Raw genomic sequence first — 72,089 nt, forward strand, 5'->3', positions numbered from 1 at the left:
CAAGTTTGATTTTATTTATTATAACAAAGGCAGAGCTCATTTTTAATCAATAAAATTATATCAAATACCTTCTGTGTAAAGAACACTAGGGATACAAATAGACCCCTGCCCTTTGAGGAGTTACAATCTAGCTGAGACAGGAAACTCTGAGATTTTTTTTTTAAGAAGACAAATAACAATGTCATTACGGCTCATATATCTGCTTCAAAATTCTGTACCAATGTCTCAGCACAGCATGGAGGTGGCCCTAGATTCTTGAAGGTCCTGCCAACGGAATGTAAGCTACAGCAAGTTCTAACAATTTGGAAAAGGTTTGAATGTGGCCCCAGCAATAGACTAAGGCTGTTTTTTGGACACAGAAAGGCACATTATCAGAAACCTAGTCAATTGACATATACAAACACATATTTGTGCTTGTGTACATATATGTATACATATGTGTTTGTATGTATTGAGTACCTATACACATATATGTGTGTGTTGCATATACACTCATGTATATGACAACCCATGAAACAAAGAAAAAATTTAAATGGTTCTTTCCCTTTCCTCTTATTCTGTTTCTAAGTGATAGTGGAGTGTCAAGAATGGGGATAGACAGAGGATGCTAAAAACCATAGTTTTTAGACTGTCAATCGACTAAATTTAACTATTGGATCTCTAGATGTAACATCCCTGTCTTTGAATGGACATATCACTGCAAGAAGTGAATCATATCAATCATAACACTCTTACTATAAACAAAACCAAAAGATAGAGGGAAGTTATATCTAAATCAAAGGATGACTCTCCTTGGTCCTCCTTGAAGAGACAATGAAAGGAATTGGGGGAGTCAGTTTTACTGATTGCCCAAATGTTATTCAATGGCTATTCAATCATCATATTTGCAGTACTAAGGATGAGTACTTGCATGAAGACCACCATGGAAATAATTTCACCTTATACATTAACATTGGTTGCTGATGAAATGATAATTCTGTGAAGAACTTGTTGAGATCTTCCAGATTAGACCAACATATACTCTGATAATCGGTGACTATGATGGAAAAGTGGAACAGAGAACAGAGAGTTGGGTAATAGAATGGTAATCATGGTTTAGGAAGAAGGAATGAGAATCCCCAAAGACTAATAGATTACACAAAAGCCCTTTACAGAGAAAAGAATTGGTAGTCATTGGACATGGTGAGCACCAAATAACACCGTAAAGAATTAAATAGAATATATATTTAACCAACAAGAAAAGACTTGTTATTCATGTGGCAGTTAGCCTCAAGTCAGTTCTCAGTGCATAATCATACCACCAACTTATCAAAGCTAAGATCAGATTTAATGCTGTTATTTTTTGAAAAAAGGAAGAGAGAATAAGAAAAAAGATAGTACAAAACTGAAATAGCCCCAACCCCAAACTACTTAAACATGTAGTTGACAATCAGAAATAGAAAATGGGCCACAGAAATGACACTGACATCAATTATGATAACATTATCCAGAAATTTAACCAGTGTAAATTAATTGTCACAAGAGGAAGAGCAAAAGAATCCAGAAATTGCCTTAGTCAATAAACTTTTTTAGTTATAAAAAGAGACTTTTAATATGCAAATTGCTACATAGCTTAAAACGCAACCATCAATCAATTCTATTTAATACTATGATTTAAAAGTCCAGGTTGAGTTGAGGATAGGCCATATGCTTGACACAAAGGACTCAACTTGGTATTACTAAGGTTGTGAAAAAAAAGTCCTATCTCTGTAACATCCACGAGAAAAATGAGAGCATTCACCATGTGTGGAGAAGTTCAGCATATACAAAGAAGGTTCATCAGGCTGATAAACATCTTCAGCATATAAATCCTCTGGCAGTTCCTCTCCATTCTCATTATCAGGAAAATAGGTAGAAATGGCAGATTTCTTCCAAAGTCTTTATACAGAGGCAAGACAGAATCTTGATCTTTATTAAATGATTCTTATGTCCAGGCACAGAATAATTCACATAGATTATATTGCATTTTGTGTTTGTGACTTACCAAATAGAGATGGCTACCAAAGACAAATCAATTTAATTTTTCATCAGTAAAATTGTGTCAAACATTCCTTGTGTATAGAGGATTATGGGGTACAAAGCAATCAATCCTTTCCCTTTTGGGAGCTTACAATTCATTTGAGACGGGAAGCTCTGAAAATTTTCCCTAAAGTCAAATAACAATGATAAATGGCAAATATCTGTCACTCTTACTTCTCTACCACCTGTATCTGTCACACTTTTACTTGCCAAATGGAGAGGGCTACCAAAGACAATACTGAGTTAAAATGTAAACTCATTTGTAAAATCTTATGCTAGAGGACGATGAACAATAGATTATGAAGGCTATTTTCACATATAGCAGAGAGAAGCAATGGAGCAGCAAATAAGTTTAAAGAAAACTTGGCAAGGTATCCAGCTATGCAAAGTCATCCCCAAAACATTCAAGGATGAAAATGGAAGGAGGACTACAAAAGGAAAATATAAATGGAAAATATTTCCCCAAATCATTAAAGCAAATCATTTTCTCCATCTAGAACAGCAGAACCACAACATTTAGACCCCAACATCACAGTCTTGGATGTGCTTGCAAAGGAATTAAAATGACACCAAAGAGAACAAAGAAGGGAAAAGCAGCTGGATTAGATATAGAAGAGATTCGTGCTGGAAGTGAAGCAGTGCTAAGTTCATTGAGGGTCTGATATATGAGGTGTCTAAAGGAAAGGAAGATATCAAAGGCATAGAAAAAATGGTCAGACCTTATGAGTACCTAAAAAAGACAGTTGAGAACATCATTAACTAACGGCCTTTACAAAGTCTTTATAAGAGTCATCTATACAGAAATCAATCATGTATTTGATGTATTAGTTGGAAATGAACAGACTTTTGCGAGTGATTTTCAACAGTAAGCAATATCTTTGCCATTTCACAATTACCTGAAAGATATAGAAGGTATAGGATCCCATGATACTTTTTTTATTGGTTGCAAAATACTGCCCTACAGGGTTTTTGAAGTTGCAAAATGCTGCTTTACTGGGTCACAACTTGATGTAAGTTGACTCCTATTAATATATTTAAAAATTCAAAATTTATAGGAAAATATAATGGAAGAAATCCTGTCTAACAACCCTCTGATCATAACCTCAGGCAAGGCCAAAAAACAACAGATGTGTGCTGGTCACAGATATTTGATGGAGGACATCCAGTGCAAAGGCCACGTGGAAGAGACATTCTTTGTATGGTGATGATATCCTCCAGATGTTACATCAAGTCCAGAACCAGAAAAAAATCTATAATTAATGAAAGGAATTTGCCTATCCATCCATACAAGAAAGACAAAGTGGATGAAAAATGTCTATTGGTCAAATTTCAATATATATTTGGAGAGAAACACATTCTGTATAGCTTATCTCTACACACACAAATATATACACATATATTTGTGGATTTTAAAATTAATATCCAATATTCCAAGTATTACATTTTAAAAGTTTATTAATAACAATTGAAGTAAGACACCTAGCTAACTAAAAAGGAACTAAACCAGCCCACTTGCAAGAGCAAAAGAGGAAGAGGGAGGAGCTACAGAACTTATAAAATAATAACATGACCACCCAAACGTGGAGGCGCAGAAGAGTTTAGAGGGAATTTTGAGAAATACTAAGGGATTTCTAGGGGGATGAAGTCCAAGGTTCAAAATCTCCATTTATACATAATCTATGTGTATGTATATATATATATATATACACACACATATATATATATATGACAGACAATACAGATAGACAAAAAAGTCAAGAGTTGAACTTTAAGAGGAAAACACCCTTCTCTCCTACTGAATATCCCTTTGGGAAATTACAAAGCTTCTTTACTGTCTTCAAGATTCCCATGAAAGCAAAGGTCCATATGTTTAATGGTGACATTATATCAGGATTACTATATGGAATGGAGACATGGAATATAACTTTCCCCCCAAAATTGAAAATTATTATCACACAGCAGCCGATGGAGAGGCACATGGTAGGTATATTCACATATAACCAAAAAGAACAAGAATAAAAGATGTCATCAAGGAATTGTATGATAAGTAAAAAAGAGAAGCTGTTCATGTAAGGGATAACAGATGAACAGCCAGAGTGATAACTTTCAAATGGTACCTTCCCTTGGTACTCTTGAAATATCAGGACAAAGCCAGGAAGAAGTCCAACATGTTGAATGGAGAATCAACTGTGGCAAGCTTATGGTAGAAGAGAGAGAAGAGATTCACAAGGACAAGAAGAGATAAGTTGCTATCTGCATTGATCCACTTGTGTGTGGCACATAAAGTCTGCCTTATCAGTATTCTAGAAATTCAGAGAAGTCATAATAAATAACTAAAATAATACTGAAATGTAGAGCAATTAAAAAAATTATAGATAATGGATTTGAGGGCAATAAGCATACCCAACAAACACTTAACAACTATTATGTGCCAATCCTACCCTCAAGGAGTTTTCATTCTACTAGGGAAATATAATATATACACATGTAAGTAAATATGAAATATATTAAAGATCATTTCAAGGGATAGAAAAAAAAGCAGGAAAAGCCTTATATAGGAGGTGACAAATGAACTGCACTTCAAAACTCTAGGGCTTCTAGAAGGTGAGGAGGTAGTGAATTCCAAACCTAACAGATCATTCATTATACAAAGTGCCAGAAATATAGGGGAGATAAAATGTGTCATTTTGGAGAACAGTTGGGAGGGCAATGTGCCTGAATGGTGACTACAAGAATGGGAAAAGTATGAAATAGAATTGAAAAGGGAGATGAGAACCAGATTGTGGAAGGGTTTAAATGCCAGTCTGAGGAGTTTGCATTTAATTCTGGAGGCAGAAGGAAAGCATTAACAATTTTTGAATATAGGGGTTATAGGGACAGATGTCTCATTATCTGACCTACAATTACTTTTCCCACCTGTCTCTCATAGCTGTTTTTAGATATTACATTTAATATTGAGACCCATTGTAATATCATTCTGAATAAGCTAATTTAAGCTAAACCCCTCAAGGTGAAATGGGATGAATAATTTAGCAGGCTGACTTTGTCGATGGTCAGAGTTATTTTGATACAAAGCTGGTACCCAATATATAAAATGTAAGCAAAAACAAAAAGCAAATTACCTCACAGATGCATCTGGTACTGTAGAAAGAGCATTGGCTCTGGAAACAGGAAGATCTGGCTTTGAATTTCGCCCCTTACACTTGTGAGATGTGAGACTCAGGTCTTAATCTCTTTGACCTTCATTTTCTTAACTGCAAAATGAAGCATTTTTCATCACGAGTCTGTGGGGATTGTCTTGGATCACTATCTCTAAGAAAAGCGAAGTCATTCAAAATTGTTCATCCTATAATATTACTGGTACTGCATACAGCATTCTCCTGGTTCTGCTCACTTCACTCTGCATCAGTTCATGTAGATCTTTCCAGGTTTTTATGAACTCATCTTCTCATCATTCCTTATTAGCACAATAATATTCAGTTAGAATCATATGCCACAACTTGTTCAGCCATTCCCCATTTGATGGTCATCCTCTCAGCTCCCAATTCTTTGCCACCAAAAGGAGCTGCTTTAAATACTTTTGTACACAGGTCCTTTCCCCTTTAAAAAAAATCTCTTTGAGATACAGGCCTAGTAGTGATATCACTGAATCAAAGGTTATACACAGTTTTAAAGACCTTTGGAAATAATACCAAATAACTCTCCAGAACAGTTGGATCAGTTTACAATTCCACTAACAGTACATTAGTGTCCCAATTTCCCCCTAACTTCTCCAACATTTATTATTTTCCTTTTCTGTCATATTAGCAAGTCTGATAGGTGTCTGGTGGTACCTCACAGTTGTTTTAATTTGCATTTCTCTAATTGAAAGTGATCTAAAGCATTTTTTCATGTGTCTATAGATAACCTTAATTTCTTCATCTGAAAACAGCTTGTTCTTACTCTTTGACCATTTATTAATTGGGAATGGCTTGTCTTATACATTTGACTCAGTTCTCTATTTCTCTATTGAGAAATAAGGTCTTTATCAGAAATACATGCTGTAAAATTTTTTTTCCTAGCTTTCTGCTTTCTTCTAAGCATGGTGTAATGAAATAAAAAGGGCAGTGTTGATATGTGGAGGAATAAATGGGGGAATATATAAGGAGGTAGCTAAGTTAAGGGATGAATGGGGAATATAAGGAGGGGCTGCTCAAACAGGCTAGTCACTGAGGCTAGAGACAGAGGATAGGTACTGGGAGGAATAGGCTGGGTCCTTCAGGCAGGGAGGCTATCTCTGTCATACAAGAAGAAATGAGTCAGCCAGAAGTAATATGGGTCTGGCTGAAAGGTTTTGTTGTTAATTTCTAAGGTCCCTTGAGGGAAGAGACAAGAGGCTCCTCCCTGCCAGTGAAACTGAAATCTATAGGAAGTCTCCACTGGCTACTTCCTGCCCAAAATGGATGCCTAGGTTTGCCCTCAAGAAAGAAAAGTAAAGTTATTCCTTCCCTCTTCAGCCTTTGCCCTAATATCAAGTACGATGATTCACCAGAGGCTTTGTGTAGATATCAAAGGGGATTTATTGATGTCAGGGGGTAAGCAAAGGGAAAAAGGGTTTGAGGGTTTTGTAACTGCTGCTAGAGAGAAAGCTCGTGTCACAGGAGAGGGTCAGACTGAGAGAGACTGGCTCTCCCAGTCAGGGAAGGTTTCACTGCTCTAAGGTAAAAGTATTTTATCAGATCACTAGATAAGGGGATGGCTTGATTTAGTTTGTCCTTTCTACCTACAGAAGCTAAAACCCACGATGTCCAATCACTAAACCACCCTACCTCCCGGGGCCCAATGAGGAAATCCAGGGGAATATCGGGATGTAATGGAGAGGTCAGGGAGAGGTCTAGAAAGAACAGACAAGGTCCAAAATGCCCCACAGGCAAAAGGCCCTTCAGTTGGAACTCCAGGGATATTTATAGCCTAGCTCTAACAGTTTTCCCGTGAGCCCAGCCCCCAAGCTGATTTAACATTCTAAACCTTTCTAACTGACAGGCTGCTACAGTTGGTTTGCAAAAGCAAGAGCTTTTTGCTGCAACCTTGCATTACAATGGTTACATTAGTTTTGTTTGTGTAAAACCTTTTTAAATTTAATATAATCAAAATCATCCATTTTACATCCTATAATGCTCTCTGTCTCTTTTTGGTCATAACTTTTTCCTTTATCCATAGATTTGAAAAGGAAACTATTCTATGCTTCCCTAAATTGCTTATGGTAGAACCTTTTCTGTCTAAATCATGTTACCATTTTGACCTTATCTTGGTGTACAATTTGAGATGTTGGTCTATATCCAGTCTCTGCCAATACCTTTTTCCAATTCCCCAATAGTCTTTGTCAAATAGTGATTTCTTGTCCCAAAAGCTTGATTAATCAAACACTAAATAATTATGGTCATTTGTTACTATGTATTGTTTAACTAGTCTATTCCATTGATCTACTACTCTATTTCTCTTTTTTCTTTCTTCCTTTCTTTCATTTTTTTCCTTTTTTCTTTCTCTCTTTCTCTTTCTCTATTTCTTTCTCTCTTTCTTTCTCCCTCTCTTTCTTCCTCTCTCTTTCTTTCTTTCTCAAGATGCCAGGCCAGTTGGGGTATCTTAAATAACTCCATCCAATTTGGCTCCCCCAATCCAAGGGATGAGCTATATATATCTAGCCTCTCCAGGCCATGCCTAGGCCCATCCATTTCTGTTTGCATCACTGTTTTAATCATTTTTGCTAATCTAACTAACCTCCTTTTGCTCTAACTAACCAATCAGTAAGTGTTTGTCATGTATCTATTATATGCTGACTATTGTGCTAGGTCAGGGGTCAGCAACCTTTTTGGCCACGAGAGCCATAAATGCCACATTTTTTTTAAATTTTTTTTTTAAACCCTTGAACTTCGGTGTATTGTCTTATAGATGGAAGATTGGTAAGGGTGGGCAATGGGGGTCAAGTGACTTGCCCAGGGTCACACAGCTGGGAAGTGGCTGAGGCCGGGTTTGAACGTAGGACCTCCTGTCTCTAGGCCTGACTCTCACTCCACTGAGCTACCCAGCTGCCCCTGCCACATTTTTTAAAATGTAATTTCGTGAGAGCCAAGTGTGTGCTCCTGTAACAGCGCCTGAAAAAAAAAATTGACTTTATGGCTCCTGCAGAAAGAGCCATATCTGGCCCTCAAAAGAGCCAGATATGGCTCGAGAGCCATACGTTGCCGACCCCTGTGCTAGGTGCTGAGGCTAGAAAAGGAAAAAAAAACTTCCTCAAGAAAGCTGAATTCTGTCAGGGCAATCAACATGTACACCTCTACGTCTATACAAAAATAAAAAGATAATTTGGTGTCATGAGAGCCACAGGCAGTTATGGGATCAGGTAAGCTTCGAATAGAAGGTAGTACCTGAGCTAAGCATTGAAGGCAGCTACAGATTCTAAGAAATGGAAGTGAGGCAGAATGTTCAGTCATTTCATTTGTGTTTGACTTTTTCTGACCTCATTTGGGGTTTTCTTGGCAATTATACTGGAGTAGTTTGCCATTTCCTTCTCTGGCTCATTTGACAGATGAGGAAATTGAGGCAAACAGGGTTAAATGACTTGTCCAGGGTCACACAGCTAGTAAGTATCTCAGGTCAGATTTGAACTCACGAAGATGAATCTTCTTGAGCAGAATCTCCATCTCCCTATATCTTTCCCATGCCACCCTCAGAGGGTAGATGGTGTAGATAACAGGAAGGTTCACCTAATAATCTTTTTTTCCTAATAATCTTTTGCATATGCTCACTACTCAGCAAGTTCCCTGTGCTCTTTACAGCTTGAGGAAGTCTAGGGTGAGAAAGAATAAATCAGCTTTAGAATCCCTTGATTCAACTGAATTTATTGGTAGATAATAATTGACTGGTGACAATAGTGTTGGAAAGCTGCCCCTGCATCTTCTTCCATTTCTCCACTGAGCCCTAATGTCTCAAAAGGAGAGATGGAGCTAGGAGTGATCCAGAAGACAAGCAAAGCCAGTTTAATAGACCCCAAGCCTCTTAAGAACACAGCACGGAGCCTCTCTTAGCAAAGGACAAGTCCAACGTTTTTATCATAAAACCAAATTTCTTAATCTAATGAAGGAAGAGAGTCCACAGAAGGGACCTAGAAATGGAAGATGGGGGTATGATGAGAGTACCCAGGGGGGTGCCTGGGTTTGGAAATGGCCAGGAAGTAGTGGGCTTGCCTGGCTCTGTGGCATGTCTGAGAACAGAGAACAGATGCAGGAGAGATTCTGTAGGACCCCAGATTTAAAAGTGGAAGGTACCTTAAATGTGGTCTTTCCTCCTTCATATAAAGCTTCATTAGATTATGAGCTCCTGGAGACTTATAAGAGGTCACATAGCCAAACAAAGAACAAAAGTGCCATAATGTTTGTTTGTGGCCTGAAGCTTTTATTAATCTCTTGTGAACTAATAATGCTCTGCATGTAATAAACATATAATCAAATACTGCAGTGTTGTACACCTACCAGATGAGCCAACCAACCATTACTAGGGACTAGAACCAAGCCTAACAGCACTCTAAATAATAACTGACAAACTTGGAACTTGCTTGGAACCCCCTGAATAGTGCCTTAAAATCCATAAAATGCTTTTGCCTTCATTGTCTCATTTCAACCTCACAATAAACCTGTGAGGTAGATATTATACTTATTTTACATATTATATTATGTATATAGTATATATGATACTATATGATATTATATCCCATTTATCATATGTGATACATATGATAATATATATTATACCCCATTTTACAGATGAGGAAGCTGAGACTATGATGTCCATAGTCATACAGATATTCAGGAATGGGATTTGAACCCAGAACCTTTTGGTTCCAAGTCCAGAACTAGTCACTGAACATCACTTCCTCTAAGTTGGTGTCCACTGTTGAGCTCTGAAATATAAACTGGAGGGTCCAGTCGTTGGTACTCTTCCCCAAGGGTTGGCAATCATGGTGTGGTGGAGCCCAGATGGAACATGGAAGCCACATTTGAACCACAGTATAGGATTGAGCTAAAATACTGAGTTAAAGCACTTTCGGGAGAGGTTCTTCATGGCATGAGTTGGCAACTGGCAAAATTCCAGGCTCAGCCAGCTCCTTCTTGCTCTTACTTCACTGCTACCCAGCCGAAGACTTGGGAGCTTCTTGGGATGATAGCTTCGCCGCCCAACTGGATAGGAGTTGTGTTGGAACCGGAGGGAGAGACAGAGAGAGACAGACAGACAGACAGAGAGAGAGAGAGAGAGAGAGAGAGAGAGAGAGAGAGAGAGAGAGACGTGGCATTTTCCTAGACTGATCTTTGTGTCAGCCAGCTGCTGATGCTGGCATTACGGGATCGTAGATATAGAATTTAAATAAATTATAAATAAAAATATATAATAAATAACAATAATGAGTATAAATAAGTAAATAAACTAAAAAGGACTTTAGAAGCTATTTAATCCAATCCCATTATTTTCAAGATGAGGAAAGCAAGCCCCAGAAGGTTAAGCAGCTCACCCACAGTCACACAGGTACCAAGTAAATAACCAAGGCAGGAGGGACACCTTGTCCAGGTACCAAATATAGGGCAGACCCTTAGTACAGGCAGAACCAATCGCTGGATGTAAGGCCAGAGAGCGTGAGGAAGGAGAAGAGTCAGAGGGAAGACATTTTGAAGAATTAGGGAGTTCAGAGAGCAGGAGGAAACTGGAGAGGGGCAGCATGAATACTCTAGCTTGGGGTCACCAGAAAACAGGCCAAATTGGACTCTGAACTGAGAATGGTTTTGACCTTTTTAAATAAAGCCTGAGGCTCACAACGACAAGAGTCCAACCCAGGAAAGGCCAATGGGTGGCAAAAGCTTTGAAAGGAAGAAAGCCTGTAGTAGCCCAAACTGGAGAGTTTCTTCATCATTTCAGGGCTGTGTCAGAGACAGCATGATGCCTCCTGGGAGTCAGGGAGACCTGGATTCCCGCCAAACTCCCAACACTTCCAGGTTAGGTGAGCTTGTCCACACTTCACTACAATTCAGTGAGCTCGTCCACACTTCACTACAATTCAATTCAACAAGCACATACAAGATGTTCCAAAAGACTTGGTGCCAGTTTAAAACTGCACAAAGACTTGGGATCCCATGTATTAACAGCTTACTATGTGTGGAGCTCTGGATTCAGAATAAAGGACACAAAAACAAAAAGGAAGCAGCCCCCGTTCCTGCCTTCAAGGAACTTGGAGGGGGCGGCGAGGGGGGCGTAGGAGAAGCTACATGTACAGAAACACAAAATATAAAATAGGCAGCCCAATATATACAAAGAAATAGTATAGTAATAAGGGTTGTTAAAAAGAAAAGAAAAAGGAAGATATATATCTCTTGATCTTTCTCTGGATCTTGGAGAATTGATGGTATATATAGATCTCAGAGATAGTATGGATGGAGGAAGGATTGTATGCCCAGGCCTAAGATGGCTATAGTTGGTGAGGAAGAAAGCACACTCTCCTCTCACTGTTGTTGTTGGTAAAGTCTATGCCTCTCCTCCCTGACAAACTTGGCTGACTAAGCTTGTCAGTTCTTCTCTTCTAACAGTTTGCCCAGGCTGGGAACCCCTGAGAAGCTGTGTAGATGGTTAGCCTCTCTAGGACCCAAACTAAGATTGGATTAGTTGTTTGTAAGGGCTATTGAAAACGTTGTAATCTAATTGCATATTGATTTCCCCTTTCCAAGGGCTTCGGTATAATAACCACTCAGGAAAGGTACTTGTTGCTAAACACTATATTGAATCTATTGATGGGGTAAGGAAACAAAGTAGTAGGATTGAGGATTCAGGAACCCTATTGCTAATTGATTGGCTATTAATCTAAGTGGTTGATCAAGGTCTGGAGATTGCTAGGTTGTAGACATTGGAGGTTCTTCACCCTCTCTCTAACTCTGACCTGACATGGCCACAGCCAAGCCAGAGATTAGGGAAGGCTATTGATGATGTTAATAGATGAATTAGTGAACTCTCTCAGCTCTAATATCAATGATGTTGATTGATCACTAGCTCTCTCAGTAGGATAACAGGTCACAGGTTTCAGGCCTACCATTCACCCTTCACCTCCCACTTTCCCAAGTCCCTGCTCCAATCTGAGATGACTTGTGTTGTCACTTGGGGGTATTTATAGGGCTGGGGCCAATTGCTTTTTGCCCTTGGTTCACGGCACCTGGGAACATTCCAAGATTCTCAACTGCCAGTCCTGTCATTCAAAGTGGCATCCATCTTGTCCCAGATCATGATTTTAACAGGGTCGGATAGAGATTAGTAACAATAGGGAAATCAGGAAAGTCAACAGAGTTTGGGAGGATAATAGGGACTCTATAAAGTAGAAGTAAAAGAGAGAGAAGTACTCCTGGCATGTGCAAAGGATTCAAGGTAGGAGATGGAATCTTGTGTATAGGCCAGTTTGGCCCAAATGGTGAGAGGTTGGTGGGGTGGGGAATATTTATATAAAATTAGTTTGAAAAGAGAATTTGGAGCCAGATTACAAAGGATTTTATCTGTACCTTCCATTTTAGAATGAATACTATGTATTGGTTCTAAGGCAGAAAAGCAGTAAGGGCTAGGTAAACAGGGTTAAGTGACTTGCCCGGGGTCACACAGCTAGGAAGTGTCTGAGGACAGATTGGAACCCAGGACCTTCCATTTCTGGGCCTGGCTCTCAATTCACTGAGCTACACAGCTGCCCCCTACAAAGGACTTTAAATGCCAAAGAGAGTCATCAGTACTTCTTGAACAGAGTGCATTTCTGAGCCTCAGTTTCTTTTTTTAAATTCAAATTTCTTTTATTTTCAGTTCCAAATTCTCTCCCTCTTCTTCCTCCTCTAACACCTATTGAGAAGACAAGAAAAACAAAGCCCATTTCAAACAGGTGTAGACATGCAAAACAAATTTGAGCCTCAATTTCTTGAACTGTAAAATGAAGAGCATACCTGTAATACTGATCTTTACAATCTCATCTTGAGGTTCTATGTGTAAAGGACTTAGCAAACCTTCAAGAACAGGCTAAAAGGGTTACTATTATTATTATTATTATTATTATTATTATTATTATTATTGTCTCGAAAAGAGACACATGAGAAAGTGGTCCTAGGAAGAATCCAGGGAAGCCTCAGAATTAGGGTTTGAGTGGCCCCAGGAATAATTTCTTCCTGACATTAAAGTGGGGACCAAGATTCCAGACAACTTCCTTGAGTAACCAAAGGGACCAAGAGAAACAATTATGGCTCAGACTGGGGATAGAATGGAGGATTTTTTGTTCTTCTTCTACTCTGTTCATTCAAATCTCCCCATCCTTTAAAGCCTCACTCATATCCCACTGCCTCTGTGCATCTTTTCCCAACTCCTCCAGCCCACAGGAATCATTGCTTCCTCTGAACTCCTGCTGCACTTCTCACACATCCCACTCACTTGCCTTTCTTTGAGTCACACATAGGCTCAGGGTTTTATTCCACTGCCTTTGTATATTATTTTGTGTTTCTCCCAACTCAATTGTGGTTTTCCTGAGCAAAGGGACTGTGCTTTAATTCAACAAGCACATACAGAGTGTCCCAAAAATCTTGATGTGAGCTTAAAATTGCACAAAGATTTTGGGGACACCCTGCATGAACAATCTACTGTGTGTGCAGAGTTCTGGGCTCAGAATAAAAGACACAAAGATGAAAAAGAAACCTATTCGATATCCTTTTTTGTATCCCCCATTGTACTAAATGAAGGTTCCCAGACTTTGTATTTGAACAGAACAAATACATACAGCGGAAAGTATTTCTGTCGTTCCGCAAATATGCTGTTTACACGGAGACGCACTAGACCTGTGTGTTCATTGCTATGTGAACTCTCCATAAAGAAAAACATCTTCTTTGTACTATATTCTTTTAGAGGATTGCCTGTGGGGCCCTGGGAGATGAAGTAACTTGCCCAGAGTCACACAACCGCTATCTGTCAGTGGAGAGACTTGAAGTCAGGTACTCTTGACTCTGAGGCCAGCTCAGGATCAATCTCTCATGCAGGTTATATTTCTATATAGCAGACAACAAAAATATAATGTTGGGACCATTTTGAAAGATTGCAAATTTTTTAAAAAGATCAATTCAATGAAGTGATCAAAGTTCAACCAGTTCTGGGTCTCCTAGATCTCTTGGAGACCTTCCACTCAAAGGCCAGCCCAATCAGGTTGATTCTCCCATGCAATGGTGAATGACCATCTTGAAGCTGTAGGAGATATGACCCCTCACCTACAGGAGTTTCCAGACCAGAAAGAGAGATGGGCATCACCCACTCTAATCTATGATGATCTATTCTATTCTCCACAGATTGGAACAATGGGAGATATTTCTTGTCCAGAATAAGCCACGTTAGTCCTGTTAACCGCCCCCCCCAAAAAAAAAAACTCCTTGGGAGTGCTTGCTCAGGTAGATCTGATGGGACCCACCAGTAGGTGGAAAAGGCTGGAGTTCAAGTGCTGTTGGCCATTGCAAGGCTCAGGGAGAATATCAAGAGAGTAAAAATGAGCCAAAGTCAAGAAGTTTCAAAGCAAGAGAAAAGAAAGTTAGGTAAGATCCTAGAAAGGAAGAGGAAGAACTGATCTTTGCCCCATCAAGGGAGCAGATAGGCGTGAGAGTCAATTGGAGTCTTTCTGTGAAGTTGGCAGCCTGGCAGTCTCTGGTCACTCATAGCCCTTTTATTGGCTGTCTGCTCTTTTTCTTTCTTATGGAATAAGCATTAAAAAAATTATTAATAGAATTTATTTTCAGGTCTCTCAGCCCCTCCTTCCCCTCCTCACACCATAGAAGGCATCATCTGGCAAACAGATATATATATATATATATTTTTTATATATTTCCATTTCATTCTCTGAAGGTGAACATTCACAAGTTATTCTTCAAATAATAAATCTGTACCTGGATATAATGTTCTCTTGGTTCTACTCATTTCCCTCTTCATTATCTCATGTAGTTCTCTAAGTTAAAAAAAATTATTATGCTCATTGTTTCTTATGATGCAGCAGTATTCCATCACAATCACATACAACAATTTTTCAACCATTCCCCAACTGGTAGACATCCTCTTGACTTCCAGTTCTTTGCCACCACAAAGAGAGCTGCTAGAAATATTTTGGAACACATAGACCCTTTTCTTTTTTCCCTGATCTCCTTGGGAAATGGATACAGCAATGAAATTGCTAGGTCTAAGAGTAGACACGGTTTTATAACTCTCTGGGCATAACTCCAAGTTGCTCTCCAAATGGTTGAATAAGTTCACAACTCCACCAACAGCATAGTAGTGTCCCAATTTCCCCACTTCCTCTCCAACAGCGGTCATTGTGCCCTTTTGTCATTTTAGTCGATCTGATGAGTATGCGATAATACTTCAGAATTGTTTTGGTTTGCATTTCTCTCATGAATAGTGATCTAGAGCATTTTTGTCAGATACTTATATATGGTTTTAATTTTTTCATCCAAAAACTGCTCATATCTTTTATCAATCAAAGAATGGCTCTTATTCTCATAAATTTGGCAATGTCCTCTACATATTTGAGATAGGAAACCTCTGAGAGACTATGAACCCCCTCCCCAATTTTCTGCTTTCCTTCTAGTCTTGGCAACATTTGTACAAAAACTTTGATTTTATGTGCTGAAAAGTATCCATTTTATATCTCACAATGCTCTCCATCTCTTGTTTGCTCATGAATTCTTCTCTTCTCTACAAATCTGATAGGTAATTTACTTATGGTATCTCCTTTTTTTTTTAAATCCTTACCTTCCATCTTGGAGTCAATACTGTGTATTGGCTCCAAGGCAGAAGAGTGGTAAGGGCTAGGCAATGGGGGTGAAGTGACTTGCCCAGGGTCACACAGCTAGGAAGTGTCTGAGGCCAGAATTGAACCTAGGACCTCCCATCTATAGGCCTGGTTCTTAATCCACTGAGAAACCCAGCTGCCCTCAGTATCTCCTTTTATATCTAGACCAGGTATCCATTTTGATCTTACCTTAACGGATGGTATAAGATACCTACTTTCTGCCAAACTGTTTTCCAGTTGTCCCAGCAATTTTTACCAAATAGTGATTTCCTATCCCAGTAACCTAGATTCTAGGGCCATCTGCTCTTTACTTTGCCCTTCAAAGGTCCCCAGCTCTCAAGGTTGGCTCAGAAGAGAAGTATCTTCAACTTCCTCACTCCAAGCCCCCAGAGCTGGCAGGCAGGGGGATGTCTTGAGAGTAGACGACTATTTCTCTGGACTGCACCATTTTTCAGGCTGACCTGATCTACCTGGTCCATCTCCCAATAGACCATCTTGAAAAAAGTTGGGTTTTTTTCTATTTTAAATCCCTGTCTAGTCTCATGCATTAACATCTCTGCTTGGTTATCCAAGAAATGGTTTTTTTTTTTCCTTTTCAATTTTGCTTGTTTCTACTCAATTGACCAATCGACAAGTACTTCTTAAGCATCTACCATATATGTTTTATTAAGCACATTCTAACCATTTCTTATCAATGTCATCTTGACTTTGACCATCACACTCATCCTTCTCATGCTTCTGTCACAGGAACCTTGAACTCTGTACCTGGGACTCTGGGCTCTGACCTTTCCACTTATCTTCCCTGCAACCACATCACTTCCCGGCCATTTAGAAACCATGCATCTGGGTGTGTGAACCCCACTCCCTCCTAGTTCTTCTTTACGTGTTGTCCTTGAGGGTAATGATTGCATTGCCCACTTGCTTATCTTCATATCCCCAGTGCTTATCACTAGGTCTGGCACATAGTTAGCACCCAATACATGCTTTATCATTTATTCATTCACTGAGGCTGGTGCTGGGAATACAAGACAAAACCAAAACATTCACTCCTCTTAAGGAAGGACATTCAGTCTATAGGGGGAGACAATATGAATAACAAGTCCATAAATGAACATACACAAAATAAGAGTTTAAGATAAGGATCGGGTCTGTAAATTCATTGGTAAAGGGAACTCAATGATGAAACTTTTGCTACCATAGTTTCAGAGAATTAGCTAGAGCTCTGAGAGATTAAATGACTTGACCAAGGTCACAAAGTCAGTATGTAAACAAGGCAGAACATGAAACCAGCTCTTTCTGGCTCAAAAGCTGGTGTTTTCTCCACCATGCTATGCAAATTTTCATTGAGTAAAATGTATTTTGATACCCAACCCTGTGTGTGTCTTTTCTTCTTTCTTTTGACCAGTTCAGATAAGAATGAGGTTCAAGTGTTAGCCACTTCCCTTCATCCTCTCCTCCTTGTTTGTATAGATGGCTGCTTGTACACCCTGATCACATAAGACAATTTCCCCAAACTTTCCTTTCCCTTCTTTTCCAATAAGAAAATAGAAGGGAAAGGAGAGAAGGGAGAAGAAAGAATTACAGGGAAGGTAGCTAGAGGGAGGGATTAATCCTGGGCAAGACAAATTCTAAGGGCATAGAAAGATATTTATGGCTTTTTTTGAGGTGGCAAAGAATGAGGATCTGAGGAGATACTCATTAATGGATAAACAAATTATGATATATGGATGTAATAAAAAAACCCGTTATACTGAACTCTTAGCCTTATATTAAAGATAACTCTTATCCTTACCTTAATCCTTCCCAGCATTATAGGGGGTTAATGATGAAACGTCCTGATAGAAAGATAAAGGACTAAGAATACAAAATGACACAAATACTTTTTAGAATCTGGCCACTGTGGAAATTTGTTCTGATCAACTATACATGTTTGTAATGGGTGTATGTTTGTGTGTGTGTGTGTGTGCGCGTGCGCGCGCGCGCGCGAGTGTGCATATGTTCTCAATGGGGTGAGGCAGGATGGAAAGATGAAAAGGCAGAGTTTAACCGATTAAAACAGAATAATTAAAAAAAAAAAAAACTTCAGAACTCTGACCAAGAAACACAGCATCCAATCAATTCCTAAGGACTCATGATGAAATATTCTTACTAACTCCTGACAGAGGGCTGACGGACTCAGCATACAGATTGAGATATATTTTTTTAGACACAGTCAATGTGAAAATATGCTTTACTTGACTATATGTGTTTTAACAAGGGTTTTGTTTTTATTCCTTCTCCATGCAGAGGAGAGGGAAGGAAAGGAGGCTAATCTTTGAAAGTAAAATTTAATTTAAAAAAAATATAAGAATAAATTAAGCTTTCAGTTATCTGCTCTTAATTTTTAAGGCAGATAAATTTCTTTCAAAATCAAAACTAAATTAAGATACTTTCAAATCAGTTTCAATTATTTCATGTTAATGAGTCTCAATAGGGAAAAAAAAAAGACTCCCATACTCAATAAGCCCATCTTTCACCTCCACCCTTCCCTAGTCCTGAAAAAGCACAGGTTGCTGTCAGTAGAGCTCTAAGAGAGGTTCTGAGGGGTCCAAAACTGATGTTCAGTGCTTCTGGCCAAGGGATCCAGTGATGGTATTTGATAGACTCTTGGGCTAATGGCAGAATAAAGAAAAATCCATTTGAATCCATTAGTAAAAGGCTTATGAAGGAGATAAAAGTTGTAGACATACATCCAAACTAGCACTCCTACTCATACTCTCCCATATAATTGTAATATCATTGTATAAAATGTGGCTTAACAACATATTTAAAATTCGTCAAGATTCTTGCTTTCCGTACCTCTGCTTTGTAGACTAGGCATGTTAGGGAAAAGAAATGGATTTTGAGTCAGTAGACCTGGGATCAGACCCCAGCTCTGACACTTACTTCCTGTGTGACCTTGGGCAAGTCACTTTCCCAGTTTGGACGTCAGTTTTTTTTATCTGTATATAGAGATAACTGGACTAAACCAAACCCAAATGGATAGCTAATTGTGGGAAGATATAGAGGAGATTTTTTTTCATCGGTTTGTCTTCCCGATGACCTTTCCCCGTTTTGGTGTGGGATATACACTAAACCTCATTTTCTTCATCTGTAAATTGAGATAGTTAGCTTAAGGAAAAAATGAATAAATTGGTACTTTTCATGGCAGCAAAGAACTAGAGACAAAGCAGGTGGCCATTGGTTGGGAAATGGCTGAACAAATTAGGAAACATGAATGTAGTGGAATATTACTTTGTTGTAACAATCTGAAGAATTTGGAGAAGCGTGATCAAACTTAAATGAACTGATCCAAAATAAACAGAAACAAGAAAACAATACAGAATAACTGAAATAACAGAAAGAGAAAAGAACACCAAGCTTTTCACCGTAGAATTATCTAGCCCCTGTTCTCAGATAACTTCCCTATCTCCTCTCCTGCTAACATTGTTAGGAACCCGGAGGGTGGTTACTATGTTACCCACCCCCACCCCAGGACTCTGGAATTAATCTTGAAGGAATGAAGATCTCTTTCCTTTTTTTTTTTTTTTTTTTTTTTTCCAAAACTTTGTCTTAGAATTTGGCACTAAGTATCAGTTCCAAGGGCCAGGCAACTGGCGTTAAGTCATTTGCCCAAGAAAATGTCAGCTAGAAAGTGTCTGAGATAAAATTTGAGCCACCCACCTGCTTCAAGAAACTCTTTCCTAATGCTCTAGCTCATAAACTCTGATCGGTGTGCTTCCCTCCATAATTATCAGTTGAGATCAATTAATCAACCAGACTTAATTAGCTTTTAGAAAGTGCACTAAAATTGTATTGTAAGAACACTGGTATCAACACCCACCTCCAAAAATCTGGGATATACTCTCCCACATACCGAGCCAGGGGTGAGTGGTGTCCGGCTTAGAAAGTACATGGGACTTGAGCGACCACAATTCCAGAGGTCTCACACTGAAACATGCCATGTCCACCCCCAGAGAGAGAGAACTGACTCAAAGCAGGGTCAAGGTTCTTTTTTTTTCTTCTGGGTTTGTTTGTTTGCTTGCTTTTAACATGACTAATGTGAGAATTTGTTTTCTTTGACTATACCTATTTGTAATATATATTGTTTTTCTTGCCTTCTCAATGATTGGTGAGGGAAAAGGAGGGGAAGAACGAGAGAATTTGGTATTTAATTTTAATTTTTAAAAAATATTTTTCCACATTTACATGACTCATTTTCTTTCCCTCCCTTCTTCCCTTCCCCCTCCCAGAGCCGATGTGCAATTCCACTGAGTTGTACAAATGTTATCACTCGATACCTATTTCCATATTATTCATTTTTATCATAGAACCAAAACAGCAAATCATATATCCATATAAACAAGTGATATCATAAGTTTTTCTTTTGTGTTTCTATTCCCATAGTTCTTTCTCTCAATGTGGATAGCAGTCTTTCTTATAAGGAAGGAGAGAATTTGGACTGATAATAAAATAAAATTGAACTTTAGAAAAAGAAAAGCAAGAAAGAAAGAAAAAGGAAGAGAAAGAAAGAAAGGAAGGAAGGAAGGAAGGAAGGAAGGAAGGAAGGAAGGAAGGAAGGAAGGAAGGAAGGAAGGAAGGAAGGAAGGACATATGGCAAGGTGGGCTAGGGGTAAGGGTTGGTTGGTAGATAACTCCTGGAATTCTCCTAACTGGTATTCTCAAGATATTCCCTCTTAGGTAAAGTATCATTTTGTTTTTTGTTTTTTCCCCTAGTGGGCTCTTTGTAGAACTTTGATTCTGCATCTAGTCTGTCCTTGGCTACAGATCCAGACACTGACATCAATTGTTCCAGAGATACTGCCAGGTCTCTGATGGGAAGATGGGAAATCCAAAATCCCTTTGAAGCTCACTAAGTCCTCCTCTGACTAAAGTGGGAAAAAGGAGATGGGCACTGAGGCTTAGCCACTTGCTTCCCTCCCCTCTGCAAGTGGTTCCATCTCAGGGCAGAACATTTTCTCCTGGTTAGATTCTCACTCAAAGTTCTGATTCCGACTAGCATCCTGGTTCTATGTAGTCCCTGCACACCATTACCAAGTCCTTCAACCACTCCAGACAAACTTTCTCTCACACGTAGGGAGGCACTCAGGCCTTGTTCAGACCTAGTACCTAATAAATGTACATATCAAGGCACAGGATCTTATTACTTTAGCAATTTGGTAATTTGATGAAGTGGTTTCATTTATTTTATTCAATCAACTCCTATCTTTACAACTATAGGGGTCAAACTTAGCCCAAGAAAAGAGACTCTTCTTTCTGTCTATTATAATGAAAGTCTCTTTAGGGTAGCAACTAGGTCCTTTTTCCATTTGCACCCCCTAACCTGTAACACAGTACATAGCAAGCACTTAAAAATTGCTTTCTCATTCATTCATTTATTCAAATCAAAGGCATAATCTCAGTAAGCCTTAGTCTCCTCACCTGAAAAATGGGGAAAATAATACTACAGTACCTACTTCACAGAGAGTTTTTGGGAAGAAAGTGCTCTGGAAAGTTTATAGAGCTATAAAAACGTGAGTTGTTCTCATTGTTAGTGTGACTGTTTGGGAATGGAATCAGGAAGCTAAAAAGGGATATACCTCACAGAACCCTAGGAATTTGAGGGTGGGAGGAAGGGGAAATGAGTCTCCATAATAGCAGGACCTTATTTCATCTTTATCCTCATTCCTAGTCCTAGATACTATCTCCATATTGCCCATAACCACGAAAACATCCTCCTTTAAAAATCTGTGTGTGTGAGAGCTACCTTAATCTAATCTAGATGAGCTAATTGAGATATAATCAAGTTTGTATACAGAGTCTCCTAAATTTTCATTTAGTTTTAAGCTGCATCAAAATTTTGGGGACATTCTGCATATAATATTCTTAAAATCTTATCATTGGAGGTGGAGGCTCAGTGGAGAGAGAGCCAGGCCTGGAGATGGGAGAGCCTGGATTCAAATCTAGTCTCAGATATTTCCTGTCTATATGACACTAGCAAGTCACTGGACCCCAATTGCCTAGCCTTATTGCTCTTCTGCCTTGGAACTGATACTTAGTTTTGATTCTAAGAGAGAAGGGAAGCGTTTTTTAAAAAATCTTATTGGAAGGAAGCTAAGATTCAATTCAAACTTTTTCTTCTGTAAATGCATTTCCTGTTTCCCTAAACTACTAGTTCCTTCCCTTCCAAAAATATGCTATAGATATAAGGTACCTATATAAGTGTATGTGTACATATATGTTTATATACATCCACATATGCATACATATGTATATAATCATATCCAAACGTATGTGTACACCTGTGTATATATATATATACATATATATTTATATTGTGTTTTTCACATACCTATAAATGTTCATGTTGCTCCCCCGTTAGAATGCAAACTCCATGAAAGCAAGAACTGTTTTACTTCTTTTATTTAGACACTTATCTTCCATCTTGAACCCATACTGTGTGTTGATCCCAAGGCAGAAGAATGGTAAGGGCTAGGCGATAGGGGTTAAGTGACTTGCCCAGGGTCACACAGCTAGGAAATGTCTGAAGCCATTCACTTTCTCTTTGTATCCCCAGCACTTGAAACATAAAAGGATGGCATTTAAAAATGCCTGCTTGATTGAGCTTGTCTCATTTTTAATCCTATGTACCCATCTACTACTTGAACTGATATTTTGCCTAACGAGGCAGCCCATTCCATTTTTGCACACATCTGGTTCTTGGAAGTTTCTCCTTCTTCTTCCTATATTGAGTTGAAATCTTCCTCTCTGTAAACTAGTTGGCCCTAGTTCTACTCTTTCAAATTACACAGAACATCTAGTCCCTTTACTGTATGACAGCCATCCAGATAGCTGAAGACTTATCATGTTCTTCCCCAAAGCCAAATGAAACATCCCTAATTACTTCAATCTTTCCCCATGGAACATTGCTTCTAAATCCTTCGCCCTCCCTTTATCCCTCCTCTGGATGTTTTTGTTTTTGTCAAAGTCCCTTCTAAAATATGGTCATCACAACAGAACCTAATCCTCCAAATATGTTCTGACCAGGGCAGAAGAGAGGGATTATTCTTGTCCTTGTTTCAGGCGTGCGCCTTCTGTTAATGCAGTCTAAGATTACATTCCTTTTTTGGCAGCTCCATCATATGCCAAGCATAGAGGAAATTGGAATGAGCTTCAATATCCATTAGATCATGAATTGGCAAATTTTCTGAAGTCAGACACTGAACTGCTAATCCCTATTCTGATGGGGGTGTCTAGGTGTCATTCCAAAAATAGGGAAAGTACATCCGGAAGGTCACTCCATTTAAAAAAAAAAATCTCTCTCCCCTGTATATTCAAACAATTAGCGATTCATTTCTAGCAAGCACTTTTTCCTTAAAATTTTTTAAATTTATTTTTATTTTTTCAGTTACATGTAGAAATGATTTTTAACAATTGTTTGACAATTTAACAAATGTTGACATTTTGGAATCCAGATTTCTTCTCCCTCCCCTACTTGCCCCAGGCAGTAAATAGTTTGAAACAGGTTATACCCATACTTTCATGCAGTACAGATTTCCATATTGCTTAGAAGACATGTCACATATACAATAAAAATCTCATGAATGAAATAAAGTGGAAAATGGCATGCTTTGATACACAATTAGACTCCAACAGTTCCTTCCTTGGCTGTGGACAGTATTTTTCATCATGAGTCCCTTGTGGTTATCTTGGAAACTTGCTTTACTGATAAATAGTTTAGATTTTCACAGTTGATCATCGACATAATATTTCTGTTACTATATACATTGTTCTCCTGATTCTGTTCATTTCACTTTGCATCAGGAGGTATAAGTTTTTCCAGATTTTTCTAAACTCATCCTGTTCATCATTTCTTTTTCTTTTTTTTACATTTTTAAACCCCTAACTTCTGTGTATTGGCTCCAAGGCAGAAGAGTGATAAGGGTGGGCAATGGGGGTCAAGTGACTTGCTCAGGGTCACACAGCTGGGAAGTGTCTGAGGTCAGATTTGAACCTAGGACCTCCCTTCTCTAGGCCTGACTCTCAATCCACTGAGCTACCCAACTGCCCCTTTGTTCATCATTTCTAATGGTACAATAGTATTCCACTACAACTGTATACCACAACTTGTTCATCCATTTCCCAAGTGAGGGACAGCCCCTCAGTTTCCAATTCTTTGCCACTACAAAAATTGCTGTTAAAAATATTTTGGTACAGGTAGGTCCTTTTACCTTATCTCTGATCTCTTCAGGATACAGACCCAGTAGTGGTATTGCTAGATCAAAGGGTATATATAGTTCTGTGGCCCTTTGGGCCTGGTTCCATATTGCTCTCCAGAATAGTCATATCAGTCCACAGTCCCACCAAAAGTGTATTAGTAGTGTCTCAATTTTCCTACCTCCCCTCCAACATTTATCATTTTCCTTTTTGGTCATGTTGGCCAATCTAGTAGGAATAAAGAGTTTTTAAAATTTGCATTCCTCTAATGAATAGTAATTTGGAACATTTTTTCATATTATTGCAGATAGTTTTAATTTCTTCCTCTGTGAACTGCCTAATAAACTCCTTTTCAAGGAAGTACCTGAATTTTCATGTCTATTAAAAATCTGACATCTTTTTCACCTGAACTGCTAGTAAATCTGTTCTCCCATATCCTGTATCTGTTTAGTTGGTTGGTTGTTCTTTTTATCACTCATCAGCCCACTATATTTGTTGCATTTTAAATTATATTTTGAGAGTAAGTTTTTTCAGTTCTTTTAAGTCAGTCAATGATGAAACTATTAAACAAAATAAAGCCAGCATGGAGTCTTATGTTGTTCAGTCATTTCAGTCATTTCCACCTCTTCCTGAGCTCATTTGGGGTTTTCTTGGCAAAGATACTGGAGTGGTTTGCCATTTCCTTCTCTAGCTCATTTTACAGATGAAGAAACTGAGGCAAATAGGGTTAAGAGACTTGCCCAAGGTCACACAGCTAATAGTATCTGATTTGAACTCAGGAAGATGAGTCTTCCTGACTCCAGACCTGATGCTCTATCCACTGTATCAGCTGGCTACCTATGGAGCTCTATGGCATGCCACTAAAGTCTTCCCATAAGGTTCTCACTGATCCATTTGTAGCAAGCTCCTTCTGGCTCAGAATCCCAGAGTCACATATATATAGTCCTCAGAGTGTATCAAGGTCAAACAAAACTCAAATAAAGAAATATGAGAGAACGCCCTCAATCTACCCCTTTGTGGATGTAGGAGTCCACAAATGTTATACACTGTATGTATTTTCAAATTTCTTCAATATATTGATCAGTTGTGCTGATTTTTCCCTTTTTTTCCTTTAAAAGATACTAGTTGTTATATGGGATGGCTTTCAGGGAAGAGGGAAGAAGAGAAGAATCCAAGGGGTAACTACGATGATATAGAAAACAGAAGACATCAATAAAAACATTTTTAAAAATTCCTCCACAGAGAGTCCTATTCACCACATAGTCAGCCAACCTGAACCAGTTATAAATTGCCTACACATGCTCCAACATCTGTCCGAGGCACTTCCATTAGACATCGTCACGACTGTCCCACAAGAAGGGTTTCCACCCTCTCTCACATGAGGAATTTGCATCGGCCAAACGCATTGATGTACTCTGCATGTGTCCACCCCCAGTACTCATTAATCAGCAATCTTGGGGGTGGGAAAACTGTTCACTTCTTGGGTTTGGATTCTCCCCAGAATATTGATTGAACACCTCGGCGATGGGATAGCCTGGACACACTTTACACGTGTAGCCTGTATCCCAATTTCATCGAGGCTCGCTGCCATTGACTAATCATGGCTTCGTCATCCTTCCTCACAGATAAGCAGATTGGCAGGTCTTCTACCAAAGGACTTGTCCCTGGTGGTTACTCCCAGCCTATACGGTAGACCCTGGAATGGGCCCCAAGCAGAACAGAAACACACACACACAGATGAGCAGAAAGGGACTCACCAAAGCATTGCTAACAGAGGAAATCTCTCAGTTTGCAGGCTTAGGATGAATAAATGATACCTGACACACACACGATACTCAAGCTTCAATACTCATTCTGGCATTTGAGAATAAGGGGCCCCTGATATCAAAGCCAGTGGAGGTTTACATTTTCTCCTGGCTTTTATTCCCTGGATGATAATTGCTTTGCATGGGGAAAACAGTGAATGACAGTGATGGCAGCCACATGGCCCCTGGGAACCTCCTGTGCCTTTCTTTATGTGCCGCCTGCTTCTCTCTGTAGCACTGACAGCTCTGTTTACTGCCTGGTGTTACACGGTAGATATGACTTGTGTTGCTTGCAAGTGGATTTGTTTGTTTTTCTCCTGCTTTGAGTGAAGAATTCTTGGAAGCCTTCCTCTTGACATTGGGAATGGCCATTGAACCACATTGTTAACTCTACCTGTGGCATCCCAGCCTAGGGGGACTAAAACCAATTATTTGACCAACCTCTAGGCAAGAGATGGCCAACTCCTGCTTGGGACCAAGGGGACAGAGTTCAAACTGGAAGAAGAGAAAGCATGAACTGAATAGTCATGCCAGCTTTGTGCCCCTGTGTCTATTGTAACGCAGGATTTATGCAAAATCTCTTGCATTTGCAAATTACCCTAGGCAATCCTGTCAGTTTGGAGAATGGAACTCTGGCCCAGAAGGTGCAAGTCCCAGAAACTGATATAAGAGATATAAGGACTAAGAGAGATGGAAACCTGCTTATTGGGAAGATTCAGAATCAAGGAAAGATGTACACATTTAGGAAACTGGGGAGTTTGCATTTGTCTGACTCTAGCTGGTTCCCCAAAATGCATATAGTGTATCTTTCATTCCTTGGTCCCTCTGGTTCTTTATGTGAGATTTGGGAACTTTTTTCAATTTTTCAATTTTTTTAAAGTTTAATTAATTATTTAGAATATTTTTCCATGGTTACATGATTCCTGTTCTTCCCCTCCCCTCCTTCCACCCCCCTCCCATAGCCACAGAGCAATCCCACTGGGTTTTACATGTGCCATTGACCAAGACCTATTTCCATATTATTAGTATTTGCACTGGGGTGATCGTTAAAAGTCTACATCTTGGGAACTTTTTTAAAAAAGTGTTTGATGACCATATTTCAGTATAATTGGCTTTCTTTGTCATCTGGATAAGTGCATGGCATGGAATCAAGTGTAAAGAAGGCTAGAAAAGTGGGGAGAGAGGTCTGGTTATGAAGAGTTTTGGATGTCAAAAAGAGGACTTTATATTTGATCCTGGAAATGATAAGCGAGCCACTAGAGTAGAGGAGTGAAATGGTCAAACCAGAGCTTTAGGTAAATGACTTTGGTTGCTGAATGGTGCATGGACTGAAGTGGGGAGAGATCTGAGACAAGCAGAAGAACAACCAGGCTATTGCCATAGTCCAAGCATGAGATGATGATGGCCTGTACCAGGGTGGTAGTATCAAAGGAGAAAAGGAGATATATTTGAGAAGTATATAGGGGTGTGAGATAGTAAGAAGTCTGGGGTGGCATTCAGATGAGCAAGCTTGAGCTTGAGAGACTGGGAGAATGTCATTGCTCTCAACAATAAAAGAGAAGTTAGGAGGTAGGGAGGGTTTAGAGGGAAAGGTAATGTGTTCAGTTTTGGACATGTTGAATTTCGAATATTGACTGGATAGACAGTTCAGAATGTCCTAAAGGCAATTGGAAAGCAAGATTGGAAGTCAGCAGAAGAGTAGAGCAAGATAAGCAGAGTTGGAGGGCAACTAAGTGGCTCAGTGGATAGAGAGCCAGGCCTGGAGAGAGGAGGTCCTGGGTTCAGATTTGACTTCAGACACTTCCTAACCGTGTGACCCTAGGCATATCACTTACCCCCATTGTCTAGCCCTTTCTGTTTTTCTGCCTTAGAACCAACACACAGTTTTGATTCTAAGATGGAAAATAAAGGTTTAAAAAAAAAAAGATGAGTAGATTTAAGAATTATCAGCATAAAAGTGGTAATTAAATCTATAGAAACTGATAAGATCACCAAGTAAAGGATGGAGAAAAGAAGAGAGCTAGGGACAAATGAGTGTGCCCAGGGAATGCCTACAGTGATCTGGATGATGGATCCAAGAAAGGAGACAGAGCAGGAACCATCAGATAGGTAGGAGGAGAGCCAGGTGACAGTTGTGCCCCCAAAAACCTAGAGAGAAGAGAGTACCAAGGAAGAGAGGGTGATTAGCACCATCAAAGACTTGCAGAGAGGTCAAGGAGAATGAAGACTGACAAAAGGCTATTAGATTAGTCAATTAAGAGATCACTGGCCTCTTTGGAGAAAGCAGCTTCAGTGGGATGGTGAGATTAAAAGCCAGATTGCAAGAGTTTAAGAAGAGAATGAGAGAGGGACAACTAGGTGGCTCAGTGTTTTAAGAGCCAGGCTTGGAGATGGGAGATGCTGGGGTCAAATTTGTCCTCAGATACTTCCTAGTTGTGTGATCCAGATCAAGTCTCTTAACCTCCATTGTCTAGCTCTTACTCCTCTTCTGCCTTTGAATCAGATAGAAGATAAGGGTTTTTAAGAAGAAGCCTATAAATAGGAACAAAGGCAGTAAGTAGATGGTGGAAGCCATCCAATACTGAGAGTTGACAGAGTGCAATTAGCAATATAATGGGACCTAGGACTCAAGAGAAGAGAGCAGTGGAGTGTGGAACTGGTTCACCCAGGAGTCAAGATGAGGAAAGAAGGAGAGAACCGTTAGTGCAGGGGAGATAACCTGGGAGAGAAATAAAGGCTGGAGGGTTGAGTTAGGGGCCATGCACAATGTGAGCAAAGATTAGGATTTGGTGAGGGAAGGCAGAGGGAGAGGTGGAAAACCAACAGATAATGGTTAAAGGGATTTCAAAATTCTTGATCACAGTGGCAGCCCATTTGTAGGTGCATGGTTATGTTTGTGTGTGGCCAAGGTGGGGAGGAGGTGGAGGTCATGGAGAGGAGATCAAGCTTTGGGGAACTGAGTGGTTAGGGTTTTTGAGGAAGAATCCATTTATATGTCCACATCTCCTAGCATGAGGGCAAGAGCTGGAGAAGAAAGGAAAACTGTGAGCCGTGTACCTTACTCATTGAGAAAAGAAGGGGAATGATGTGGAGAATAGGTCAGGATTTTGTTTGAGTGGTAGATATGAATTGCACTAGGAACTGGACCTGTGATTTTATAGGTTAAAGGGAACTCCCAGGTGAAGGAAATTCACTCTACCCATGTGGGTTGGCACCTTATCTACAAATGAGTCTTAGTGAGTTGCCTAGAGCACTGAAAATGTAAGTGCCTTGGCCAGAATCACACAACCAGTCTGTATCAGAGGCAGAATTTGAACCTAGGCCTTTCGACTTTAAAGCTGGCTCTCTATTCACCATTATAATAACTCAGCTAAAATAGACTATGAGGTTAGTCTGGTAATACTTGTTTAGTGACCCTATATTGCCTCCTAGTGATTACTTTCTTTCTAGGTGCTCATAAACCATCAGTTTAAGAAACTGTCCTGGAATTTTGTTATCAATAGGTGTTAAGCTTGCCAACCTGTTGTTTGCAAGATCTTTTTTTTTCAGATAAGAAATTGTACCCTTCTCTAGGCTTTTCAAATTGCTTTCATTTCCCATGATTTATCAAGAGTTTATCAGCTGTGATCCCTGAAATAATGTTCAATCAACATTTTAAGCCAGTAAGAAAAATCATATGTTAAGTTTGCTAAGTCAAGTGATGCAGTTACAAAGAGGCATCTAATTTATTCAGAGCACATTGCTGGCCAGGATTTTTTAAAAGTTTTTATTGATCCCTTTTTAAAAGCAACAAGCATCCCTCCTATACCTCAGCCCATTCCTCTACCTCCATCCTCCCCCCCACCAAATAGCAAAGAAAAGTATTTAGACAGGACCTTGAGGCAATGGGACAGCATCTGATGACCTATATCAAATATCACGTCCAATCTTCTCTCTCTCTGTGAAGAGGAGAAATTTGCATTTCATCATCCATTCTCTGGGAAAGAGTCCACAAACATTTATTAAGCATCTACCTTCATCACACTGTACTAGGCTAGGGAAAAGAGACAGAGATGACACAAAGCTTCTACCCTCAAATTGCTTATCCCTGGTACTCTTTTAGCACCCTGGAATATTATTCATCCAAGCCTGGAGGCTTGAGTTCATTTAAAACAGCTTTCAGGGGCAGCTAGGTAGCTCAGTGGATTGAGAGCCAGGCCTAGAGATGAGAGGTCCTGGGTTCAAATTTGACCTCAGACACTTCCCAGCTGTGTGACCCTGGGCAAGTCACCTGACCCCCATTGCCTAGCCCTTACCACTCTTCTGCCTTGGAACCAATACACAGTATTAATTCTAAGACAGAAGGTAAGAGTTTTAAAAATAATAATAATAATAAAAATGAAACAGGTGTGGAGATGGGAGGTCTTGGGTTCAAATTTGACCTCAGACATTTCCTATCTATGTGACCCTGGTCAGCTACTTAACCCACACTGCCTAGCCCTTACCATTTTCTGCCTTGAACCCAAATTATTAGACAGAAGATAAGGATTAAAAAAACAAAACAAAACCCAACAGCTTGCAGCTTGCTGTCTTACTCTCTCCTCACCTTAGTCTTTGGTTCCTTTTTAACTACATTAATGTTAATGCCGGTGTTTTCAAATAAGAGACTGAGGACTGGAGATCCAAATGTGAGATAGAAACCCTTAGGTGGGTTGGTGGCATGGAATTAGGGAGACAGAAAAAAAAGAGCCACATGGCTTTTAGAGAAGCTGGAAATTTGGGGGCCTTGTGGCAAATTTGAGTAAGGCCAGACTGAGAAGCCTTTCTGGGACCTCTAGGCTGGGCTATGTGTCAGGAAAGGAGGAGCTGGTGTCAAAAGAGTGTGTGGATAAAAACCAGGCAAGCTGTCGAGCTGAGGTCTTTTTGAAGCAGCCAGAAGAGTTTTTTGGTTGTTTTTTTTTTTTTTTTAATGTGAAACTAAGGATTGGACTTGGGACCCAAATATAAAGGATCTTTCCTCAATAATGAATAGAGAAGCTTAAAAAACAAAAGGCCTACTTTGGACAAGGGTAACAATAAGAATGAAATAGGAAGTAGGGAGGGCTGTAGGATATGATAGAAGAAAGAACTAAGGGATTGATGCGTACAGCATGACAAAGATTCTTAACTTGGGACTCAACGGAAAGGGCTTTGTGAACTTTACCAGATTGCCAAAAAACAGGCAAACACCTGGAAAGGAGAAGATTCAGGCTCATGTCCTGGCTCTTTCATTAACTACCTTAAGACCTTGTTCTTATTCAGTCATTTTTCAGACATGTCTGACCCTTCATAGCCCCATATGGTGTTTCCTTGGCAAGGATACTGGAGTGGTTTGCCAGTTACTTCTCCAACTCATTTTACAAATAAGGAAACTGAGACAAGCAAGATTAAGTGACTTGCCCTCGGTCACATAGCTACTAAGTGTCTGAGACCAAATTTGAACTCAGGAAAATTACTCTTTTTGACTCCAGGTCCAGCATTCTCTATCAACTGTGCCACCTAGCTCTAAGGACTTCAGTTTGCTTGCCTGTAAACAGAAGAAGTTGGACTAGCCCAGTGATGGCAAACCTACGACACACATGTCAGCACTGACACACGTAGCCATTTTTGAGGACACACGGCCACATGTGGCTGCATACAGAGAAGTATGGGGCCCCCCACATGCCAAGGATGAAACATTTGCTGTAGTGTAGTGTAGACACTCTGTGCACTATAGATGACAATTCTACTGATATTAATTTACCTATTTTGGTTTATTAAATACCGCTATATATTACAATTATACATTTTTGTTATTTAAACTATAAATATCATGAAATTACGTTTTTTTCTCGAAGTGACCCACCACACAAGTTATGCTCAGTTTTTTGGTGAATTTTGACACACCACACTCAAAAGGCTGCCCATCACTGGACTAGGTGATCTCTCCACTATCTTTAAGCTCTAAATCCATGATCCTGTGAAGAAGGATGAGATGATCAATGAATTCAATGAGAGGAGGGGAAAACTTGGGTTCTAGTCTCAAGAAATATCTTTGCAAATTTAGGAATATCATTTCACTGCCAGGGACCTCAAGTTTTTCCATCTGTAAAAAGAGGAGGTTGGACAAAAATGATCTCCAAATCCCCCTCCAACTCTAAAAAGTCTTTGAATGCTTTGCCCCTGACACTCTAGTTATTGTTTCTGAATTTAAAAGCCCTAAAGAGTTCTATTTGCAAGGTGGTTCTAGAAATTCTAATCCACAAGATAGCTAAAGCCCCCAATGTTGAGCCAATAGCTCTGCCCAGATACTCTGAAAACCCAAAAAGTACTTAAGAGTTACTGAATTTTGATGGAGATGACACCTCAAATGCCAAAATAGTTCAAGGCTAGTTGCTACCAGTCCCTTCCCCCAATCTTCTTCCAATACAGACAGAGCTAAGCCTAGTTTTGGCCTAATGTTTTCTGAGTTAAGAGCCCAACAAGATCAAATGAGATCTGGATCAATCTCCTGAGCTGTACCCTATCTGAACATGGCAGGAAAGAAACAAAGAGAGGAAGAGAATGAAAAGTCAGGAGACTTACGGAAGCCAGAATCCCTTCCAGGTCATGGTTTGTATACTATTAACCCTGCCCTCAAATACAGCCCTACATAATGTCATATGGATCTTTTTATCATAAGATGGCTTCATTGGGGAAAGCAGGGAGAAACTCGGAATGGCTGATGGGAGGGAGAAGGAAACAGGGAAGATTGAACACTAAGAATATGCCTGGGGAAATAAGGGGTCCGGGATAAATGCTGAAAAGAAGTGAGAGAACAAAGCCTGAACAAGCAGAATTGGATGCTGAAATATGGGGTGAAGACCCCCCCAAAACAAGGCTCACCTACTTTGCTGCTATCACCGCTTCAGACCATCTGTGCTGGCTGGGTGAGTGTCCTGGGGAAGTATTCATGGCAGAGCCCCATAGAATGATTGTGAAGTACTGGACATTGTGTATTGGACATGGCTTTGTGACTGGTTAAACTCACTGCTTCATAAGGCTTTTGAAGCATCATGGAGATGGGACCATTCTTCTGTCTTTGGCTTTCTTGGAATATAACCTGAGAGTGGAATTGCTGAGTCAATAGAGTCCTTCTTTTCTGCTCATCACCACCACAGGGGTCAGCCCAGAGGGTAATGGAGAAAGTGGAGGCAGGCTTCCCTCTGTCTTCCACTATCACCTAGTTACTTCCTTTCCCCACTCCTATATCCCATCCATAGATATTTATAAGCACATTTCACTGAAGTGTGCACCCAGGGAACTTTGTTTTTCACCTGAAGGTGAACATTTGTCAAATTCTGAATTACAATGGATATCATTTTGATTCATTAAGCAACTAAAGTTTAACTAAACTTAAAAATTTTTAAATGATAACTAAACTTTAACTATAAGGATAAGTACTGGAACTGTGATTTCTTTGATATAGGAAACTCTCAGGTAAAGAAACTCCCTCTACCAGTGCAGGTCTGAACCTTCTCTACAATCTATGGTCTTTTGTTTTTAAGTCTTACCTTCATTTTTAAAGAATTTTTAAATTGTCCATATTGTTCATCTTTGTGAATAATCTTATACTACCAAAACCCCAAAACATAAATCCAAATAAACAAGTGAAAAATGATATGCTTTCATCTGCATTCTGACTCCAATAGTCTTTTTCTAGAGGTTGATAGCATTCTTTGTCATAAGTCCATCAGAATAACTAAGTTTATCACAGTTTCCACAATGTTGCTGTTACTGTATACAATGTTTTCTTGGTTCTGCTTATTTTACTCTGCATCAGTTCATGTAGGTCTTTCCAGCTCTTTCAGAGTTCATCATTCCTTATAGCACAATAATATTTCATCACCATCACGTGCCACAATTTTTACCTTCACTTTTGACAGGGAATGCTATCCACCTCAAGAGAAAGAATTGTTGGAGTTGGATAGATGCAGATCAATGCATATTGTTTTTCACATCAGTGTAATTAAGGTCTTATTTTGGAGTTTTGGTTCTGTAGGAGTGTGCTCTTACAACAATGACCAATATGGAAGTGTGTTTTGCATAATATATCTCTTGCCCAAATCATATTGTTCACTATCTCCAAGTGGGGGTGGGGGAAGGGAAAGGAGGGAAGGAAATGGTTTGAATCTTATAATTTTGGAAAATGTATGTTGAAAATTATTATTACAAGTAATTGGGAAAATAAAATATCTTTGAATTAAAATAAATACATCAAGTTCTTGGCAATGGGAGTTAATTGACCTGACCAAGGTCACACAGCTAGAAGTGTCTGAGGCTAGATTTGAATCCAGGTCCTCTGAATCCCAGACTTATTACTTTATCCCTATGCTATCTAACTGCCCCAATAACCTATAGTCTTGCTTGTCATTTCTTATAGCACAATAGTACTCCATCATAATCATATACCACAACTTGTTTTTCCATTCCCAATCAATGGACATCCCCTTACTTTCCAATTCTTTGCTATCACAAAAAGGGCTGTAATAATTATTTTTGAATAAATAGGTCCTTTTCCCTTAAAAAAAATCTCTTGGGATATACACCTAATAATGGTGTTTTAAAGTCCTTTGGGCAGTTTTAAAGTCCTTTGAGTATAATTCCAAATTGTTCTTAAGAGTGATTGGATCAGATCACAACTCCACCAACAGTATATTAGTATCCCAATTTCTCCACATCCCCTCCAACATTTATCATTTTTCTTTTCTTCCATATTAGTCAATTTAATAAGTATAAGGTGGTACCTCAAAGACCAGCCTATAGTCTTAAAGGGTTGAGTAGAACACTGAGGGGTTAAGTGACTTTCCTCTGGTCATATATCCACAATGTGCCAGCAGGGGGGGTTGAATCCAGATCCTCTTGATTTTTGAGTCTGCTTCAATATCCACTATTCCATGATGCCTCTTTAAAAATAGAAACTTTAAAAAATGAAAATGAAAACACCCAATTGTTTTCGAAACTATGGAACCTGCCTGGGCATGCTTGCCATACCTTGTATGTGCTCCTATGATCACCACTCGTCTAGTTCAAAAGCTGGTCACTTATCTGATTTGACCCAACTCTTAAACCCCCTCCTATTGCTCAGAGCAAGGCTATGAAGCTTCCATCTATCATTAGAGATGCATTTTTCCCAGAACTCAGTGAGGCTTTGTACTTCCTGCTGAATATCCAGAGCCAGGTTTTCTGAAGCAGCTTTGTGTTCCCGATATTACTGATAACATATGTCTAGACCTCAGCACTAACTCTAATTTATAGAAGCTGCTGTGTCATAGTGAAACAGCACTGGCCTTAGAATCAGAAGATTCTCATTCAAATCCTGGCTCATGCCACACTTACTCTTTGATTTGACCTTGAGCAAGTCACATAATATCTGAATCTTTTATATCTTTCCTCTTTTATAAAATGGGGATCATAAAATTTGTGGTACCAGAATTTAATAAAATGCCTGGCACATAACAGACTAGCTGAATGACTAATTTACTGATTGATCTATTTCATGGCATTGTTGTGAGATTCTAATAGGGTAATGTGTTTGAAATGCTTTGTAAACTATAAAAGTAGATGTGAATAGTATTGCGAGGAAATGCTAGTTGAGTCTTTTAAAATTAATTTTTAATTTTTTTCTCCCAGATTACATGATCATACAATTTTTAATATTGCACTCTATTATCTCAACTACCTTCCCAAGATGGTAGGTATTGTGATACAAGCTGTACACGTGTTATCACACAATACATATTACCATATTTGTTATATTGTGAAACAAGACACATATCACTTACAATAGAGAAAAATTCATGGAGGAAGTAAAGAATGGTATACTTCAATTTGCATTCAAACTAGGCTCTATCAGTTGCTTTTCTGGTAGTGGATAGCTTTTTTCATCATGAGTCTCTTGGAGCTTTCCTGGATCCTTTAATTGCTGATAATAAATAGTTAAGTCATTAGCAGTTGGACATCGTAAGTTATTGTTGTTACTAGGTACAATGTTCTCCTAGTTCTGCTCACTTCTTTGTACCACTTCATATAAGGATTTTCAGGTTATTTTTGTGATTATCTTGTTTGTCACTTCTTATGGCACAATAGTATTCTATTACAATCATATACCACAATTTGTCCAGCCATTCCCCAATTGATGGACATCCCTTTTTAGATGAGTCTTAAAGTGCACATAAGCATGAGGTGTTATTGTTATTTAGTCAGGAACATTCATACCCACCAGAATATCAATGCTTGCCAATAGCTAAAAACTTGGACTTTCAGAAGCTCCTTAAATGCTTCATTTTTCTGTTCTGAGTCCTGTTCCAATTATAGGTTCATCCCAACAGAGAAGGTAAAACATGATAAGCATCCTTGCAGCTTCTAACCCAAATCTTAGAGTCTTAGTAGAAAAGTTGAACCTTTCTGAAATCTCTCCAGGCATCTTTCAGTCTTGGGCAGTTCTAAAGGAGACTGTAGGTTCTAAGATGACCCTTAGGACTGCAAAGCTGAGATTTAAACCCTGGTTTTCTGACTCCAAGTTCAATGCTCCTTCCATTAGAATCCTTGCCACCATGGCCTCCAAAGCCCCTCTATTGTTATATAAAGCAGAGGCAAGGAGGAATGACATTCCAGATTTGGGACATGGAGGTGAGAACAAAAACTTCATCCCATACACACAGAAGCATATTCTCCCACACTACTAGATGCTGATGTTGTCTACTGAGCTGCTTTCTCCCATGCATTGCCATCTGCTCTTCTGTGCTGAATTGCCAGATTGCTTTTCTGCTGAGATGTCATTGCCATCTGCTGTTTCTCTACTAACCTGCCACTGCCATCTGCTGCTTCCCCAGCAAATTGCTAATAGGCTATTTCTCTACTGTCTGTGACTGCCACCTACTGCTTTTCTACTGAATGGCATTTGCTAGATGGCAGGAGAATATTTTAAGCCTTTGTGAGCCACCCCATCAGGATTGTTTCTGCTCTTTTGTGAATCAGATCCACAAATGTACCTAGCCAGCAGATCAAAAGTACTCAGATCAAATTTGCCTTTTTTTATGTACTCTTCTTCTCGTTCAGTGGAAGATACCCCAGGACCACTTGATATTTAGAAAGCTGTGGAGATATTCATTTAAATTACCACTGTGCCTCTGGTATCTAGCTCCTGGGCTGTGCAAATCAGCCTGGACTTTCACTAAACAAAACAAGAGGGGAAAAATGGAGCTAATGACCTTTGTTCTGCATTCATGAGACTATATTGATTATTGGTCCTTATATCTACAAACTGTATTCTAATCTTGACTTTCCCATTAACTATATAATCTTAGCTGGAAGTAATATAAACCCTCTGGATCCCAGTTTCTTCATAAATAAAATGAGAGTTGAACTAGGGAATCCTTTAAGGTCACTTCTAGTACTGATTTGTCAAGAAACTATGACCTATAGTCACATCCAGTATGGGAGATGGTAGTAAAGACAGAAGACAATAGTTCTTAGTGAGTTCATATCTGGCTATATAGTGAGTGGATCTTGAAAGAAAGGGGAAGGAAAATCAGCATAACAGAAATCCCTATTCATTGTTAGTATTGTCATCATAACTATCATTATCAAAAGTAATGAAGTGCCTAATTATATATGTTACTGGGCACTTGTAGTCATGATCTTTCCTATATGTGGGCAAGAAGCTCACTGTCTTAGATATAGGAGGTTAAACTAATATTCAGTTAGTTTAAGGATAATAGTTCACCAAAGGATTCTGGAACCATAGATTACATGAATATAATTGTTGATTGCAAGGAGGCTTGGGTAAATCAATGATAGAATATTGGACCTGGAACAAACCTTAGTAAGTCAAAGTCCAATACCACTCTGCCTGTAGTTTACAGAAACTTCTGGGTCTGGGCATATTATTCCTAATAAATTATGAATTTTAATTTAATGGCTCTACTTCTTCATTCTTTGTTGATCTAGGTTCTAACACTTGAAAAGGAGCAGAGATAAAAAACTTATCTGAACTTGAATCTTAATTTTTTCGTGGTATGTAACTTTGTCTATATTACTGCTCTTACTTTCATACTTACATTTCATATGAAATTCATAAATTTCATAAATTTAGAACTTAAGGGGACACCAGAGGACATCCAGTATAATTCTCTCACTTCATAGATGAGGAAACTAAGGCCAGGAAAGTTAAATGACCTGCCTAGGGTCATATATAGGTTCTTCACAAAAAAGGATGAAAACTTAAATTATTCTCTTTCTCTCCCTTTCCTCTCCCTGCCAGTAGTGTACTAAGAATGACAATATGGTGATATCTCTAATTATTGTCTCACAGCCCTTTTACAGATTTACAAATGCCATATCACTGGTCACAAGCAGGGATGCTGAGAATGTGTTTGGATCAGTGCAAATCATTGTCTCGGGTAATTAAAAAAACAAACAAACAAAGCAACTCCCAGCACATGTCCTATTATGAGCATCTTAAGAACAAGATATGAGTCATATCTCTCTTTTATTCCAATGATAAGTACTTTGCATATAGTAGGCACATAATGAAGAGCTTATTGAAGTGAATTATAGAAAGTCATATGTCCCTTATCAATAGAAATGACAGTGTACCATTGATCAAGGAAGCCAGCCTGATGGGAAAAACATTACATTATTAGTACAAGAATGCAAATGAAAAGTCACTAAAAGGAAACCGAACTGAGTAATGTAAAAACCAATGAAGACTTTGAGGAAAAGATATCAAAACACATTATAGTTGGGGCCCTTCTTCCCCTCTCCCATGGAGTATGTAGAAGCTTGGGATGAGAGGACTTCTTCCAAATATATATGACTCATTGTAGCGAGACTTGGAGATGAAGAATTCCTTGTTTTGTCTACAAAGACAAAAAAGATAATGATGCAGATGTACGGAAAAGGACCAGCCTTCTCCTCTCCCTCTCTTTTCCTTTCTAGCCTACAAAGAACTGTTTTTAAGGTATTTCTTTAGAGATGGATGGAAGAATGGTCAATTGCTCCTTATTTTTTTTCCTAACCTCCATGTGTTTGTGAACACATGATCTGCTTAAGCTATCCTCTCTCATTGTAAAGGCAGCTTGGTGGCCCAGTGTATAGAGTACGGGACCCAAGAAGTCCCAAGTCAAGAAGTACCCAAGTCAAGAAGACTCAAGTTCAAATGTAGCCTCAGACACTAGCTGTGTAATCCTGGGTAAATCGTTCAGCCTCTGTCTGCTTCAGTTTGTTATAAAGATGAAATCAGATGGGATTTGCCAGGTATTCTGCACCATATAAATGACAACTATCATCATTAAGGCCCAGTTCCCCAGAAACGAACTCCTTCGATATTATATTCCTAAGTACACAACAGGGAATGATTCTGCTTCCCAGACTGAAAACCTAGTAGTCTCTTTATGGTAAAGATAATAATAACATCACTAATAGACAAATAGAGCAGTGTACAACTCTGGGTGTATGCTGTTATAATGTGCAAAGTATTGGATTGTGGATATAATAATGTAAATCACTAAAAAGAAGCTGGATTCTGAGTATTGGAAAACCCAGTGAAGGTTCTGGAGAAGAGATATCAAACCCTATCTTCTACCTCATGACACAAAGACAGGATGCTACTAAAATATTATGTAGGGTATCAGACAAGATTTTTATTTCAGATGTTTTTCCTTAAATGTTTTTCTTGGTTAAAAGGGAAAGTTCAATCTAGAGGAGATATGGGAAATGATTATGGTGCAATATTTAAATGTCAATATCCCCCAAGATGGTCAAAGATGGAAAGAAAGATCCCATATAGACCAAAATATTCATGCAAATCACTAGAAATGAAATAGATAACCTATCACTTGAGGAATGTGTAAGCCAATTGTGATACATAAATGAAATAGTATATCCCTGTACCATTAGAAAAGACTATGAAGAATTCAGAGAAGTCTGGGAAGATTTATATGAACCAATGCAAAGCAAATGCAATATATGAAACAAAATAATAATGGAAATGAAAGAGCAAAAATAAACAGTGAAATGCTGTGTAATTGTAATGACCATACCCAATGATAAAGAAGAAATGAGAAAATCTATTCATTTCTTATCTAAGGTGAGGAACTATAGGTATGGAACATCATATTAATTGTTTATTTTGGTTCACTTTGCTGAACTGCTTTTTTTCCTTTTTATTTTAAAATCATTATCACAGAGGACTGATGTCTAGATAAGGAAGGGGGAGAGGTATATTTGGAAATGAAGGTCATTTCGGAACAAAAGATATAAATAAAATTTTTAAATGAAAGGAAAGATGAATATTAGAATCAGTTGATAAGTTTAAGCTAGATCACTAAAGTTCATTCCAATTTTGATTCTATGACCTATTTGTAAGTTTATCTTAGTTTGAACCCTAGAATGATGAAAATCTAAAGGTTTTTTAATGTCATAAGACCTTAAATGCCACACAGGGACATAGTGTTCAGCTTCTGACACTGAGGCTAAGAAGTGAATAAATGGCCTGTTATTAGTCTATAATCAATATTTTTCTTTTCCAAGTCCTTTATGAACCTCTTAATATTCAGCCTATGTCACTCCTTGGGGTACTGATTTCCATATATTTACCGTTTGCCACAGAAAGTAGTCCTTTTATTTGTCTCAAGACTGTTTCTGAGTTTCAAGCGCACTGTTCTCTAATTCAGAATTTGGTGAACAAGCCCAGATGCACCGTATTCATATGTGCCTATAATTTCATAAACACTGATCCTATATAGCCTTTGGCTAGGCAGATTGATATACCCTAATTTTTTATTCCATACTCAAACAGAAGCACTTTGATTGTCCCACCTACCCTTTCTAGACATTTCTGCATTGTATTATGTCTTTTGGAGACTGGAAAAGAGAGTAAATTCAATATTCTTAGTTATATCTAGGTTTTGTAGTGTTATTAGCAATAATATAGTAATTAGTAATTTTAAATATAGTATACTATAGTAAATATAGTAATATATAGTAATTAGCAACAATAATATAATTATTTGACTTTTAATGCTCCTTAATGAGGCTCCATATATTCTACATTTTTATTAGAGCACCATATTGTGCCACTATGTTAAGTGAACTTCTAAATCCTGTCCTTATTTGTAACTCATAACTCTGAGCTGATCATCTTGATTTTTTTATATATAATTTCCTACATAAATTGTCTTATACTCACTTAATAAAGAAGGAAGAGGAGGGAGAGGGAGGAGGAGGAGGAAGGACAGAAACAGAGGAGGGAGGAAGGAAGGAACGAAGTAACGAATGAAGGAACAAAGGAAGGAATGAAGGAAGGAACGAAGGAAGGAAGAAAGGAAGGAAGAAAGGAAGAAAGGAAGGAACGAAGGAACAAAGGAAGGAACGAAGGAAGGTACGAAGGAAGGTACGAAGGAACGAAGGAAAAAATCAATTAAAATCAACTACTTGGCTTCAGTTTCTTCACCTACAAAATGAGGTGGTGAGCTAGATGATCTCTAAGGTCTCTTCTAATGTTGAAAATCGGTATTACAAGTGAATGTCCTATAAAGATTTCTAAGCTAAAGCACACTGGGTTCTTTCTTTGGGACATCTGCCTCCAAAGATAAAAGATGAGGTTTTAAAAAAAAAACCTTACTGCTTATTATGTCCCCACCCAAGAATTCCAGGGAAAAGCTCTTAAATGAAGCCAAGGAATAGCTCAAATGTCTGGCATGGTGGTACATGCCTACAATCAATCCTTCCTATTGGGAATGTTGAGACTGATGGATTGCTTGAGCTTGGGAGTTCCGAGCCACAGTGTGCTAAGCAAATGAAATCTCTGTACTAAGTCCAGCACCAACATGATAAGCCTCAGAGTGGGGACCCACCAGATTGCCTATGGGAAGAGCAAACCAATCTAAGCTTCATGCCAGTCAGCAATGAGATCAGGCCTGGGAGTGGCCTCTACACTCCATTCTAGGTAAAAGAGGGAGATTCAAGGGGGTAGCTGGATGGCTCAGTGGATTGAGAGCCAGGGCTAGAGATGGGAGGTCCTGAGTTCATATCTGGCCTCAGACATCTCCTAACTGTGTGACCCTGGGCATTGCCTAGCTCTTACTACCCTTCTGCCTTGGAACCAATATATAGTATTGATTCTAAGTTGGAAGGTGAGGATTTAAAATTAAAGAGAGAGAGAGAGATTCAGTTTCAGAAAAACAAAAAATCTTTTACATAAAGTCACCATTAAAAGAGATTTATTTATAAGGAGGCAGCTGGGTAGCTCAATGGATTGAGAGTCAGACCCAGAGATGGGAGGTTCAAATCTGACCTCAGACACATCCCAGCTGTGTGACCCTGGGCCAGTCACCCCCATTACCTAGCCCTTACTGCTCTTCTCCCTTAGAACCAATTCCCAGTATTGATTCTAAGGTGGAAGGTAAGGGTTTTAAAAAAAAGTGTTCAATGTGCAAGGTAGATGAAGTAAAGGACACGTGTTTTATCCACCACAAAAGAAATATTTAAAACACGAAAGACTTGGCACAGCTAAGCAACTCAGAGGATAGAGAGCCAGGCCTGGAGTTGGGAAGACCTGGATTCAACTCTGATCTCACACACTTCCTCTCTGTGTGATCCTGGGAGAGTAATTTAATCCCAATTGCCTAGCACTCTTCTGCCTTAGAACCAATATTTAGTATCAATTCTACGATAGAAGGTTAGGGTTTAAAAACACATACGCACACACGAAAGACTTATAAGTACATGTTGGCAAATACTAAAGCATGTAACTCTAAGCCATAACACCTCGTCTCCTCCCCCAGGAGACTGACAAAACATGAAGCATATTCTGATATTGCTGGACGTGTATTCGGCACTCACTGGGATTTGCATTATCTAAACAACCCATTGAAAGTCTATCCTTCGACAGAATCACAGAATCTGCATGTAGTGAGAGATAAGAGCTCATCCTTCTGGTGGCAGCCAAATTCTCTTCTGAGAAGCTGTTATGAAGATCGCTTTCTGCTAAGAAATCCACGCTCAGTAGCTTTCACCTCTTGAGTCCACGAGGTACACACCACGCCTGAAAGCATCCTTCTGGGTGTTGATGTTTGGTCACCTGCGGTCAGGAGCTGGAAACACACAAAACACAAGCGGCTGCCAAGAACTGGAGATCCAGCTCAGCCTCACCTAGACCCAGACCGACATGCGTGTTTACGGGTCTATTCTTGTTGCCACCATAGCTGGGGGTGAGGGGAGGGGGAAGGTTCCTTTCTTGAGAGAACTCCAAGGGAGAGACTGCCTGAATCCCAAGTGACACAGGTAGGAAAAGAGAGAGTGAGTGAGAAAGGTTGGAGTCACTCCTCTGAAATCTAGTGGTCTAAACCAGTGGTTCCCAAACTTTTTTGGCCTCCCGCCCCCTTTCCAGAAAAAATATTACTTAGCCCCCTGGAAATTAATTTTTTTAATTTTAATAGCAATTAATAGGAAAGATAAATGCATAAATCACTGCTCTCCTGGATCACTGCAGCACCCCCCAGGGGGCAGTAGCGCCCACTTTGGGAATCTACATTGTAGATGAAAGTATATGATTTTCACTTTAGTTTATTTGGGTTTTTATTTTGGGGTTTATAGAAATATGTTTCACAAGATAATACATGTGTAACCCAAATCAAATTGCTTGCAAATAAATCTCTGTTAAGGGGGAGGGAAAGGAGGGAGGGAGACAATTTGAATCTTATAACTTCAGAAAACTTATGTAGAAAATTGTTATTACATGTAATTGATAAAATATATTTAGAAATTTAAAAAATAGGTTGGAATGAAGCAGCTAGGTAACTCAGTAGATTGAGAGCCAGGCTTAGAGACAGGAGGTCCTGGGTTCAAATATGACCCCAGACACTTCCCACTTACGTGGCTCTGGGCAAGTCACTTACCCAACATTGCATGGTCTTTATCACTCTTCTCCTTGGAACCAATATACAATATTGATTCTAAGACAGAAGGTAAGAGTTTGGTTTTTTTTAAATAGGTTGGAACCAAATTGTAAAGGCCTCAAAATGGCAAATACAGGCTATATTTTATCCCAAAGGCAATATGAAGATGCCTTAGGATTTAAAAATAAGTAAATGCCAGAATCATACTTGTTTTTTAGGGATATCACCTTGACCTTGTGTGTGTTAGTGGAAAGGTTGGGGTATTAGAAAATTTGGGGTATTAGAAAGGTGATATATTAGAAAAAAATTTGTCCAGAACCTATAAAGAATTGGGAAGAGGAAGCATGGGATAACAAATGCAGAGAGTGGATAAATTGTTTGACTTACTATTCCTAAGGCAGGTGCAGTCCAAGTTGAGCTCCTTTGGTCCAAGATAGTATTTTAGTCTTAGTTATTTACACCAGAAAGACCCCTCCCCCAAATGGAAGGAGATTAGACAACAAACACACCAGTTAATGGGTGCAGGGTAGGAAGTTACATTATAAAAACTGAAAGGGAAAATCTGGTACTTAACCTCACAATGTCACCAAAGTGACAAACCCACTTGTTTGGGACCCTTTTGATCTATAAGAGCAAGATGAGAACAGAAAATACACACATCATCATCATCATCAGGAAAAAGGAGAGAAGCCACAAGAAGAAAGATTATGTTAGACAAACCATGATTCTGTCAATTTTATGCAAACTGACCCAGCTTGCAACTTCCTCAGTGCCCTCTGTTCCCACCCCAATCCCTAGTGCCTTGGACTTTGGCATCTGTGAGAGACTGGTGCTTGATCTCGTCTGGTCTCTGAGTAATGAAACTGTAGAAAAGGAAGTGGTGTGGACAAAAAATCATCATGGTCTCATCAGGAATAGGTCATGCCTAAGTAACCTCATTTCCGTTTTTTTTTTTTTTACAAGATTACTAAAGTAGTAGATAAGCAAAATACTGCAGATATAGTTTATTTAGGTTTTAGCACAGCTTTTGATAAAATATTTCATACTATTCCTGTGGAAAATATGGAAAGATATAGATTAGAGCAGGGATTCTCAATCTTTCTCTGAGTTATGAATGCCTTTGGCTGCCTAGTGATACCTGGGCCTTATCTTTTTCTTTTAAAAATTTAATTAAATTAAAATTTTTCCCCAGTTACATGTAAAAAGTTTCCAATATTTTTCAAAGAATAGACTCTTAAATTCTCTCTCTCCTTTCCTCCTCTCCACTCCCATTCCCCTTGAGATGGTAAGCAATCTCATATAGATTTTACATGTGCAATCATGTAAAACATTTTCCCATATTAATCCTTTTGTGGAAGGAATCCCACATTTAAAAAAAATAAGTGTAAAAAAGTTTGCTCTGATCTGCAGACTCAGTTCTTTTTTCCGGGGAGTAGATGTTATTTTTTTTTAATCATGAGGCATTTGGAACAGTTTTAGATCATTGTATTGCTGAGAATAGCTGTTATTCACAGTTGTTCATCATAAAGTATTCCTGTTAATGTACAATGTTCTCCTGGTTCTGCTTATTTCACTCTGCTTCCGTTCCTCTAAGCCTTTTCAGGTTTTTGTGAGCTCCTCCTGATTTTCATTTCTTATAGCACAACAGTATTCAATTACTAACTTATATCATAACTTACTTTTCATTCCCCAGTTAATAGAGTATCCCCTCACTTTCCAAATCTTTGCCCTCCCTAGAAAGAGCAGATTGAAATATTTTTATACATATAGGTCCTCCCTGCTCCCCCCCTCCATTTTTAAAATCTCTTTTGGATACAAACCTAAAAATGGTATTGCTGAATCAAGTACTGCTTTATAAGCCTTTGGGCAAAGGTCCAAATTGCTCTCCTGAATGACTGAATCAGTTCCCAACTCATACAACAATGCATTCATGTTTTCCCATATTTCCTACAAGTTTTGTCATTTTCCTTTTCTATTGTAACTGCCAATCTGATAGGTGTGAGGTGTTACCCCAGAATTTTGATTTGCATTTCTCTAAATAATAGTGATTTAGAGCATTGTTTTTGCATTACTGTAGAGAGCTTTAATTACTTTGGATGAGTCTGTTCATCTACTTTGATTATTTATCAATTGAGGAATGACTTGTATTCATATTCCAGGACCTCCTATCCTTTAATGTAGAAACTTTTAAGTCTTTTATTATCCTGACTGTGTCTCCATGATATTTGAGTTGTTTCTTTTGGCTGCTTGCAAAATTTTCTCCTTGACCTAGGAGTTTTGAAATTTGACTATAACATTCCTGGGAGTTATCCTTTTGGGGTCTTTTAAGGAGATGATGGGTGAATTCTTTCAATTTCTATTTTGTCTTCTGCTTCTAGAATATCAAAGCAGTTTTTCTTGATGACTCCTTGAGAGATGATGGCTAAGATCCTTTTTTTGATCATGGCTTTCAGATAGTCCAATAATTCTTAGATTATCTTTCCCAGATTTATTTTATTAGTCAGTTGCTTTTTTCATGACCTATTTCACATTTTATTTTACCTTTTCATTCTTTTGACTTTCATTGATATATCTCATGGAGTTCATTAGCTTCCACTTGCTCAATTCTAATTTTTAAGGCAAGACTACTTGAATGAGTTTTTGTACCTACTTTTGCATTTGGCCAATTCTACTTTGTAAAGAGTTCTTTTCCTCAGTATATTTTTGTACCTCTTTTCCCAAAGGGTCAGGTCTGTCTTTTGAGAAGTTTTTCTCTACAATGCATTTTTGTATATCTTTTTCTATATAGAAAATTCTGTTTTCTTCTCTTTGTATTTTTATGCCTAATTGGCCTAGTCTTTTTTAAGGTATTAATTTCTTCAGTATTTTTTGTGCCTCCCCAACCAAACTATTGACTTTTTTTTCATGATTTTCACTCTCATTTCTTTTCCCAATTTTTCTTCTATCTGTCTGATTTTTCAAATCCTTTTTGAGCTCCTCCATTATTTAATTTGGGTTTGAGACCAATTAATATTCTTCTTGGAGACTTTCAGTGCAGCAGAATTGACTTTGTTGTCTTCTTCTGAAGTTTGCATCTACGGTCACCAAAATAACTTTATGATGTATTTCTTCTTTTTTGTTTTTTGCTCACCTTCCTGCCTTTTTCCTTTCTTTTAGTTTAAAAAACTGTTAAAATTGGGTTCTGAAACTGTGATGAAGGTAGCATTGCTCCAAGTTTCAAGTTCCTTGTGCAACTGCCTTCAGAGCAGGCACTGAGGATCTATCTGTTTTCAGTTCTTCCAAGGTGGTATGATGTAAAGAGAGATGTATTTAATATTCTCCTGGCCTGTGCTCTGGTCTAAGGATAACCCCAAGCACTCTTTTACCCCTTGGTACTGTGACCAGGGTCTCCTCCTCCCCTGTGGCTGCAAGCTAGTGTGTGGTGGTGCTCCTCCTCAACCTGCGACTGCACCCCAAGTCTGAGACCTGGTTCTGCACATGGGCAATGTGACAAGAGTCTTGCACCAGAGCCAGCAAAGGGACTCCTGTAATCTCCTGAGCAGTTGTCTGACCCCTTTTACCATCTGTGGTAGAGAGTTCTGGAAGCCTTTGCTGCTGCTTCAGCTGCGTCCAAGCCCTGTTGCCTTGGCAGGGATGCCCTGGTGTCCTGTACTCCACCTCCACTCCAGTGCACTCAATCCCTTATGCTGGCCTTCTAAGTTGTTTTGAGCTGAAAAGTTATTTTACCTTGTCTTTTTGTGAGTTATGCTGCTTCAGAGTTTGTTTTGAGGTGTTATATTGTTGTTTTTTGGAAGTTAAATTGGTAGAAATCAAATGGGTCCCTATACCTTTTCCACCATCTTCTGGAACTTTTTTAAAAAATAATGTTTTTAATCAAGCTATTCCCCAGTCAACAAATGGTCAAGGGACATGAATAGTCAGTTTTCACATGATGAAATCAGAACTGTCAATAAGCACATGAAAAAGTGTTCTAAGCCCCTCCTGATTAGAGAAATGCAAATTAAAACAACTCTGAGGTACCACCTCATACCTAGCAGACTGGCAAATATGACAGCAAAGGAAAATTACAAATGCTGGAGGGGATGTGGCAAAATTGGGACACTAATGCATTGCTGGTGGAATTGTGAATTGGTCCAACCATTTTGGAGGGCAATTTAGAACTATGTGCAAAGGGCTTTAAATGACTGCCTGCCCTTTGAACAAGCCATACCACTGCTGGGTTTATACTCCAAAGAGATCATAGGGAAAAATACTTGTACAAAAAATATTTATAGCTGTGCTCTTTGTGTTAGCAAAAAATTGGAAAATGAGGGGATGCCCTTTGATTGGGGAATGGCTGAACAAATTGTGGTATCTGTTGGTGATGGAATACTATAGTGTTCAAAGGAATAATAAACTGCAGGAATTCCATGTGAACTGGAACGACCTCCAGGAATTGATGCAGAGTGAAAGGAGCAGAGCCAGGAGAATCATATACACAGAGATTGATGCATTATGGCAATTTTCTACTAGCAGTAACACAATGACCCAGGACAATCCAGGAGAACTTAGGAGAAAGATGCTATCCACATCCAGAGAAAGAACTGTGGAACCAGAAATGCATTAGAAAAACATATGATCAATCACGTAGTGCAATAGGGATGTGATTAGGGTTTTTTTTTTTAAACCCTTGTACTTCGGTGCATTGTCTCATAGGTGGAAGATTGGTAAGGGTGGGCAATGGGGGTCAAGTGACTTGCCCAGGGTCACACAGCTGGGAAGTGGCTGAGGCCGGGTTTGAACCTAGGACCTCCTGTCTCTAGGCCTGACTCTCACTCCACTGAGCTACCCAGCTGCCCCCTGTGATTAGGGTTTTAATGTTAAAGGATCACTCTACTGCAAACATGAATAACGCAGAAATATGTTTTGAACAATGAAACACGTATAACCCAGTAATATTGCTTGTCGACTTTGGGAGGGGGGAGAAGAGAGCAGAGGAGGAGGGATTATGAATCATGTAACCATGGAAAAATATTCTAAATAAAAAAGTAAAAAATGATGTTTCTAAAGGCATAAAATAAAATATAAATGTTTACAAAGTATAACAATTAAATTGAAATACATTCATCAAAATATTTTTAAAAGAGTAAGTTCATGGACCCCAAGTTAAGAACCCTTGTATTAGATAACCATGTAGATTTGGACCTGGCCCAACTCAAAGAGTAGTCCAGTAAGTCCGCAGAGATCTATGTTTAACCTTATGATGTTTAATGTTTTAACCAATGACTTAAATAAAGGCATGCTTATCAGATTATCAGATTTGCAGATTTGCAGATGACACCAAGATGAGGATCCTTGGACCGCTTGAATAACAAACTCCAAAGACATCCTTTTTTTAAAATTTAAAAAAAAAAAAAAAAACCCTTACCTTCCATCCTTGAATCAATATTGTGTATTGGTTCTAAGGCAGACAAGCGGTAAGGGCTAGGCAATGGGGGTTAAGTGACTTGCCCAGGGTCACACAGCTAGGAAGTATAGGTCAGATTTTAACCCAGGATCTCCTGCTTCTAGGCTTGGTTCTCAATCCACTGAGCTAGCAAGCTGCCTCCAAAGAGAAAACTTAATAGGCAAACTGTAAAGTCTTGGTAAAGGAAGTTCCTCACTATGAGGTGCCTCTAAAGATGAAATCAAAGGTCTCATCAAAAAAGAAAAATATAAATACTTATCCTAGAGTTCAAAATGTTCGTTTCCCAAATGTAAAATGGGGGAGACATGGTTAGTTAAACAGTAGTTTACTTTGAAAAGCTCCTACGGTCTTAGGCTATGATAAGCTCAGAGTGATAAAGCAACCAAAAAAGCAACTGCAAGCTTTGTTTATGTGAGAAAAATACCTAGAAGATGAGGGTCTTATTAAATAATTTCTGCCTTTGTCAGACCACACCTGGACTGCTGCGCCTAGTTTTAACTTCAAGATTTTAGAAAGAGGAGGCAGCTAGGTGGTTCAATGGATTTAGAGCTATGCCTGGAGACAGGAGGTCCTGGGTTCAAATCTGACCTCAGACACTTCCTAGCTGTGTGACCTTGGACAAGTCACTTAATTCCTACTGCCTACCCCTTACTACTCTTGTGCTTTGGAACCACTACTTAGTACCAATTCTTAAATAGAAGGTAAGAGTTTCTTAAAAAATGTAGTAAGGACATAGATGATCAAACAAGCATTTTTAATAGGAAATACTGATTCCTCTACAAAAGGGAGTACTGGTTTCTTCCCATAAGAAGCTTTCGCTCCTTTCGAACTGAAGGGAAGTTGCAAATATGTGTCTTCTCTCTCAAAGACCAGACCCTCTCTTCTCCTTAGCTTTTACAAACACAATTCCTCACCCAAGCTCAGGACATTAATTAATCAATCCATTTCCACCAATCAAGAGAGTCTCCTGCAACTGGCCCTTTGAGCCAAGGGTTCCATTCAAATATCTAGTCTATTCCAGGTAATATGATAAATGTGGGACTAACAGTACAAAGAAAGATACAATCCCTACTTGTAAAGAGCTAACATTCTAATAGGAAAGACAAGTACACATAGAAGGATGTATAGAATAAATATAAAGTAAATAAATACAAATATATGCAAAGTAAATACATCATAATTTTAGAGGCAGTGCACCAGCAGCTTTGTTATTCAGTCATTTCAGTTGTGTCTGACTCTTCATGATTCCATTTGGGATTTTCTTTGCAGAGATGCTGGAGTAATTTGTCTTTTTTTTTTTTTTAACCCTCACCTTCCATCTTAGAATCAATACTGGGTATTGGTTCTAAGGCAAAAAGAGTGGCAAGGGCTAGGCAATGGGGGTTAAGTGACTTGCCCCGGGCCACACAGCTAGGAAATTTCTGAGGTCAGATTTGAATCCAGGACCTCCCATCTCTGTGGCTCTCAATCCACTGAGCCACCCAGCTGTCCCCTGTCTTTTCTTCTTCATCTTATTTGACAGATGATGAAACGGAAGCAAACAAAATTAAGTGACTTGCCCAGGGCTGCACAACTAGTTAGCACCTGAAGCAGGATTTGAACTCAGGTCTTCCTGCCTCAAGGTCCAGCACTCTGTCCATTGCACCACCTAGCTGCCTAAGAAGAGCAATAAAGACTTTATGCAGAAGAGGCTGCTTGAGCTGGACAGGAACTCTGTGAAGCAGAAGTGCGGAAGAAATGCATTTTCAGCATGGGAGTCACCCAGTGCAGAGCCGCAGAGGGTGGTGTGTGAGGATCAGAGAGAAGACCAGTTTGGTTGGACTGCAGAGTAATCCCAGTAATGGTGGGAGTGAGGAGAGTAATATCCTTGAGGCAGGAAAGATAAATTAGACCCAGGTTGTGAAGGCTTTAAAAGCTCCCCAAAGGAGTTGATATTTTATCCTAGAGGGAACAGAAGCATGAGTTTAGTGAGTAAGGGGCAAGACGTAGTCAGATCTGTTCCTAAAGAAGATTACTTTGGCAGCAGTGCATGGGATAGACTAGAGTGGGGAGAGACCTGAGAGAGAGACTAATTAACTGTTGCAATAATCCAGGCAAGAGGAGATGAGGGTCTGAGCTAAGGTGGTAGCAGAGTCTATAAAAAGAAGGGGGCCAGGGCAACGAGGTGGCTCAGTGGATAGAAAATCAGACCTGGAATTGCTAGAACCTGGGATCAAATCTGGACTCAGACCCTTTTTAGCTGTGTGATATTCTGGACAAATCATTTGACCCCCACTGCCTAGCCCTTACCGCTCTTCTACCTTGGAACCAATACTTGGCATTCATTCGAAGGTGGAAAGTAAGGGTTTAAAAAAAAACTTTTTAACTTAAAAAAAGAAGGGAGTTGAATGCTAGATATATGGAGGTAGAAAGGACAAGATTGGTAACTAGTGAGATACATAGGGTGAGGGAGAATGAAGTAATGAGAATAATGTAGAGGTTATAAACCTGAAAGAATGGAAGGGTGGTGCTGCCTTTGACAGAAGTAAGGAAATTTGAAAGAAAGAAGGGACTTGGGGAAAGGGAATGAGTTTGGGGCAGGCTGAGTTTTGAGATGTCTCTGGAACGTTGTTTGATTTGTCCAATAAGCAATTGGTGATATAGTACTGAACTCAAAGAAAAGACTGGTGGGGGAGGAGGACCTAGACTAGACCAGTGATGGGCAACTTTTTGAGCTTGGTGTGTCAAAATTTGCCAAAAAAAAAACCAAACATAACTCGGGTGGTGTGTCACTTCAAGAAAAAAAACATAATTTCACGATATTTATAGTTGAAATAACAAAAATGTATAATTGTAATATATAACTGTATTTAATAAACCAAAATAGGTAAATTAATATAGGTAGAATTGTCATCTATAGCACACAGAGTATATACACTACATTACAGCAAATGTTTCATCCTCAGCATGCAGCCCCATACTTCTCTGTATGCAGCCACATGTGGCCATGTGTCATCAAAAATGACTATGTGTGTCACTGCTGGCATGTGTGTTATAATAGGTTTGCCATCACCGGACTAGACAGAATCTTGGGGAAAACCTATGATAAGCAGATCATGATTTGGATGATGAGCCAGCAAAGGAAGTCTCCTAAAAAGAAGCATTAGACAAAAGAAGAACCAGAAAAGGACTGTCATGAAAAGACCAAGAGGAGAAAATACTTAAAAGGAGAGAGTTTAAGTGTCAAAAAGCATTAGAGGGGTCAAAAAAATATTAAGACAGAAAATACCATCAGTTTTGGAAATTAAGAGATCACTAGTAGCTGGAGAGAACAGTTTCCACCAAGTGGTGAGGTTGGAAGCCAGATTAAAAAGGGACATGAAGTGTTGAGGAGAGGAAGTGGAGGCAGTATATAGAGAATGTCTTCAAAGAAGCTTGCTCAGAAAAGGAGGAAAGATATTGAATGATAGCCTGAGTGGAAGGATTTTTTTTTACGGTGGGGAAATGTTGGGCATATTTCAAAGCAAAGAATAAAATAAAATGTTTCAGAGGGTAGGGAGGGATTAAAGATTCAAGACAGTTGGGTAAGAATGGGGGGGTGGGTAATAGAGTCTATTATCTGTTGGAGAGTGAGAGAATAGTTGGACTCAAGTACATGGATAGAAGTATTGGAGAAAGATCACCTCTTTTTCTGGAACTGAGGGAAAGGAAGTTAGTGAGGGATGCTGTCAAAGGGCTTTTTGAATGAAGAGAACTGGAGAACATTTTTCTTATATTAAAAAGGATGTGCTTTTTTCAGGAAGCCTAGTGCTTCCTGAGGCAAATTCTCTTTCTTGCTGTCTAATGAATACACAGGCAAATTGCCATCAAAATGGCAACCCCCACCAAGAAAAGAACTAGTTTCATTCCCTAAAGGAGAGCTGCAACAGTGATAGGAATTTCTAAATTGGATTTTTAAAAATATAATTTACATAGGATATTAAATCTTGCATGAGGAATATTTATTTAACTCTATGTTAGCACAATTAAGTGTTATTCTTCTGTCCTAATATCTAAGGAGAATCTACTAGAACTTGAAATTTTGTTATATTTGAGTTTTAAGTTGCCGTTTATAATTTTGTTGAAACTCATGTATGTGTATATACATATATAATAAAATAACTAACATTCCAACAACAATATTTTCTTTATTTGAGAGCAAATTTGCATATTTTATTTCTCCCATATCTATCACTAAAATGCTACTTTTTAGTGAAAAAAGAAAAAAGAATGGGAGAAGAGAGAATTTGCATTGATGGCTTCAATTTCCTCAGAAAAATAAATGGCAGGTTTCTTAGGAGAGAGAGAGAGAGAGAGAGAGAATGGAGAGGGAAAGCAAGAAGGGAAGTTTCTGGAGAAAAGAGAAGATTTGGAATAACTTCTGTGGAGAGTGATATAGGGAATCAATTAAGAGAGGAATAAAAGGACTACCTAGCTGTAGTAAAGACCCAGTTGAAGATGGACAATATGAAATTTTAATGTATCTAGTTGGCACACTTATGAGGTTTCCTTCAACTATATTCAGCAGCAAGTGAGTGGATCCAGGGAAACTGGATGGTGGGAATAATAGAGAACCAGGGTTTGGCAAGAAATAATCTGCAATACGACAATGGGAAAGGGATTTGAGAGCAGAGGACAGTATAGAGTTGAAAGAGCTGACTCCTGTGTTGATCTTGGAAAGGGAAGAAAGTGGAATCGGCATAGAATTCATATCCTGAGAAAGTATGGAGTGATAGAGGGATTGGAGGTCCTCAATGAGGTTGGTAAATGTGTTTAGGATAGGTGAGGCAGAAGGAGATTTGGGATGCTATGTAGTTTTTCTTAGAGTTATAGTTAGAATTTTTAATTAAGTGGAACATTAATGGGTAATGGTGAGATCTAATGTGTGACCATTCCAATATGTGACTGAAGTAGATTGAAGGAGCAAGTTATAGTACTGAAGGAGGCTGAGGAATTGAGAAGTTAGGAAATTTGAAAGAGCATTGATGAGAACAGAAGCATTTAGATGATTCAGTGGATATAGTCCTAGGCCTAGAATTGGGATGACTTGAATTCAAATCTAATCTCAGACACTTACTGTGTGACCCTGGATAAGTCACTTATCTTTCTGCCTCAGTTTCTTCATCGGTAAAATGAGAATAATAATCACACCTAGGGTGCAGCTGGGTGGCTCAGTGCATTGAGAGTCAGGCCCGGAGACAGGAGGTCCTGGGTTCAAACCTGGTCTCAGACACTTCCTAGCTGTGTGACCCTGAGCAAATCACTTAACTCCCATTGCCTAGCCCTTACCACTCTTCTGCCTTGGAGCCAATACCCAGTATTGATTCTAAGACAGAAGGTAAGCGTTTAAAATCATCATCATCATCATCATCACACCTACCTTTCAGTATTGTTATGAGAATCAAATTAGATATTATCTGTAAGATGCTTAGCATAGTGCCTGGCACATAGTAAGCACTTAATAAATGATTCCCTTCTCCTTTCCCCCTACCAATACTGAAGTTGGGGGCAGGAGCTGGTGAGAAGGGGATGATGATGAGCCTTGTGCTAAATTCCATGTGAAAGGAGGGAGAATGACCTGAGAATTGCTATGGTTTGGCTGGTTGGAAAATTTTGTCTGAGAATAATTTAAAATAGGATAAGTTACTGGGTGATGTAAGTAAAGGAAGAGCCTGGAAGTGACCCTGGAGAACAAGGAGTATTTTGATTGCCCTTGACAACACCAGTGTGTTTAGGGGATTAGTGCTGAGAGGGTTGTGGAGATGTAATGTTATTAGAAAGAGATAGGTCTCAATGAGGATTATTACATGGAAGGAGTATGAAAGAAAGAGGTCCAGGACATAGGAGAGTTTTCTTATTGTGGAATGGAATTTCCTGAAAGTACAGTGGAAAGAGTGAAAAGGATTAAAACGGGGCATAGGGTGTAGTAGAGTTGGGGAGGATGAATATGGGAGCTGGGAGGTAGAGGTTATGGTAAGAGAAGACAAACAATACCCAGAGAAGAAAGGTAGATCCTTGTATTTCACTGAAAAAACACATTTGTACATTCACCAAGAGCTTCTTCTTTTTCTCCCCTGATCTCAGACATTTTCTCCCACTATCTCCTCCTGATGACGTCTTTCATGAAGAGCTAGCCCTCCTTTTTGCCAATGTACACCACTGATGTCATCTTTTGACATCTTCATAAAATTTCCCCTCACTATCCTCCCCACTCTTTTACATTTTTGGTCTTTCCCTGCCATTTCTGGCTACTTAACCTGCTGCCCACAAATATACCCATCCTTTAAATCAGTGGTTCCCAAACTTTTTTGGCCTACTGCCCCCTTTCCAAAATAAAATATTACTTAGCCCCCTGGAAATTAATTTTTTTATTTTAATAGCAATTAATAGGAAAGATAAATGCACCTGTGGCCATCACCGCTCCTCTGGATCGCTGCAGCACCCTCCAAGGGGGCGGTGGAGCCCACTTTGGGAATCACTGCTTTAAATACATTCACCTGACTCCACCATCCCTTCCAACTCTTGTCCAACATCTCTCCACCTCTTCATAGTTAAACTTCCTGAAAAATCAATCTACAACAGATCTGTGAAAATGGATGAAAAATTAACTGTGCCATGTCCACTAATAAAAATTCTCCACCAATGGTCTATCCTGGGGTCTTTTATCTTTTTCTCTATACTCTCTCCCTTGATAATCCTATCAATTCTCAAAGCTTCAATGATCATTTCCAGGCAGTTGATGCCCAGATTGATATATCTAACCCTAGCCTCTCCCCTGAGCTACAGTCACACCTCTTCAACTACCTGTTAAGTATTTTGAACTAGACATCCTATAGACATATCAAATTCACCATGTCCAAAGCAGAACTTGTCATCCTCCAAATCCTTCCTCTTCTTCTGAACTTCCCTATTACTATGGTAGAGGTTACCATCTTCCTAGTCACCAGATCACAAGCTCAGGGTAAACTTCTCTCTCCCACTCATCTCACAGAAACAAATTATTGCTAAATCTTGTCATTTCTGTCTTCAAACCCTAATTTGTATATACCTCTTCCTCTCCTTTCAAACAAACTAGTTCATCACCTTTCACTTGGACTAATAGGCTTCTAACTGGTCCTGATTCTTTAGGGTCATTTCCTACCCTAATATATTCTACGCAAGGTGATTTTTCACTTAAAATTGTTTTCATAGATCTGACAATGTTACCTTCCTGCTCAGTGAGCTCCAGTGACTTCCCTTTAACTTCAGAATCAAATATAGACTCTGTTAATCACTTAAAACTCTTTGTACTCACACCCTATACCAAGATAAAGTTAAAATGGGTGTGTGGTTTAGACATAAAGGGTGACATTATAAGTAAATTAAAGGAACATAGAATAGTTTACCTCTCAGATCTAAGGAGAAGGGAAGAATTGAAGACCAAAAAGAGATAGAAAACATTAAAAGATGTAAAATTAATAATTTTGATCATATTAGATTAAAAAGGTGTTTACAAAGAAAACCAATGTAACCAAAAGCAAACTGGGGAAAAAAGGATAAAAAATTTCTCTGATAAAGGTCTCCTTTCTCAAATATATAAAGAACTAAGTCAAATTTATAAGAATATAAATCATTCCCCATTTGACAAATGGTCAAAGGATATGAATAAATGGTTTTCAGAAGAAGAAATCAAAGCTAGTAATAATCATAAAAAATGTTCTAAATCATTCTTGATTAGAGAAATGCAAATTAAAACAACTCTCAGCTACCACCTCATACTTATCAGATAGGCCAATGTGACAGTAAAGGAACACAATAAATATTTTTTGGAGGAGATGTGGCAAAATTGGGACACTAATCCATTGCTGGTGGTATTGTGAACTGATCCAATCATTCTGGAGGGCAATTTGGAACTATACCCAAAGGACTATAAAATAATGCATATTCTTTGATTCAGTAATACCTCTCATAAGTCTATAACCCAAAGAGATTTTTTTTAAAATGTGGGGAATGATCAATTGTGACAGACTTAGCTTCTTTCAGCAATACAATGATATAGGACAATTTTGAAGGACTTATGACATAGAATGCTTTCTCCAGAGAAAGAACTGTTGGAGTCAGAATGTAGATGGAAGCATGTGATTTTTGACTTGTTTATTTGGGTTTATGTTGTGGGGTTTTGGTTTTATATGATTATTCACTTATAAGAGTGAATGATATGGAAACAAAAAATTAAATAATTAAAAGAAATAAATAAAACTCTTTATAATGACTCCTCCTTACCTTTCCATTCTTCTTACAACATGCTGAGAATTCTCTCCAAACTTAAAATAATGTTTCAAAATGAACACTGGAATGAAAGAACCAACAAAGGGATAGAGTGGAGAAAGTTTCCTGCAGAAAGCAACTTAGAAGGCAGGCAGAGAAGGTCTGGTTCACTAAGATGAGAGGGGAGTACAGCCTGCAGCAAGGCTACTCTCCAAGGAGTGCTGGCACAAGCCAACAGCAAGCCTCCCTTCTACCCTCTTACCCCTGCCGACTCCTCATCTACGGTTCCAGATTCTGAACCTGAGCCCAAGCCAACTTCAACACCCTGAGATCCTGCCTCAGCCAAGTTCCAAGCCCCAGCCCAAGCCTGCAGTGAGGTCCCAAGCACTAGTGCAGGTCTGTTCATGGTGTGCCTGGCTGATGCAAGCCCAGAAGAAGACTCTGAATTCCTGCTCATGCCCAAACTGAGGCTCCTCGCTCTAACACAACGCAGTCTGTTGCATGCCTAGCCTGTGTAATTCTAGAGCAGGGATCGGCAACGTATGGCTCTCGAGCCATATTTTGAGGGCCAGATATGGCTCTTTCTGCAGGAGCCATAATGTCAATTTTTTTTCAGGCACTGTTACAGGAGCGCGCATTGTGAGCACTGTACAGCTCTCAGGAAATTACATTTTAAAAAATGTGGCGTTTATGGCTCTCACAGCCAAAAAGGTTGCCAACCCCAGCTCCAGAGCAAGGCCCAGAGCCCCTACTTGAACTCAGGGCAAGGTTACAAGCCACAATGCAAGGTAGTCCACAGTGTGCCTGGCATGATCAAGCCCAGATCGAGGCTTAACACCTCTGCCCAAGTCTGCGTCTAGACCCTGAGCCCCAGTAGAAGGTACAAAGCATAACATAGTGCTTTGAGCTCTGCACCCAGGGGGTGATTGAATCAGCAGAGGGAGGTGGTTTTCAGAGGTCTTAGCCTACAGATCATCATACCACCCTGGAAGAACTGAAACTTGCAGAAACCCAGAAATAGAGCTAAAGGTGGCGGCAAGGAGAAGCTGAAGTATAAGAGAGTGCTCTACCCTGAGAACAGAGCCCACCTTTAAGATAAAAGTAAAAGTCAAGAAAAAGCCTGAGAAAATGAGCAAGCATTAAAAAACAAACAAACAAAAAACAACTAAACACAGAAAAATTTCCTGGAGTCTAAGAAGAGCAAGGCATAGACTCAGAAGGGGACAGTGAGAGCAAAGCATCTACACACAAAACTAGACAGAAAAAAATATGAATTAGTTTCAAGCTCTGGAAGGCCTCAAAAAGGATTTCAAATATCAGTTAAGAGAGACAGAGGAAAAATGGGGAAAAGAAATGAAAACAATGTAAAGCCGATTTCACCAAGAGGGGGAAAATGTACAAAAATCCAATGAATAAAAGAGTTTTTTATAAGAAAATTTTTCCATGGTTATATGATTCATGTTCCTTTCCACCCCTCCTTCCACCCCCCTCTCATAAGCAATGAGCAATTCCACTGGGTTTTACATGTGTCGTTGATCAAAACCTATTTCCATATTATTGTTATTTGCACTAGGGTGATTGTTTAGAGTCTATATCCCCAATCATATCCCCATCAACCTATATGATTAAGCAGTTGTTAAGAAAAGAGTTTCTTAAAAAGTAGAACTATCTAAATGGAAAAGGAGGTTCAAAAACTCACAGAAAAAAATCATTCCTTAAAAATTATAATTGGGCAACTAGAACCTAATGACTTCATGAGACATCAAGAAACAATAAAAACAAAATCAAAAGAATGAAAAACAACACAGAAGAAAACATGAAATATCTCATTGAAAAAAAAACTGACCTAGGAACTAGATTGAGGAGAGACAATCTAACAATTATTGGACTATTAAAAGTCATGATGAAAAAAAAAAGCCTATACATCATATGAGAAATCATCAAAGAAAATTTGCTTGATATTCTTTCTATTATTTATTTATTCATTTATTTTTTTGTTTTAGAATATTTTTTCCATGGTTACATGACTCATGTCCTTTCCTTCCTCTCCTCTCTCCCCTCCCAGAGCCAACAATCAATTCCACTGAGTATCATTGTTCAAAACCCATTTCCATATTAATAATATTTTCAATAGAGTGGTTATCTGAAGTCAACATCCCCAATCATATCCTCATCAAACTATCATCATGATCAATCATATGTTTTCTTCTGTGTTTCTACTCCCATAGTTCTTTCTCTAGATGTGGATAGCATTCTTTCTCATAAGTCCCTCAGAATTGTCCTGGATCATTGCATTGCTGCTGGTTGAGAAGTCCATTACATTTTACTGTGTCATAATTTCTCAGTCTCTGTGTACAATGTTCTACTGGTTCTGCTTCTTTTGCTCTGCATCAATTTCTGGAGGTCTTTCTAGTTCACATGGAATTCCTCCAGTTCATTATTCCTTTCAGCACACTAGTATTCCATTACCATCTGATGCCAGAATTTGTTTAGTCATTCCCCAATCAATGGACACGCCCTCATTTTCCAGTTTCTTGTCACCACAAGGAGTATGGCTATGAATATTTTTGTACAAGTCTTTTTCCTTATTATCTCTTTGGGGTACAAATCCAGCAGTGGCAGGGCTGGATCAAATGTCCTGATATCCTTGAACAAGAGATTAGAATAGAAATTGAAAGAATCCACAGATCATCTCCTAAAATAAATCCCAAAATAACAATTCCCAGGAATATTATAGCTAAATTTGAGAGCCCGAAGCCATGGATAAAATACTACAATCAGCCAGAAAGAAACAATTCAAATAGCAAAAAGCTTTTGTTCTATAATTTGTTCTTTGACCCACCCCTTTCTTAGCATTAGATTGTTTAGTTTCCAATTAATTTTTTATTTGTCTTTCCATGGACCTTTACTGATTTTAATTCTTATTATATGTAGAAAGGGGGGGTAGCAGATATTTGGGGTGTGCTCTGGTAACCCCCTTGACCGAATGTATATGGGCCAAAGCTACTCATTCCACCCCTCCTTACTAGGGAGACACTCCAGGTTGTTTCATGAGTGGGGGGGGGGTTCCCCAATATGGATAAATTAGGATTGAGAGGTTAGGAGAAGATGTTGTCTATTGAATGAACCTCGAAAGTCCCCTGGCAATTGCTCAGAGCCGGGTTAAATTAAGTCATTGTTTAGCCATTCTTCAGTATATGGGTTTCCATATGGGGCAGGGACCAGTGATCAAAAGTTCCACTTCTGTTCTTTTAGTTTTGGATATGATGTTAAAGAGAGAAAAGGAAGGAAAAGATCCATATCACAAAAATGTTTATAGCATCCCTTTTTTTCAGGAGCAAAGAACTGAAAATGAAGGAAGTACCCATATGTTGAAAAATGACTAAACAAAATATAACATTAATTATATTGAATATTATTGTGCCATTTCATTAGAGAGAATGACAATGAGACCACATATCAAAGTTCATGAGATGTAGCCAAAGTAGTACTTGGAGGAAATTTGTAATCTCTAAATGTTTACATCAATAAGATAGAGAAAGAGAAAGTTGACGAATAGAGTATGCAATGGAAAAAAAACAACTAGAAAAAGAATAAATTAAAAATTCCCAACTAAACATCAATTTGGAAATCCTGAAAATCAAAAAGATCAATAAAATTGAAAGTAAAAAATACACACTGAGCTAATAAATAAAACTAGAAGATAGTTTTATAGGTAAAAACAATAAAATAGATAAACTATTGCTTAATTTGGTTTAAAAGAGAAAACCAAATTACTACTATCAAAAATGAAAAGGGTGAATTTACCACTAATGAAGAGGAAATGAAAGCAATTATTAGGAGTTATTTTGCCCACCAATAAATCTGAAAAGTGAAGATGAATATTTATAAAAATATAAATAACCCAGATTAACAGATGAGGAAAAAGAATATTTAAATAACCCTATCTAAGAAAAATAAATTTAACTAGCTATAAATGAACTTCTTAAGGGAAAAAACCACAGGACCATATGGACTTACAAGCAAATTCTCCCAAACATTTAAAGAGCAATTAATACAAATACTATATACACTATTTGGGAAAATGGGCAAAGAAAAACTCCAACTAAATTCCTTTTATGATACAAATATAGTGTTGATACCTAAATTAGGAAGAGCAAAAACAGAGAAGGAAAATTATAGACCAATTTCCCTAATGAATATTGATGCAAACATTTTAAATAAAATATTAGCAAGGAGATAACAGTAATATAAGACAAAAATTATAAACTATGACCAAGTAAGATTTGTACTAGGAATGCTAGGATCTTTCAATAACTTACTATATCAATAATAAAACCCATAGAAATCACAATTATATCTAGAGATTCAGAAAAAGCTTATGACAAAATACAATATTCATTCATCTTTAAAAACTAGAAAGCAAAGGAATAAATGGAACTGTCTTTAAAATGATGAGTAATATCTATCTAAAACCATTGTCAAGCATTATCTATAGTGGCGATAAGCTAGCAGCCTTTCTAATAAGGTCAGAGGTAAAGCAAGGATGCCCATTATCACCACTATTATTCATATTGTTATAGAAATACTAGCTACAGCAATGAGAGAAGAAAAAGAGATTGAAAGCATTAGAATAGGCAATGAAGAAACAAAAATACTACTTTTTGCAGATGATTTGGTATACTTAGAGAATCCTAGATAATCAACTAAAAATCAGTTGAAATAATTAACAACTTTAGCAAGTTTACAAGACATAAAATAAACCCACATAAATCATCCGCATTTCTATATATTTCCAATATAATCCAGCAGGAAGAGATAGAAAGATGTTCCATTTTAAAATAATACCAGACAATATAAAATGCATGAGAGTCTACCTGTCAAGACAAACCTAAGAAATCTATGGACACAAATATGAAACACTTTTTACATAAAGCCATTTCTAAATAATTTGAGAAATATTAATGCCTCATGGGTAGGTTAAACCAATCCAATAAAAAATGACAATTCTACTTAAATTAATTTACTTATTCAGTGCCATACCAATCAAATTACTTTAAAAAAAACTTACAGAGCTAGAAAAAAAAGAATAAAATTCATCTGGAAGAACAGAAAGTCAAGAATCTCAAGGGAATCAAAGAAAAAATGTGATGGAAGGTGGCTTGGCAGAACCAGATCTCATAATGTATTAAGTATCATCAAAATCATCTGGTACTGACTAAAAAATAGAATGGTAGATCAGTGGAACAGATTCAGTGCATAATACACAATAGTAAATTACCATGGTAATCTAGTATTTGACAAACACAAGATCTAAGATTTGAGGGCAAGAAATCACTATTTGACAAAAACTGTTGGGAAAACTTGAAAGCACTTGAGCAGAAACTAGATATAAACCAACATCTCATACTAAAAATACTGAGATAAGGTCAAAATGAGAACATAATTTAGACATAAAGGGTGATGCCATAAACACATCAGGGGAACATGAAAGAATTCTCTGTCAAGTTTGTGGATAAGGGAAGAATTTGTGACCAAACAAGAGATAGAAAGAATTATAGGGTATAAAATGGATCATTTTGATTACATCAAATTAAAAAGTTTGTAGAAACAAAACCAATGCAACTAAGATTAGATGGAAGCAGGAAGCTGCAGGGAATTTTTTTTAGTGATTTCCTCTGATAAAAGCCTTATTTCTCCAATATATAGAGAATGGAACAAAGTTTATAAGAATAGAAGTCATTGCCCAATTGATAAATGGACAAAGGATATAAACAGGTAGTTTTCAGATAAAAATCAAAGCTATCAATAGACATGGGAAAACACTCTAGATCACTACTGATTAGAGAAATGTAAATTAAAACAACTCTGAGGTATCATCTCACACCTATCAGATTAGCTAATATGACAGAAAAGGAAAATGACAAATGTTGGAGGGAATGTGGAAAAATAGAGACACTAATGTACTGTTGGTAGAGCATGGAACTGATACAGTCATTCTTAAGGGCAATTTAGAAATATGCTCAAAGGGCTGTAAAACTGTGTATACTCTTTGACCCATCAATACTGCTACTATGTCTGTATCCCAAAAAGATTATGAACAGGAAAAGGGAAAGACCAATATAAACAAAAGTGTTTACAAGAACTCTTTCTGTGGGGCAAAGAATTGGAAATTGAGGGAATATCCATCAATTAGGGAATGGCTGAACAAGTTGTGGTACTAGATTGTGGTGGAATACTATTGTGCTATAAGAAATGACAAGCAGGATACTTTCAGAAAAACCTGAGAAGACTTACATGAACTGGTGCAAAGTAAAATGAGCAGAAACAGGAGAACTTTGTACACAGTAATAACAATATTATATGATCAACTCTGGATGACTTAACTATTCTCAACAATACAATGATCCAAAACAATTATGAAGGACTTATGATGAAAAATACTATCCACCTCTAGCAAAAGAACTGATGATGGCTGAATGCAGGTTGAAACATACTTTTAAAACTTTATTATTCTTCAGTTTTTTTTTTGGTCTGCATTTTCTTTTGCAACATGGGTAATATGAAAATGTTTCCAAGACTTCACATGTATAATCTTTATCAAATTGCTTGCCTTTTCTTAGAGTTGGAAGAGGACAGAAGGAAGGAGATAATTTAAAACTCAAAATTTTTTAAAACAAATGCTAAAAATTTTTGTTTACATGTAATTGATAAAAAAACAAAATAAAAAATAAATTAAAAAAATTATTATTGTACCCCAAGACATTGTGAGATGTTCAGTTCCAGAAAAATCTGGGATGATCTGAGTGAATTTGTGCAGAATGAAATAAATTAACAATTTACACAACAACAAATTTTAAAGAAAAAAATTTTGAAAGATTTTAGAAGTCTAATAATTCAATGATGGACTATGATTCCAAAAGGCTAATAATGAAACTTGCTGCCAACCTCTTCCCAGAAAGATGATGTACCCAAGATGTATAATAAAATACATTTCAGGCACAGTTTATGTAGTAATTTGTTTTTCTTAACAATATACAGGGCATCTTAAGTGATTTCATGTAGTTTTAAGGTAAATTTAAAAGATTTTCCACCTTTTTGAGCTTAGTTTAAGCTAAATTTAAAACTTCACTAAGACTTTTTGGAACCTCTATATTTGTTACAAAGGCTTTGTTTTTCTCTAACGCACCCTCCTTATCCTCCAGGATGTAGTGGAAAGTTCTGGCAAAGGGCGATCCACTAAAGAAGGAAACAGCCAACTACTCCAGTATCTTCCCAAGAAAACCCCATGGACAGTATTTTAAAAGAAGGGAATGACAGAGGATGAGATGGATGGATAGTGTCACAGAAGCAACAAACATGTGCTCAGACAGACTTAAGGAGGCAATGGAGGATAGAAGATCCTGATGTGTTATGGCTCATAGGGTCATGAAGAGGCAAATACAACTGAATGACTAAACAACAAAACAACAAAGTTTGGGGGATGGCACTAGCATTTGGGGGTATTATGAAATGCTTCATGTTGAAGGTGATGGTTGAGCTTAATCTTGAAGAAAAAGATGTTTTCTTCTCTTAGACTAAGCCTTCTACAGCAGTCTTAACTTCCTCCATTACTTTCTAGTTGTTAGGGGACCTTTCTCCAGGAGCGTGCAGGAGCCAGCTCTGAGAATTAGAAGAAGCTTATTGTTAAATTTTCAGTATAAACATTTGTACCTCAAAGATAGATAATGCTTGTAAAGTGAATCTCAGTCTATTCTTTTGTAGATTGCCTAGATTTTTTTAACTCTTATCTTCCATCTTGGAATCAATACTATGTATTGGTTCCAAGGCAGGAGAGTGGTAAGGGCTAGGCAATGGGGGTTAAGTGATTTGCCCAGGGTCACACAGCTAGTAAGTGTCTGAGGTGAGATTTGAACCCAGGACCTCCCATCTCTGGGCCTGACTCTCAAACCCCTGAGCCACCTAGCTGCCCTTTTGCCTAGATTTTAAATGTTATTAATTCAGATTATTCTAAAAAAAAACAAAACAAAAAAAAACCTCTTACCTTCTGTCTTGGAATCAATACTGTGTATTTGTTCCAAGGGCTAGGAAATGGGGGTCAAATGACTTGCCCAGGGTCACATAGCTGGGAAGTGTCTGAGGCCAGATCTGAACCTAGGACCTCCCATCTCTAGGCCTGGTTCTCAATCCACTGAACTACCCAGCTGCCCCCTAGATTATTCGTAAGTGTATGTGTGTGCATACACCTCCCACCGCATTGCTATACATGCACCAACACACTCTTGCCTTTCTCATACATTTCCCCTGCTAACATCTTCAGTCTCTTCCTTTCTGTTGGTACTTTTATCTCTGCCTTCAAACAAATACAAGAAGAATTAGTCCTTTAATGTCCCACAGAAATTACTTTACCTAGTGTCCTGTGTTCTGACGTTTATTTGATATTGAACTATATATGCTTCTAGGTCAATTTTGCTATCATCTAATCCATCTAATCTATGCCTTTGACTATTTTTCTATATTTTATTCAATGCCAAATAGTTTAGATAATGACTGCTTTGTTGTATAATTAGACATTACAGATGCATGTATATAAATAATTGGAAGTTGAAAATCTGGGATGCAAGTCCCCATTTATCTTTTTTTGATCTTAAAAATGAAAATTTAAGTAGAATATTTGGCATAGAAGTAACATTTCAGAGGGTAAAGGGTAGAGTAAGAGAAGGGAAAATACAAATGTCTCTGAAAATACAAGATAATAGAATATTCCCTTACGAAACTTTACGAGGAAAAAGAGGCTACAAGTGCATGGGACAATGAGCACAATGGCATCTACAAAAGAGTGGTGAGAAGAGCTCCTCATTCATAAGAAATCCTTCTTCAATTTGGACTCTTTGCTGAACATCCCACTTGCCAGTGGCAAATAACTATAATGAGCATAAATTGGTTTCTTTTTTTGCCTCACTTGAAGCTAATAATTAATAATTAGAGATTTTATCACTGATAACCATGTTATCACTGTTGTTGCATTCAGTCTTCATCTTCAACTTCAACATCTCTGGGGAAAAAATACATGCGTATACCCAGAAAAATATGTAGATATGATTTCGATATATATTAGATATTCATTCGTCAACTTCCTCAGGCAGCACATTAAGGACTGAGATGTTAGAGTCCAGATGTGGGCATTCCACTGTCACTTGTGACAGATTGCAGAGATATCTGTTCAACTTTTTTGCCTTTTTGTTATTCTCGTTCCACTTTCATCTTTTCTCTTGGGACCGATCAATCAATCGACAAGTATTTGTTAAGTGTTTGCCATGTGCCAACCACTGTGCTAAGCACTGAAAATGCAAAGAAAATTTTAAATAGTTCCTTCCATAAAGGAAATCACAGTCTGAAGCACACATAAGTAGTAACATACAAGCTACATGCAGAATAGAGGGAAGGTAGCCTTAGAAAGGAGAGTATTAGCAGTTAAGAGAGACCAAGAAAGATAGCAATTGAGCTGAAGCCTGAAGGAAAAAGAGAATTCCAAGCGGTGAAAATGCAGAGGAAGTGAATTCCAGGTATATAGGGAGAGTCAAAGACACAGAAATGGGAGATAGAATGTCGGAAGAGGTCTGATTGTAAAGAACTTTAAATGCTAAACAAAAGATATTATATTTGACACTAGAGGTAATAAGGAACCATTGAAGTTTATTGAGTGGGAAATGAATCAGTCAAATCTATGATTTAGAAAGATCACTTTGACAGCTGGGTAAAAGTTGGATTAGAAGGGAGAAAGATTTGAGACAGGGAGTCCAATCAGAAGGCTCTTGTAGTAATCTAGGCCAGAGATGATGAGAAACTGAACTAGGATAGTAGCTGTGTGAATGGATAAAAGGAGCCAGACAGAAGAGATGTTATGGAGAAAGACATGACAAGATTTGACAACTAATTGGAGATGTAGGGTGAAGGAGAATGAGAAGTCATCAGTAATATTGCAGTTCAGATCCTAGAGGACTGAAAAAATAATGATGTTCTCTATAGAAATAGAAAAAATGGGAAAGAAAGTGGGTTTGGGAATAAATAAAATGAATTTTAACAGGGGGCAGCTAGGTGACACATTAGATAGAATACCAGGACTAGAGTCAGGAAGACTCATCTTCCTAAGTTCAAATCTGGCCTTAGCTACTTACTAGCTATGGAACCCTGAGCAAATCACTTCATTCTGCTTGCCTCAGTTTCCTCATCTGCAAAATGAGCTAGAGAAGGGAATGGCAAACTTGTTATCACTGTATTGATATCTCTATCAAGAAATGAAAAATGGGAATGAATGGCTGAACAAATTGTGGTACATGTTGGTAATGGAATATTATTGTGCTATAAGAAATGATAAAGCAAGATGATTTCAGAAAAAAGCAACAACTCCACCAAGAATGCATCAGTGTCCCAATTTTGCCACATCCCCTCCAACATTTATGACTTTCCTTTACTGTCATATTCGTAAATCTGATAGATGTGAGATGATACCTCAGAGTTGTTTTCATTTGCAATTCTCTATTCTAGAGTGATTTAGAACATTTTTCATGTGATTATTGATAGCTTTGATTTTCTCATCTGAAAACTACTTGTTCATATCCTTTGATCATTTGTCAATTAGGGAATGATTTGTATTCTTAAAATTTTGACTTAGTTCTCTATATAATTGAGAAATGAGACCTTTATCTGATAAAATTGTTATAAAGTTTTTTCCTAGTTCCTTCTAATCTTGGTTACATTGGTTTTGTTTGTACAACTCATTTTAAATTTAATATAATAAAAATTATTCATTTTATATCTTGTAATGTTTTTAGTGTGGTTTGAGATGTTTATAGAATAATTTGAAATGTCCAGCAGGCATTCGGTGATGTAAAACTGAAGCTCAGCAGAGAGACTAGGACTAATTATGTAGATCAGAAATCATCTACATAGAGATGATCATTGAATCTATTGGAACTGTGAGTTCACCATGTAAAAGCATAGAAATAAAAAGAAGAGGGCTGAGGACAGAGCCTGTAGTGACAGCCAAAGTTAGTATGTGTGACATGGATGAAAGGTCAGCAAAGGAGCAAAGTCAGATGAGGAGAACTAACATAACACAAAATCACAAAAACCCAGATAGAAGAGAATATCAAGGATAATAAGGTGGTCAAAAGGTCAAATGCTTCAGAGCTCAAGAAAAAAAAAGATCAAGAAAAGGTCCTTAGATTTTGGTAGTTGGAGGCAGCTAAATCACAAAATGGGTAGTATAGAACTTCAAATCAGAACGACTGAAATTCAAATCCTACCTCAGGCACTTATTAGATGTGTGACCTTTGGCCACTCACTAGACCATTTTCAATCCCAGTTTCCTATAAAATGGGGATAATAATAGCACCTACTTCGTAGGGTTTTCCAGTATCAATTGAGATAACATGGGTAAAGTGCTTTGTAAACCCTAAAGTGTTATATAAAAGCTAGATATTCAGAAATCATTAGTATCTCTGGAGAGAGTAATGTCAGTTGCATGATGAAATATGGAATCAAATCATAGATTATTTAGAAGAGAATGAGGAGAGGAATTGGAGATACAGTGTAGATGGTCTTTTCAATGAGTTCATCTAAAAACATTAGGAAATATAAGGATGCTAATTAGCAGAAACAGCAGGATCTAGTGAGAGTTTTTAAGGTCAGAAGAGACTTGGGTATGTTTATAAACTGTAGGGAAGAAACCAGTAGGCAGGAAGGGATTAAAGATTAGAGAGAGAGAGAGAGAGGATAAAATTGGGGGCAATATCCGGGATAATATGGGAAGTAATGGGAGAGAACAAGAGTTCACAAAGAAAGATTGGCTTTGAAGGCAAGAAAAGACAGTCTTTCTTCAGACTGTAATGAAAAGAGTGATGTGAGATGATGATAGGAGAAGAAAAAGAAGCTTTCAGTGAATGGTCTCAGTTTTCCCATTGAATCATCAGGCAAGGCTCTCAGCTGTGAAAAAGGGGCATGCAAAGCTTGAAGAAAGAAGTCTTGGATCACCTCACACCTAGCAGACAGAGCAAAAGGAAGTGATAAATGTTGGAGGGGATGTGGCAAAATTGGGACCCTAATGCAATGCTAGTGGAGTTGTGAATTTGTCCAACCATTTTGGAGGACAATTTGGAACTATGCCCAAAGAGCTTTAAAAGAATATCTACCCTTTGACCCAGCCATACCACTGCTGGGTTTGTACCCCAAAGAGATAATAAAGAAAAAAACTTGTACAAAAATATTTATAGCCATGCTTTTTGTGGTGGCAAAAAATTAGAAAATGAGGGGGTGTCCAACAATTGGAGAATGGCTGAACAAATTGTGGTATCTGTTGGTGATGGAATATTATTGTGCTAAAAGGAATAATGAATTGGAAGAATTCCATGTGAACTTGAACGACCTCCAGGAATTGATGCAGAGTGAAAGGAGCAGAGCCAGAAGAACATTGTACACAGAGACTGATACACTATGGTAGAATTGAATGTAATAGACTTCTGTACTAGCAGCAATGCAATGACCCAGGACAATTCTGAGGGACTTGTGAGAAAGAACTGTGGAAATGGAAATGCATTAGAAAAATATATGCTCGATCACATAATGTGATAGGGATATGATTGGGGTTTTGATGTTAAAGGATTGTGCTTCTCCAGATATCAATAACACAGAAATAGGTTTTGAACAATAATATAACCCAGTGGAACTGCTTTTTGGATTTGAGATGGAGAAGAAAAGGGTGGGGTAGGGATCATGAATCATGTAACCGTGGGAAAATATTCTAAATCTTAAAAAGGGGGGGGGGAGAAAGAAGACTTGGAAAAGCTGATGTAGGAATCTAGAGAGGTAATAAGATTACCTTAGAGCAGGAGGATTCAGTTGAGATTAGATAACACAAATTAATAGTGAATCCAGTAAGCATAGGTTCATAACTTCCTTTACTTCTATTTAGCAGCACATGAGGAGAATTCAAGGGGGCGGTTAGTGAGGTAATCCTGGTTTCAGGTTGGTAAAGCATGCTTATTGATTGCTAAAGGGATAAGAATTTCAAGAGTTGAGATGATGCATATTTTACCTGGTTCACTAAGAGGTTGAGTTGAGAATGGGAAAGGAGAGTGGAGTCAGAGCAATGTAGCCAGGAGATAGCCTAGGAAAATAATAGGTCCTAAAGAGGTTGATGAGGTAAGATGGAAAAGAAAGTTATGAGAGTTGAATAGAATGAGGAATTGAGAAGTTATTTGGAAACATTTGAGGAAACAACCGCTTTGGTACTCAGACCTCATCAGTAACTCTAACCCTCTAATTGGAGGAGTGAAGAAACTCCTTTCAAAGCCTCTATTTAAGGAGGATTTGCAGACCAGCTATCTTCTTAATTTCCCACTCAGCTCTAGACTGCACTCTGTTGAACTTCTTCACCATTTTCTATACCATCTCCCTTCCTCCTCCCTGCCCCCTTTTCAGTTTCATTTTGCATGATATCTTTTCTCATTAGACTTCGAATTCCTTGAAGACAGGGACTATCTTTTTCTGTGCTTAGTACTATGCCTAGACCATCCAAAGGTACTAAATAAACATTTATTCATGGACTTACATTAATATACATATATATATGGCATTTTGATGGCTCAGTGGGTAAAGATCCAGGCCTGGACTTGGAAGGTCCTATCTTCAAATCTGATTTCAGAAATGCCCTAGATGTATGACCTTAGGCAACTCACTTAACCCCAATTGCCTAGCCCTTATAGTTTTTCTGCCTTCAAATCAATACTTAGTATCGATTCTAAGACAGAAGATAAAGATTTTTAAAATATGTGTATGCTAAAATCTCCAGATAAAAAGGCAAGAGTTGGAAAGGAAAAAGTAGACAGAATTTAGCGCTGAACTCAGAGAGAAAGGTGGGAGATAGCCTAGGAGTTAATAGATAACAGCTATCCAAATCTGTATTTAGTGATTATTTTGGATTGAATGAACCCCCCCAAAAGCAGTAGTTAAGTGATGTTGAGAGAGAGAGAATCTAGAAGTGACAATGGGAAGCAAGGAAATTTCTAGCTTCCCAATCTCAGCCAGTGAAGGGACTATAATAGAAAGCTCATCCATTACAGGAAAGAATGGCCAGAGACATAATGTAATCTGTAGGAAATAAAATCTCAATGAGTAACAGAAGATTAAAGGAACAAGCAAGCAAGGGGTGAAAGATTAAAGGAAGTTTGTTAATTATGGAATTGGAGTTCCAGAGGGCACAATGAAAAGGACAGGCAGATCTAGAGTAATATTTTGGGGTTGTAGGGTTAAGGAGGATAGGGAATAAAGGAAAGAACATCTAGGTTTGGAGAAGGGATTGGAGGTTATTTAATAGTCAAGAGTTTACTATCACTTGGATGAGACAAATAAGAGGGGATGGAAGTAAGCTAACCATTAGAGAATGAGTTCAGGAAGAGCAGTGATTGGTGAAACTTTTAGAG

The sequence above is a fragment of the Gracilinanus agilis genome, chromosome 2 (genome assembly GCF_016433145.1).
Source record: "Gracilinanus agilis isolate LMUSP501 chromosome 2, AgileGrace, whole genome shotgun sequence".
NCBI classification, from domain to species: domain Eukaryota; kingdom Metazoa; phylum Chordata; class Mammalia; order Didelphimorphia; family Didelphidae; genus Gracilinanus; species Gracilinanus agilis.